Genomic DNA, 72,089 nt, shown 5'->3' on the forward strand with positions numbered 1-72,089 from the left:
AAATACTGAAATATTTGGACATAGTAATGCATGTCCTGATATCCCACTCATATGTATAGAAAGTGTTATTAAGTCAAAATATTTATAATTTACACATTGAATAACTTTACTATGTCCTCCAAGTATTTTGCTTTACCACACAAAAATGCACGTTTAGGGTTAACACTGGATTTGTTCATTCATTCATTCATTCATTCATTCATTCATTCATTCGTTCAGAAAAGTTCTTATACAACACAAAATGCAATATTTGTGCAAAAGACACTTTATTCAGTTCTGGTTTTGCTCACCAAGATAAAATTTAGCTTGTTCATAAACGCTAAGATGGCGCATTTCCTTTATTTTATTTATTCTGAAATATGTATTCTGACAAAATACTTCTCTTGTCACTACTATATAAAGGCGTAGGCTGCTTATAAAAGGATACATTTTAAAGTTTTTTGCCCCTTCATGTGTTTTGTAAATAAAACATACCAGCACCTGCTATATAATGTCTACATGGGGAAATTACTATTACTAACTATTAAAAAAGACTAATATGACATATTACAGAAATATCACACAAGTGTTATTGTTGTTATTGCTTTTAACAGTTCTATATTAGATTAGAACAGCTGTTAAGTGGAGTGATACAGTAAAACGCCCCAGTGCTGTTATACTGTATATCAGCACTCATCAAATTGCTCGACTGGAACTAACTTAAATATACTGTTGTAACAATGCTTCTTGGCAATACATTTTATACCGTTGGAAAGCCTGTTTATTTCCCTTTTAAATGGTGCCCCATTTGTAAGGAACATGCATTTGTGGGATGAGCAGCACAGCTGAGTATGTGGGTTGCGCTCATGAAAAATTTGCCAAATCTTCTCTGCCAATGCCAAACAGCTTATTCTGCTGTTGCTATTGACTCTTGTTTTGAGCTTCCGGTACCCCCAGGTGCTGACAATCAGGTACCTGATTGGCACCTGATTGGCAGCACCTGTGAGCATGGGCCCTGCTACAGTGGTCAATTGGTGTCTGCTCCAAGAATCGGCATGCCACGTTTGTCTGATCTCGATAAGGCCTGTGCGATAGGGCGACTTCAAGCTGGTGTTCCACAAAAGCAAGTTGCGGCATTATTTGGAGTGAGCCATAGTACCATCTCCAAACTGAAGGCCAAGTTCCATGAAACGGGGGATGTCAGAGACAGACCGCGAAGTGGGCGTCCCAAGAAGACGACACCCCAAGAAGACCGGTTCCTCACCCTTTCAGCACTTAGGAACCGTAGGCTGTCTTCTACAGATTTGCAGTCAAGGTTTGCAGGACGATATGGCACACGGCTCTCGGCCCAGACAATCCGGAACAGACCGCACACAGCCAATCTCCGGGCTCATGGGGCTGCCAGGAGGCCTGCCATGACCGCCCTTCACCGTCAGGCCCGTTTGCGCTGGTGTCGGCAACACCTGCACTGGAACCTGAACATGTGGAGGAACGTTATGTTCAGCGATGAGTCCAGATTCTGCGGCATCTCCATCACTGGAAAAACGAGGCTTGTCATCATTGGAGGCGATCTCAATGCAGAGAGATATCGAGATGAGATTCCGCAACCAGTGGCGATCCCATATCTCCACAGTCTGGGACCGAACTCCATCCTCCAAGATGACAAGGCTCGCCCCCACAGAGCGGGGTTTATCAGAGACTACCTCCAGAATTTGGGAGTAGAGAGAATGGAATGGCCTGCCAACAGTCCTGACCTCAACCCAATTGAACACTTATGGGATCAGCTTGGGCGTGCTGTTCGTGCTAGAGTGACCAACACGACCACGTCGGCTGACTTGCGACAAATCCTGGTTGAGGAGTGGAATGCCATCCCACAGCAGTGTGTGACCAGGCTGGTGACCAGCATGAGGAGGAGGTGCCAGGCTGTTGTGGCTGTGTATGGTTCTTCCACACGCTACTGAGGCTCCTGACTGTTTGTTAAATGAATAAATTGTAAAATTGCCAATATGTCTTGTTTCTTCCTTGTTACTGATAGACTTCAATCATCCAATCCACCAAACAACACCAAACAAGAGTCAATAGCAACAGCAGAATAAGCTGTTTGGCATTGGCAGAGAAGATTTGGCAAATTTTACATGAGCGCAACCCACATACTCAGCTGTGCTGCTCATCCCACAAATGCATGTTCCTTACAAATGAGGCACCATTTAAAAGGGTAATAAACAGGCTTTCCAACGGTATAAAATGTATTGCCAAGAAGCATTGTTACAACAGAGAAATAATCTACCAAACACAAATTTCCGAACTTTTTGTTCAATGTTTATATATAATATAGGGCTGGGCGATATGGTTGAAATCAATATCATGATAATCATAAGGATTTTTCTCCATATCAATATATATCACAATATGATTCATGTATGCAAAATCACGTTAAATAATCAAATGAATGTTCATCTCGTTGAACCGAATGGTAATGTTAGGTGTGATGTCAAACAAAACTGAAATTTTCAAATAATATTCCTACCATACCTCATTTTATGAGAGTTTTTAAGTAAATTTTGCTTCATCATCAAAACACAGAAATGTGTGTCACGATATCAAAATATCTTCATATCATCACGATATGATTCCACTGCGATAATATTGAATTATCGCCCAGCCCTAATATAATGTAGATATTACATATATTTACATATATAAATACATATAATTTCCCTTTATTACTGCCATTAGGATGGCTAGTATAACTCCATACAACCCTGCAGATCCCAGAGCAGCTGTGAGGAGTCCAGCCGCCCCCAGCATCATCGCTCCCATCATCACCGCGCCAAGAGCCGCAAACCTCCGCGCCTCTTTGCTTGTAGCCTGTGCAGTGCTCGCCAGCACAGGAGCTAGCGTCAAAGCTATCGACACGACAAAATTCTCGACTGCCGACGAATCTTTGCGAAAGGCCCCAGACTCCGCTCCAAATACCAGCGCTGCATACTGCCAGGGTGAGGTCGGTGGTCCTGCCGACACGGCCGCAGATCCCAGAGAGATCCCAGAAGCCCCGGCGAGGCCCAGCAGAAGCCCGACTTCTCCTCCCGCGCCGAGACACCGCTCGGTCAGACCGTGAAGGCCTGTGTGCGGCACCTCCACATGCAGATTGTACAGGAGCACAGCCGCAGGGACAGATATCCACATAGACAAGCCATCGACCGCGTCATCCTCCATGACACTGACCGATGCCGCCCCTAGACCGGCACCGAGCACTCCTGTTAAAACCTGTACTACATGCATCACAGAACTAATTGTGAAAAACGTTTCATAAAATAGTGGATCGGCTCTAGAGTGATATCCGGTTTCTAGTCCGAGCAGCAGTCCTGTCCCCGCTACCAGCGATCCAAAACTGAGTTCGAGCGCTCCGCTGGGTTTCCCACAGGTAATTTCAGCCAAAGCGCTCAGCGGACATGCTGTTGCGAGCAAAAACAATACAGCACAAAATGAGCTCCCACTTCCGGACCAAAACATTCCCAACCGGACTCCGAGGAACATCGTCATGAACGTCAGGGCGAGAAAGGGGAGCGTCACTGTGGCAGTGGCTGTCACTGCCTCCTGCTGCCTCCTTATGAAGAGCAAGGCCAGGCTGAGGATGAAGCCCATCACCGAGAGGCCTCTGAGTCCCAAAACTATAAGAGTTACTAAGGCGGATCCAAGGAGCGCTCCTCCAATTCCGCATCCCAGTAATATCGCTAGCCCAGTGAAGCCTGTGTGTAGAACAGGTTGAACTTGCCTCTTCGTCATCATCATCGCGCCACCGCGCCCCATCGCGACCCCGCACGCCGTAGACAGGAAGGCCAGGCCGAGCCCGAAACAACCCAAGAGAGACGCCAGTCCACCGAGTCCTGCGACTTTGACGAGGCTGTGAGCCTGGTGAGGATACCAGGTTCTGGCCACAGCCTCCGTTGCTTTTTCTGCTGCCAGGTGCAGGGAAAAACTAGCAACACTCAGTTTCAGTAGCACTCGCAGAGTTGACACTCCCTCTGTGGGAAACAGAAGAAACATGTATCAGTACATCTAATCTTACTAGGTCTAAACCTTTCTGTCTCTCTATCCTCCCCCGACACACCCCACAGTAACTTACCCATTGTTGTGGCTACTTGTTGCTCTTCAGTCTGCCACCGATGAGTTTAATAAGTAAAACAAGAACTGAACTGGTAAGAAGTGCAGCTGGGTGTGGCATGGTGGGAAAGAAAGTGAAAGAAAAGCATTCCTTTTGCTATGCCAGCTATTTTAATAGAGCATAGCGTAAGAGCATATGAAAAGTTTAAGATTTGTGTAATATACAGTATATGTACATTTGTACATGATGTGTATATATATATATATTTCCCACAGTCCATTTCAGCCTGTGGGAAATATATTATATTGGCCATTTCAGCCAACATATATATATATATGTACAGTACATTTACTTACTCTTGGTGTCTTAATCTTATATAACTATAGCTGGATATATTACTATACCTAGGCTTTATGTTGGCTACTAGCATCAAACAATTCTGCATTTTTTAACAATTAAAGACATTTCCGCATTATGAGCATGAGTCTATGTCTGTGCTTATGTCCAAGTCTACAAGACAGCTGGTGCTGGAAATATTTTTAGCTCTTTAGAAACAACATAATTACTCCCAGATATTAAGGATGACAAGCAAACATGCAGCTGCAGCTGTCTATCTGCCTGTCTCTTCTCAAAGAGATGAGAGCAAAAACATTGATTAATTTGATATTAAATAAAACGAATAAGCCTACGTTTTGGAATAATTCCTTGTCTGCGGAAGATGCGGAACCTCCACTGCCTGGTTAGTTGTACTCTACGGAACCATTTCCATGTGACTCCATGATGGCAACTGTGGCGAAGACACATGTGGAGAACTCTGCTGAGTTTTTAGGTAAACTATACACATTTTACGTTGTTGCTTTTGAATATAAAACGATGAAAATGTTTTGTCGTTGGTCTTTACTATCATTGGTATAAATACCTCCTCTCCTCCACATTCAGTGTATGCTGTATAACCTAGCATGCTAGGCTGAACAGTAGTCTAACGTTAGCTTCTGTTTTAGCTGTGTAGCTAGAGTGTTGGCTAATGTCTATTATTGTTGCTAAAATAAATGTGACATTGTTAGGCATGGTACTAGTTAACATAAAAAGGAGAAGGGCAAGTGGTGTAATTTGGCGAAGTTAGTTAGCTGGCTGCAATAGGTTCCACACTCGAGCATGCAGAGAACGTTACGCCAAACTCCGTTCAAAAATCCGTCTGTTTAGGTTATGCTTGCTTATCCGCAGACGTACACACCTCGCAAAACATGACTTTAAAACTTTTCCTAATTATTAGAATCCATTCTTCAATTCGGCATATATGCAATACATCAAGTAGCGCTTACATCGATATAATTTCAACGTTTACAATTGGTTTGCCTGTTATTGCCACAACCCTCTACCATAATAATTACACGTGGAGGGCAGTAGCGAGCAATGTGAACCGGTGCTAAAAGTTGATATTTTTACGTGCTGCTTGGTGTATTGATGTATGCCGAAAGTACCAATTACCCTAATGAAAACTCTTAAGTCAAGTGTTCTAAGCGGTGTGTGAAGTGTTAAATTGCCATATTTCTGAATGGAGTTTGGCGTGCCAGAACTTATCGGGGCTACTAGAGTCAGGCTAATGTGTTATGTATGTAGTTTCTAGTCTAGTCTTGTTTTATTTATATAGCCCTTTATCACAACCATGTCTCAAAGGGTTTTACATAGCATTGTATAAAGTACATGTCATATACATACTACATCATCTATATACTACATATACACATCATATACATCCTATACTATGTCTTGTAGGTTACATACTTCATATACTATGTCATATACATCATTTTACTAGATCAGTGGTTCTCAACATGGGGTCTGGGGACCACCAGGGGTCCTTGAGGAGCTTCCAGGGTGTCCCCAGCAAATTGATGAATTGTTAAACTTCACCATTATATCATTTACAAGAAGTTAACACAGTTACAGAATGTAGAAGAATGGCTGTTTTGATCATAGTTTCACTGTTATCTCTTTGCCTACAATACAGATAGTCATAGAATTCTGGACAAAATCATATCTAACAATAAAAATATTCTCAGATTTGGGTCCGAGAGACAAATGGGGGTCCATGGCCCTGATGTGTACTAACTTTGGGGTCCTTGATATGAAAAAGGTTGAGAATCACTGTACTAGATTGCATACCATACTACACAAACACACTCATGCCTATGGGCAATTTAGACTCTTCAATCCACCTGACCTGCGTGTCTTTGGACTGTGGGAGGAAACCCACAATCACAAACACCGGGAGAACATGCAAACTCCAATTTGTTGGCAAATGCTAACTATTGAGAGGTGAGTGTAGAAAACTAGTGTGGCAGCAGCCTCCTGAATCAATCATTTTCATGTCTGAATCACTCAGGAGACGAGGAAGAGCCTCGGTATGACGACGGCAATGACCCGGGTGATTCTGAAGGAGGGAGCGACGGAGGAGGGTCGGATGAGGAAGGGAGCGACGGAGGAGACGATGACGGAGAGGAGGCGGAGGACGAAGACGGAGGGGAGGAGGAGGAGGAGGAGGACGGAGAGGACGGTAACCCCAACGCCGGGTGGGCGGAGGCCATGGCTAAGATCCTGGGGAAGAAAACCCCGGAGAGTAAGCCCACCATCCTGCTGAAGAACAAAGAGCTGGACAAGATCAAGGAGAAGGAGAAGAAAGAGCAGCTGGAGAGAAAGCAACAGGTAGAGGTTATCCTTTATTATCCTTATCATTATGATCTACCGACCAGCTCCCATTTGAATAAAAAGGTTGTAACCGTTTTGTAAAATATGCTCACTACCGCACTCCTTACATTAAAGCCTTCTAGAAGCTCTGAAGTCTCGGTGATGATTTTTCAGGTGAACTTTTGTCTGTAGTTTTGCCTTTCATACAGGGAATTAGGGCTGGGCGATAATTCAATATTAACGTTTATCGTCTTTCAGTGGAATCATATCGTGATGATATGAAGATATTTTGATATTGTGACACACATTTCTGCTGTCTGAATTGATGATGACAAGCAAATTTGACTTAAAAACTCTCATAAAATGAGGTATGGTAGGAATATTATTCGAATATTTCTGTTTTGTTTGACATCACACCTAACATCACCATTCGGTTCAATGAGATGAACATTCATTTGATTATTTAACGTGATTTTGCAGATATGAACCATTGATATCGAGAAAATTCCTTATGATGATCATGATATTGACTTCAACCATATCGCCCAGCCCTACAGGGAATTTCACCTTATAACCTTGTTGATTTGGCATTGTTATTGCATGAGTTATGCTACTAAAAGTTGGAAAAAAAGAAAGGAATACAAAGCAAAACAGACACAAAAGTTGAGATTTGGTTGAACCGTGATCTGCTTGGTGGATTACTCGTATGCCGAATTTACCGGTGGATGCTGATGATTCAGAAAAGTTTTTGAGGGATGTTGTAAGATTTCTATATTTATATATGTTTCCGCACAACAGACTGACAAGAAGCGAGCGTGGGAGATGATGTGCAGGGACAAACCCGACGTGGTGAAGGACCGCGAAACCGAAAGGAATCTCCAGAGAATTGCCACCAGGTACAGCACACACACACACACACCTGTTTCTGTTATACACTCTGAAGAAACAAGTCCTAATCCCCCCCCGCTCTCCTCAGAGGGGTCGTGCAGCTGTTCAACGCCGTGAGGAAACACCAGAAAGCGGTGAGCGAGAGGGTGAAGGAGGTGGGCGGCTCGGAGAGGAAGAAGGCCAAGATCCTCTCCTCGGTGTCCAAGAGAGACTTCATCGACGTCCTGAGGGGGGCGGAGGGGGGGAGCGGCAAGAGGGAGAAGGAGGCGGTGAGTTCGCATGCCGATGTCATTCGGGATTAAATTAAACTGTGCTCCGTTTAGTCGCACCGGGTTTTTGTAAGTGCAAGATTTTTTTTGTAGTTACGCGTATCCTCAGTGGAAAACAAGATTAAGTGCTGGATTTAACCTAAGAATGAAAAATACTTCAGCAAAATGTCACATACTCAGCTAGAGGCTTTTAAATTAGGAATTCGACTACCTTAAAGGAACAGTTCACCCCAAAATGAAAATTCTGTCATCATCTCCTCACCCTCATGCCAGTTGAAACACAGGTGAAGTTTGTCCATATAACACACAGGGAGGCTGCAGCACAACTCCATAGCAGCCTTCTCCAAAACAACTGAAGTCAGTGGGGACCAGTTCTTCAGAGTTCCAAAAAGACCTACAGTATATTTACACCATCATTTAGTGCAAATCTATAACTACAGCTGATTGATTTGCAACAAATAATGGTGTATAGGTCTTTCTATTCACAGTGTGATTGTTTGGCTGTTTTTGTTTTGGAACTCTAAAGAACAGGTCCCCATTGACTTCAGTTGTTTTGGAGAAGGCTGCTACCAAGTTGTGCTGGCAAACCTCCCTGTGTGTTATATGGACTAACAAATTTCACCTGTGTTTCATTTGGCATGAGGGGGAGTAGATGATGACAGAATTTTCATTTTTGGGTGAACTATTCCTTTAATAGTTGCTCGAGTGTCCGAGGGAAGCCCCAAAATGTGCCTTTCTTTCTCATATGGAGAGAACATGCATCCAATCCATCTCAGACGCTGTTTTAAAAATAATAATGTAATATGGCCTTTTTTTTTATCTATATATGTATATATATACCCCGTAGAACATCACTCAAGAATTGTCTGAGTTGTTTTTTTGTTTTTTTTTAAACTCATGCATACATGTTTGATTACCTTACACACCTTTCTCATGGACTCCCTCTATAAACTGCTACAACCAGGAAGAAAAACCCCTACCAAAATTCACCGGAAAATGTATAAAAATGCCTAAAATCAAACAGGGCAAATACTTTTTCATGGCACTGCATGTGTAAAAGTGTGCATTCATGGTGCGCTCACATGGTGGCACTGTTGCCTTTCTTGTGAAATGTGAACAGGAGCTCGGAGCACTGGCTAAAAAAACTGCCACCAGTCGAACCTAAAGCACACTGAACAATAATGTAAAACCTTTATGAACTGTCAACTTTACAGCTGTTTATGTGAATATGATTTTTCACGTGTTCAGGCGGCCGCCGGAGCAGAGGAGAAGCCCGCCTGGAGCGTCCTAAGAGACGACTACATGATGGGCGCCTCCATGAAAGACTGGGACAAAGAGAGCGACGGGGGGGAGGGGGAGGAGGAGGAGGGCGAGGCGGCGGGGGGCGTGGAGGACAGCGACTCGGACTGATGGAAGCGACCCGTGTGGGTTGTGTGTCCCCCCCACCCCGCCCCGCCCCGCCGCGAGGGGTTGGGGAAGCACCTCGGGGGGAAAACGGAGCTAGGATCCTGAATCGGCGAGACGGGGCGAGAGAGAGAAGACGGACTGGTTTCCTGTCCTCCCCAGGCGTCCCGCACGGGTCTGGAAAGTCTGGAAAACATATACGTTTGGGAATTGCACAAAAAGAAAGTATGGGAAAATATTGTTGTGCTGCCCCCGATACACGTCCGAGTACACGCTTTCGGTCACCCTCATCTCACATATTCTTATATTTGGATATGGCCCAGTTAGTAGGGCTGTAAATCATACTGAACTTCCAAATCCCAAATCAAAAGGACTCCCATATAGAAAAAGCTCTTCCCAGTGTCCGGAGCTCCAGAGGAACCAAAGGTCTGTTTTGACTCCCAGCATGGAGGCATCATACTTTTCTACTCCTTCCATCTTGTTCCAATGTACAAACTCCCTGGCTATTCACTGGCCTGTGCTGAATGTGTGTCCAATTTATCACTGTAAATAGGAATCTTTTGTAACAAAGCTTATCACGTTTGATTAAATAGCCAGTTAAAGTATGTCCCACGTGCTAAGTGGTCATTCTGCAGGCTGTATCCCATGTTATTGTTAATATTTATGCAGTTAGTTGGGTTATTTTGAAGAGCCTGGCCAACAGTCTACAAGCCCTGAATTGATTCATATAAGACATTTTGATCAGATTCCACACAAGTATGCATGAATATGATGGGGTTTTTTTCTGGGTTTTAAAGGAGAGTTTTAGTCTCCCATGATCTAAATGCGGTTTCAGAGGCTTTTCCACCCTGGCAAGAGTAAAATGCTGGGGGGTAAACACTGAATATTTGCATTTTTTTTTTTTTGGCATCAAGATGGTCAAATTTATGGATACTGATTATCAAAAAAAAAAAATCATTCATTTGATTTAAGCTTTTTAATCATATGAAGAGTGCCTTGGATTCGCCTTTTTTTGGACTATTCTTGCTTTCCCCTATTTTTGACCACCTTCTTACCCGTCTTAGAACGCTGTAGCCCTCCTATTAGTATACTGATCATCAGCTGTTGGTAAAATATCAATATCAACCTTTTAAAAACCTGTATCAGTCGAAGCCTAGAATCTACCAATAAACTCCTGATGACCCGAGGGAGGGAAATGTGTGTGTGCTCCAAACAGCAGAAGGCTGGCCTGCTGACAGCGTTGCCCTCTACATCAACCTCCAGTGTGATGACGCCCTCCTGCCCCCCCCCACCCCCCCACCCCCACCACCCCCGGTCTGACAGTGACCCGGCGAGGTGACGTGGCTGTCGACAGGTTTGCGCTGACTCCGTCTTCCCGTGTGTGTGTGTGTGTGTCTGGAAATATTTGCGAAGAGCGTTATCGGCGGGGGCTGGGGGGGGCTGGGGGGCTGGGGTGGGGGGGTCGGGCCTGTCCGCACCGCGCCGGACGCTCGTCTGTCATGGCAACACCGCGGCCTGCCACTGTGGTATGCCCGGCCTTTATCCTGGCCCTGTTGACACACACACACACACACACACAGTCTGGACAGAACGGGCCGCTCTGTCGCCTCATTTACTGCCCCTCTACTCTCTCTCTCTTTTTTTCGGACACTTCTTCGCTCCCTCCTCAGTCTCCTCCCTCTGCAGAAGGCCGATACAGTATATCTACTGTATCGGCATATACAGTTATCTTTAAATTTCACCATTTCCATACTGAACACTTCAAATATTCAGTGTTTCCCCCACAAGAGTGGAAAAGCCTCTGAAACAGCATTTAGACCATCATGGGACACTAAAACCCAGGCTAATAACAAAAATATAACTGATCAAAATTAGAATGAATTCAGGTGAAGGCCTTCCCATAGACCAGTGGTTCTCAACTTGGGGTCCGGGGACCACCTGGGGTCCTTGAGGGGGTTCCAGGGGGTCCCCAGCAAACTGATGAATTGTTCAACTTCAGCATTATTTCATTTACGTGAAGTTAACACAGTTAGAGAATGTAGTTGTTTTCTCTCTACCTACAATACAGATAGTCATGGAATTCTGGCCAAAATCATATCTAACAATAAAAATGTGGCTTTAATGTGGACTAAGTTAAGGGTCCTTGCTATGAAAAAGGTTGAGAATCACTGCCATAGACAACCAGTGTAGTTTATCACATCAGAGATGGACGACACTGACTCAACCAGATCTCATAATTTTTTTTTTTTTTTTTTTTTTCAAGTCAATATCGGCCTCATATATCGGTCAAACCCTATAACGATCTTTATATATGTTCCTCATAATTGTAGCTGTTTCCTTCTGGGGAAAAGTGAATGGGGTTTCAGGTTCACACAGTCACAAAGATACTGTTATAAGCTCAGGACCAGGGATACAGGTGCATAACACAAATATGTTCTACAGATTAGGTTTGCAAAAACATAAAAATCCTGGTGCTGTATGGTATTCCGATATCGCTGCTATTGCGGTTTTCCTGGTCGGGAACAGGTGTTGGAAGGGGGGGGGGGGGACGTGTAGCTCGAGACACACACACACACACACACCTCCTCCGGCCTCACATCTGTCCGCGTGGGTACTGATTTAGTGACAACATCTGGACTCTGAGAGTTTCTGAGAGCCTGTCACCGCTGATGAACGGCCCGGCTCGGGGGGGGGGGGGGTTTGGGTTCGGGATTGGGTAGGGGCACGGAGGGGCAGGAGAAAAGAGGGCCTTGGCAAATAATGGAGGAAAAAAAAAAGGGGGATTTTCTTAAGGGGGGGGCGTAAACGTAAATCAACCTGGCACACACACACACACACAAGGCACCGGGACTGTGGGAGCGGAGGGGGAGGAGGGAGGTGGATATCTGACATGATCCAGTCAGCGACAGACAGGTGGAAGGAGTCAAAATGTCCAAAACCCAGAAGTGGTTCCGACATATTAGGGCTGAACAATTAATCGAAATTTTATCGAAATCGCAATATGGTCTACTGCAATTTTCAAATCAGCAGGAGGCGCAATATTTGTTAAAGGTGAAATGTGTCAAAATAGCATTTTAAAGTAAATATTGTGGTGCTGCAGAGATGTCCTGGCCTACACATCATATTCTACAGACTTAAGAAAACATCTTTGTTTGGTACAGATCCCCCGCGAAAATCACACCGTAATCGTTTTAATACGTTTTTTCAATGAAAATGAAGAATAACGATGTTAAAAATGATCATTCCCTCTAATATCGCAAATCATATCGCAATTGCAATATCAGTCAAAATAATCGCAATGAGATATTTTTTTCAAAATCAGTGAAGCAGTAAATCATGTCAGCTCATATACTCTCAGTTTTCCCGACACAAATCAGATGGGAGTCTGGTCTTGTTGGATTCTGCCTGGTCCAGCAGAGAGAATTGTAGCTTTCCCCCGCTTGCTGCTGTTTGAATGATGAAGCCAGGCCTGGGCGATATGCTTGAAATCAATATCACGATAATCATAAGGATTTTTCTCGATATCAGTATATATCGCGATATGGTTCACGTATGCAAAATCACGTTAAATAATCAAGGTGACAGGTGTGATGTCAAACAAAACTGACATTTTCAAATAATATTCCTACCATACCTCATTTTATGAGAGTTTTTAAGTAAAATTTGCTTCATCATCAGTTGAGACAGCAGAAATGTGTGTCATGATGTTAAAATATCTTCATATCATCAGGATATAATTCCATTGACAGGCAATAAACGATAATATTGAATTATCGCCCAGCCCTAGATGAAGCTTTCTTTTTTTTTTTTTTTTTAAATAACACTCAACATGGGCTCCCTATCTGTCATATGTCACATCATATATCATAACATTGCATTCACGTGTTCTGTTGTATGCTTGTATATGAACCTGGCATTTCAGAGAGAGAGAGTTAAATACATTGTGGGTTTTCTCATTGACTTCCATGCGTTTTCCAAGGCATTGATTCCTATGGAGAAGCTTGCAGTGCTGTGTGTGTGTGTGTGTGTGTGTGTGTGTGTGTGTGTGTATCGCATACATCTGGTCAGAGCCTTCGCAAACCGCTCAGGAAACTGTTCTTATTTACATTCGACTGATTGGACCATGACTTATTTATGAAATCTGCTGAGTCACTAAACTCTGCACCACAAGCAAAACGCGGTGTAATCACACACAGTGCCCCCCCCCCGATTACAACTTTTTTTTTTTTTTTTTATATTCAATTTGTATAGCTGCACCCAGAAATTCCTATCATGAAAAACACATTTCCACATACGGTATATCTACCATATGCTGCACCTTGTGTCTGGAGTGCAGTAACCCTTGTATGTAGCGTCTTATGAGAGAATACTAATTTTAGATTAAATGAAACTTTAATGATTTCTGTGGGTTGCTGCAGCAGCACAGAGGATAGATAGGAATAGAGCAAATGCAGAGTACAAAGGGACAGACCAAGCAAAATCATAGAAACAAATTGTCAAAAAAATTGATAAATGTATTTATTTTATGGACATTTAGACCAAAATAATGTATGTAAACTCTCAAATATGTCTCAGAATATGAAAACTTTGCTGTAAGTGGTAGTCATAAGGTGTTATAAGGCATCATAAGCACATTATGAGTGCGTGATAATTATTATAATCAGAGCGTGCTATAAAAACACTCCAAAAAAAAAAATGAAGGGTCTGAATTATTTAACTTTTTGTGATGTTTTTCTGATGATTACACTATAAGAAAAGTCCATCTCTGCTTCCAATCTGCTGGGAATGAATCACAATGCACTTCAAGGGAAAAGCGTTGGCAAAAACAGAGAGATGCGAGATACCGAGTTTTCCCTGGAAGCTGGATGAAGAAAAAAAAAAAAAAAAAAAAAAAGAAAAACTGTGAAGCCACGGCTCCGGCTGGCTTTAGGACCCTGCTGTTCACGGCGCGCAAAGGGGCCAGCCCGGGCCATTACCCGTTGCAGCGCTGTCCCAATGGGCACACCGGAGCGCTCATATTTACAATAAATCGCCTCGTAACAGCGGAGTCGAAGGGGTCCCCGGGTCTGAGAGCGATGACCACAACCTCGGTCTGAAGAAGCGGCGGAGGGGGAGCACGTGGTAACGTTAGTCCCTTTATAAAAAAAAAAAATCCTCTGCTTACGAGCCCCGGCCGAAGCTGTCCGCGACTTTTGGCACGCGTAAAAGAGACGAGCCGTTCCCCCCCAAAAAACTAGATGGGGTGAGGGAGAGACGCGCACACACACACAAAAAAAAACAAACGCTCCGCAGTCGCAGCAGAAGGGAAAGCTCTGTTTGTGTGTGTGTCTTTTTTTTTTTTTTTTTTTTAACCAGCTGGCCTTTAAGGGAAGACTTTTTCATTGTGTAAAAAAAAAAAAATTTGGATGGATTTTTTCCTCGCCGGAACGCACCGAAGACGCATCAGCCAAGCCTGAAAAAAAAAAAAAAAAATCGCACCTTGCGCCGTTGCGAGCACCAGGATTCGGGCTTCTTCTTATATATATATATTTTTTTTTAAAAACAAGTGATCTGTTGGGGAGGAGGGAGAGAAAAAAAAAGAAAGAAAGCAATGAATCGCTTATCAAGACACTGAAGTTTCCCCCCGGGTAGACCTTTCAGAGCGCAGGCTGGTGTCGGGGTGAAAGTGCGGGGCTGTGAAGTAACCGGGCCACCAGTGTTTTTTTATTGGGGGGAGAGAGAGAGAGAGAGCGAGAGCCGGGAGCGCTCTGATGCGGCGGGAGGTGTGCGCAGTCCCCCAGCAGGCTACACGGCTGCGCGTCCGGCTGGCGATCGCCGCGTAAGATCGGCTTGTGTGAACTTTTTTGCTGTTTGCCTTTTTTTTTTTTTTTTTTTTCTTTTTTTTTTTTAAATGGCCGCGCGTCCAGCGGTTTTGGTGACATTCTCCTGCGCCTTTACGCACTCTCGGTGTGTGTTTACTATCAAGCGGGAGTAGATCGGCGCGGTCCCGTCTCTGACCGAATAACGGATTTTTTTTGTGTGTGTGTGTGTGTGTGTGTGTGTGTGTGTGTTTTTGCATCGAGACAGTTGAATGGATTTTCAGGTACAACTCAGATATACGTTACTGAACCTGGGAACATAAAAACGCAATTTTCAAACTTTTTTTTTTTTTTTTTTTTGGAAAGAGGGGAAACTATCTCACGCGCGTAAATGCTCTCCGCTTTTTCCCCACGAAATGCCCCGTGATATTTAAATACCCCCCCCCCCCGTCGACATTTTCTCAATCTGATTTTTTTTTTTTTTTTTTTATTGTTTACCAAGGCGTCAAAGAAGCTACCGGGGAAGATGAACGTGTACATCCTCAGCCTTCTCCTCACTCTGGATTTAGCCACCGTGGCGCTCGGCTTGTCCACATGCAGCACGCTGGACATGGATCAGTTCATGAAGAAGCGCATCGAGGCCATCCGCGGGCAGATCCTGAGCAAGCTGAAGCTCACCAGCCCGCCGGAGGACTTCCCCGAGCCCGACGAGGTGTCCCGGGACATCATCGCCATCTACAACAGCACGCGCGACCTGCTGCAGGAGAAGGCGAACGAGCGCGCGGCGACGTGCGAGCGGCAGCGCAGCGAGGAGGAGTACTACGCCAAGGAGGTGCACAAGATCGACATGCAGCCGCTGTACCCGTCGGAGAGTAAGTGTGTGTGTGTGTGTGTGAGAGAGAGAGAGAAAGAGAGAGAGAGAGAGAGAGGAGGTATATAAAATCAACATACAGTCCTATTTATTCCTTCTAGAATGTGTGTGTGTGTGTGTGTGTGGAGGTACATAAAATCAACAAACAGTCCTTCAAACAGTCGGAGACTAAGTGTGTGTGTGTGGGAGAGAGAGAGAGAGAGAGAGAGATTGTTCATTTGTGTGTGTGTGTGTGTGTGTGAGAGAGAGAGATTGTTCATTTGTGTGTGTGTGTGTGTGTGTGAGAGAGAGAGATTGTTCATTTGTGTGTGTGTGAGAGAGAGATTGTTCATTTGTGTGTGTGTGTGTGAGAGAGAGAGAGATTGTTAATTTGTGAGTGTGTGTGTGTGTGAGAGAGAGAGAGAGAGATTGTTCATTTGTGTGTGTGTGTGAGAGAGAGAGAGAGAGAGAGAGATTGTTCCTTTGTGTGTGTGTGTGTGCGTGAGGAGGTACATAAAATCAACATACGGCCCTTCTACCCATGGGAGAATAAGTTAGTGTGTGTGTGTGTGTGTAAGGAGGTCAACATACAGCCCTTCTACACTTCAGAGACTAAGTGTGTGTGTGTGTGTGTGTGTGTGTGTGAGAGAGAGAGAGAGAGAGAGAGAGAGAGAGATGGATAAAATCAGCATGCAGTCCTTCCCCTGAAAGTGTGTGTGTTTGTGTGTCTGTGTGTGTGTGTGTGTGCATGCGTGGGCGCAAAGGAGGTGCATAAAATCATCACCCAGCCCTTCAACTCCTCCGAGTGTGTGTGTGTGTGTGTGTTCATGTGTGTGTGTGTGTGTGTGTGCACATGCATAAGCCTCCCATAAGTGGCCCATAAACGTTAACCTGTGTGTAGAAGTGGAGAAGTCGTGCTAACGCGGAGTTCCCGAGCAGCGTTTTTTTTTTTTTGCGTGTGTCACGTGTGTTTTGTGATTGTTTTGGAAAATCCGTCCCATCATGCTCTGCTGGACGAGTGCAGAGGAAAACAGCCATAAAGCAAGAGAGAGAGAGAGAGAGAGAGAGAGAGAGAGAGAGAGAGAGAGAGCTGGAGCCCAAAACACAGCAGCCTGACGTGAACTCTGCTGCTGGAATCATAACCCGACAGTTTTCAGCACAACCTTCCATACTGTTAGGAAACATTACAGTTCATAAACGTTAGATTAGGGCAGGGATTAATCGATTAGTTGTTTGATCTGTAAAATGTCAGAAAATGGTGAAAAATGTCAATCAGTGTTTCCCAAAGCCCAAGATGACGTCCTCAAACGTCTTGTTTTGTCCACAACCCAAAGATATTCAGTTTACTGTCATAGAGGAGGAAAGAAACCAGAAAATATTCACATTTAAGAAGCTGGAATCAGAGAATTTTGACTTATTTTTCTGAAAAAATTACTCAAACCGATGAATCGATTATCAAAATAGTTGGCGATTAATTTAATAGTTGACAACTAATCGATTAATCGATTAATCTCTACGTTAGATACGCTCACCGAACGAGCTCCGCAAGCCGAAATGCCATCTGAACCTCGCCTCTAGAGGGCGCAAACGTGCCGATCGGAGTGGTGATTTTCAACGTTTTTGTCATATATTTTAGAATATAATTTCGCCAAATACCATTTTTATTGATAGATGGAGGGATAGATGCCTCCGCCGTGTTCTCTTCTATCAATAAAAATGCTATTTGGTGAAATTGTGCTCTGAAAAATATGACCAAATGTCAGTTGAAAATCACAGCAGCAGGATCTGTTGTAAGGCTGGGCGATATGGACCAAAAATCATATCTCGATATTTTTAGGCTGAACGGCGATACACGATGTATATCTCGGTATTTTCTACGAAGTGGGCTTAATGTTCAGTTGTAAGTAGGGCTGGGTGATATGGACAAAATCAAATATCACAATATTTTTGACCAAATACCTCAATATCGATATTGCGACAATATTGCAGGGATGACTACTGGTGCTTTCACAAAATATTTACACAATGAGATTTTTGATAAATAATCATCAGTAATGTGGATATAATGACTAAGTGGGTAAAGGCAAATAATAGAACAGCTAGAACAGTCTGGTAAGTTCAGAAAATGACATCACTTTACTGTAATGCAGCCTTTAAAACCAGGAAAAGACACTTATGGCATATCACGATATTACGATATCCAAAATCTAAGACGATATCTAGTCTCATATCACGATATCGATATAATATCAATATATTGCCCAGCTCTAACCTGTTGTTGAATCTGTTCACCGAAGTGTTAAATGTCATTTTTCAGGCAATTTTCGTGGCTTCATTCAAATGAATGGGAAGTAAAAATCCAAAAGCTACAAACTCGTCCAGCTGCATCTGATCTTGGTGATTAATTTATATTCTGGTTTTCATGGCGGTCAAGTGCCAAATAACCCCCATGTTAAAACTAAGTGGAATGTTGCTTTAAAGCTGTAGTAGATAAGAATGGGGTGATGTTTCAAATGGGCCACACCTACAAAGTGTGCTACAAGTGCGAAAGCCTGTTCAATATCCATGAGCAAAACAATAAATCAACATTTTCTATGGTTGCTTTTTTCTGTGTTCTAATACTTGATCTGAAATGTATATGGTGTTATTAATTACCCATAACCTTTTCATGTCTGTCAAACAACTGCACAATCATAATAATTGAATTATCTGGAACGTCACAAAATGCTAACAAGCTAGCAAAGTTCTATACAAGACAGGAGTCATGTTTTTCATCATGCTGTTGTTGGACAACCGTGAAAAGGTCACGACAAATGATTTACACCATACACATTTCACATTGATTATTAGAACACGGAAAAAGCAACCACAGAAAATCTTGTTTTATTGTTTTGCTCATAGAATAGCATAGTGCAGCATCACTAGCTAGCTACATAGAAAAGAAAGAATTGTATCCAATTCCGGCCACTATGTCACTCGTGTAATTTCCGGTGTTTACCAGCATTTTTATACGGAGTTCCCAACCGAAAGCTAAGTGACGTAAATTCATACACATTTCAGAAGCTAGGTATCAAATTTCATAAATATCTATACACATTTAAGCATATAAAACGCTAAGTTACGAACAAGAAGCGGGAAGCCTTAAATCCCACTTTGGGCGACAGTTACTTCATGTAGAGAATCGGTATCGGCTGATAAATGGAAAAATAAGAGTTTTGAGTACATAGCCTGCACTTCTTACAAGTATCTGTAACATTGTGAAGGTACAGGAAGGGTTAATAAAGGGTTAATATCGAGTATATGAATACACCGACACGGACGAAAGTAAGTGTCCGGAATTGGATACGAATTTTGAATCTCAAAAATAGGTGCTCTATCATCCATTTGCAGGGACTGGAAGAATATCAATTACAAGTGAAGGTAAAAGTGATATTAAACTTTAAAAAAAGACAGATGGAGGATTGTTAATTTATGAGAAACTTCAGCGAAAACAGTACAGAATGAAATATATTGGTATATGATTGTGATTTTTTGGTCATATGCTGTCCGGAATTGGATACCCTGATGTTAGCTAACCGTATACAAGCTAGCACTGCGTCACTTCTCAGCCCTTTTGTCTCCGATGAAAACCAATGCCGGTGTTCACCGTGTTTCTGAACGTTTAGCTTTGTTGTTCTTTCTTTTCTCACTTTTCTTTCTTTCTCTCTGTTTGTTGTCGCTGTGGCTTCCCTGCTCTGTGGCTGCTAGCCTCACCTTGATAGCCACAACCAGCTCACCGCTAGCCACGCCCGTACAACACACCCCAAAATGTCTTACCATCGTTGAAAAGCCAATTTCAGGCAAACAGGGGGATTTATGCGTGAACACACAAGCTAGTAATGTAGACTATATCCGATTTATTTACTGGTATTTTGATGTGAAGAAGGATTAGACTAGACAGAGCCTCGGTCTGGCAGTTGGGAGTCCAACAGCTGAACAAATTCAGCAGTCCACCCCGTCTTGAACTGGATCCCAGTTCACCTAAATTGACAAACCGGTGCCAGGAGACAAATACGGAGCTACTTCACTTACAGATCCAACAAAGACCGACACCCCACTTTGTTCAGATAAATCCCAGTGCTTGTTCTGGGATGTTTAGTATTGAATTTTCAGATGTTAGACTCTGTACTGAAGTCAGAATACTGATACCGTGACAACACCGGCCATGACAAGTTGTTATTGTACAGCTATGAGCAATCGGACTCAGACAATGAAACACTGATCCAAGGCTTTTCCCTGAACCCCCTTTAAGAATGGCTGCCTTGTGTGTGTGTGTGTGAGTAGGAAACGGTCATCATTTTGAGTGAATGTTTCTTTTTTTCAGCGAGTATTATACAATCTGCTGTACACACTCACACACACACACTCAGGGACGTAGTGGAGGGTAAACCCACTTAAACTCACTTTACCTAGCTTTTTATTTGCAGGAATAAGGTTTACCCCCTTTTTAGCCTGATATAAATCAATACACATCATGCTCAGCAGTATAAAAGTGGTGTAAATTATGTATATGGAGACCAGAAAAAAGCGGAAATGAATGCTGCTGATTTTTTGTTTATATTGGTGTGGTTTTTTTTTAGTTTTTTTTACCACTCTATCACTGTACATAATATACAATCAGTGATGTAGCGATGAATAAAGTTAGTCAGCGATCGTCATAAGCTAAACAGCCACAATTCTGAAGAAAAATCCATTATGTATTCATAGAACCAGTAATTGATTGCCTTTTTCCTCTAAAAGCCCCCATCTTCATGCAATGTAGATCAGTTTCCTACTACTTACTATGATGTGTACTGTAAATTCACCTCATTAAGATTTAATGCCAGCCATAAAAAGGTGGGCAAATTGGGTTTAGGTGGGTTTACCCTCCACCACATCTTACAGTATACAGTATGCCCAGCCAAGGACCGGGAAAAAATCACATCACAGATCATTTAAGTGTGCAGTAAGTGTGTCACACTGATGAAAAAAACAGCTATTTTCACAACGGTTTTGTGTTCGTCTTTCACCGATTTCAAGCTGTACACAGTGGGGGTGGGAGGATATAAGATTTTATCTTTTATCGCGATAAAAACACTCAAGATAATTTTATCTTGGTGAATTTCCATCATCGGGATAATCGTGAATATCCTCACATGAGCGTGAATATCCTCAAAACAAGTCATTCATTTACTGTGCATTTCCAACACATAACTAATTGAACCATGTGAATGCTTGGATATCAGGTTGATAGGTAGATTCTTTTTATTAATGGATTTTTTTCTCTCATTGTGATTACCTGCTGGGTGTTGGCGAGAGTCTGAATCTGTCCTTGTTTGTTTTTCACTACAAAGGGTGTTCACAAAAAAAAAAGATATGTGTCCTATGATGCAATAAAAATATTTGTTTCTTAACAAAATGTAAGGTAAAGTGATTTCAGTATGTTTCAGTGCCATTTTAAGAGTTTTGAGCATATTTTGACGATTATCGGGATAATATCGTGAATCGCAGTTATTTTGGGGCCGGGATAATCGTGACATGAAATTCTCATATGGTCCCATGCCTAGTGCGCAGTCTTCCTCAACCACAAACTCATTTCCCACTCATTTCGTGGGCTCAGTCTCTTGCTGAAGTGTCTTTGAGCCAGACGCTGAATCCCTAGCGGCTCCATAGCTGCTGTTCTGTAGCTGACCCTGACCTCTGACCCCCCCCCCCCTCACCCCCCTTTGTGGAAATGAGAAATTTCTCCTCCGGGAGATCAAAACGAACACGGCAGAAAAAGGCATGGCTGTATAAACACGATAATAATATTAAATGAAACTACAGAGCCATTAACCCCCCCCCCCCCCGATACGGCCTCCCCCCCCTCCCCTTCGGATCAGAAATGCGAGTACATGGTATGAAGCAAAAATAAATTAGCGAGACATTTTGTATGCCCCGAGGTGTATTTTGCATTAAATGTTATCCTTGGCGCGGCCTGCTGTATAAATACCCTAAATATGAATAGATCTGGCCCGGTGCCAGGCGCAGTCAGGAAAGCATTTACGGGGTATAAATAATACTGAGTCAACATCCAGAGAGAAAAAAAGGCCAGAATTTATTCCTATTCATCTTAACTTCTGACACCGGCCAGTTCCTTAGATGTGGAGACGGATGATGACAGGAGAGAGGGAGAGAGAGAGAGAGAGAGAGAGAGAGATGAACCAGCAGCTAACCCCTTCAGCTGATATGGGCTTATTTATTTATTTGTGTTTTTTTTTCCCTTCTCCTTCACTCGGACTTGTGGAGACTGTGTGTGTGTGTGTGTGTGTGTGTGATTCGGTGTGAAAGTGAATATCTTTCGCCTGCCAGCTCCCGCACACGCACACGCACACACACGCACGCACACACACACACACACACACACACACACACAAGGGTATCGACCTTATTTGGTTGGGCGCCAGGAAGTCCTCGGAGGCAGCAATGTGGGGCACAACGGCACTGGAAGCCGTACAAAAATGTTGGGTGGGGGGGTGGGAGGGAGAGGAGGGGTGTGTGTGTGTGTGTGTGTGTGTTGGGGGGGTGGGCCGGGGGTGGGGGGGGTATTGTGCGTAGCGGCTGCTATATGCCGCCGCCGCCACTGCTACTCTGTTCTGCTCTGCCACTTGCTCCATGGAAAATTCCAGCAGGAGAGCCACTGTTGCTGGGGCTGTGGAAGGGAGAACTCCCCCCCCCCCCCCCCCCCCCCCTCCACCCACACACACACACACACACACACACACACACACACAACCCCAACCCCATCCCTATCCCTCTCTCTCTCTTTCTCGATGCAAATTCAATTCAGTTCCCGTAATTGGCACGGCTGATTACACAGAATATCATAACAGAAAACCACAGTTAGTTGTTATAGTAATTATGCAAATCATTTCAAAAGCAGGTAAGGGCACATCAGACACCGTAGTAACCATTGTGTGTTAATGTGTGTGTGGGAGTGTGTGCATGTGCAGCTATATATGTGTGTGTGTGTTTGTGCGCATGTCTGCTTTTTGTCCTGGGGTTATGTGTAAAAGTGTATTCTTTGTGTGTGTGTGTGTGTGTGTGTTTCGGTCACTCATTGTCCCTCAGGTTGTGGCATTTCTCAGATGGTGTTTCCCTCTAGTAATGTTAGTTTGTTTTAGCTAGTTTCTCCATGCTGAAACTGTGTTGTGATCATCTTTATATGTTCTTTGTATGTACAGTGACTCAGATCCAACAGGCAACTGTCTGGGTGACACCTGCACTCCCAGAAAATCTTGGTAAGATCCTAATCCTTCGGCTGTGATCGCATAGGACGCTTTTCTTAAAGGAATAGTTCACCCAAAAATGAAAATTCTGTCATCATCTACTCCCCCTCATGCCAAATGAAACACAGGTGAAATTTGTTAGTCCATATAACACACAGGGAGGTTTGCCAGCACAACTTGGTAGCAGCCTTCTCCAAAACAACTGAAGTCAATGGGGACCTGTTCTTTAGAGTTCCAAAACAAAAACAGCCAAACAAACACACTGTGAATAGAAAGACCTACACACCAATCAGCTGTAGTTCAGATTTGCACTAAATGATGGTGTAAATATACTGTAGGTCTTTGTGGAACTCTGAAGAACTGGTCCCCACTGACTTCAGTTGTTTTGGAGAAGGCTGCTATGGAGTTGTGCTGCAGCCTCCCTGTGTGTTATATGGACAGACTTCACCTGTGTTTCAACTGGCGTGAGGGTGAGGAGATGATGACAGAATTTTCATTTTTTGGGTGAACTATTCCTTTAATTGGTTTGCTGGTGATAGGCGCGTCTCCTCCTCATTTTGGGTGTTTTGGCATTCTGGGAGCGCTCCTCTCCTAGTTGAAGAAGTCTCAATATTTGCGTCGTGAATCTAAGCAGAGACAAACGGTTGTTGTCAAAGTCGGTGTCGCCTAGCAACCGGAATGATGCATCCGTTGACCTCTCGCCCTCTGTCTTACGAGTGGCGCTCACAGTGGAGCTTTGTGTTTGAGCTTCCACGTGACCGCAGCCTTAGTTAGGTTATGACACTTGTGAGGACTTTCACTTTCTTTTGGAGTGCAGATATCACCCAGTCTATATAATATATCTGCCCTACAAAGGCTAATAGAAGTGTGCTTTGGAGGTCAAAGGTCATGACTAGGATTTAGATTTCATATCAACAAAAGTAATACACCCATAGATGCTATTAAACGATATACCTTCCACTTCTGTTGCAGCCAAGCATTTGTCAGGACATACCTTCCACTTCTGTTGCAGCCATACATTTGTCAGGACAGGAGATGAACTCATTTTTTGGTAGGGTGTACGATATGATATGATATATGTATGATATGTATGATTGCATGGCGTACGTCAGTGGTTCTCAACATGGGGTCCGGGGACCACCAGGGGGTCCTTGAGGGCATTCCAGGGGGTCCCCAGCAAATTGATGAATTGTTAAACTTCATTATTTTGTCATTTTAGGATGACTATTTTAATCATAGTTTCTCTGTTATCTCTCTACCTACAGTACAGATAAGTCATGGAATTCTGGACAAAATCATATCTGACAATAAGAAATATTCTCAGATTTGGGTCCGAGAGACAAAATGTCAATCAAATGGGGGTCTGTGGCACGAATGTGGACTAAATTAGGGGTCCATGATATGAAAAAGGTTGAGAACCACTGCCGTACGTCTCTCTGTCTCAGCTATAAAAGGCTCAGTCTCATGGTCTGGGCTGGCGGACACAATGTTTCCCTGTTTGCATGCCTAGTAGAAGAGCTGAGTGTACATAAATGCCTCTTTGGCGTGGCCTGTCTGCCCCTCCAGGTTATTGTATGTCTCTGGTGTGCTATAGAGTTCCCTGCTCTCTCCCCCCCCGCCCCCCCCGGAGCAGCCTGCGAACACACTGACCCCAGTGTGTGCTGGCTTCTGCTCTCATAGGTCTTCACTTCACTCCCCCCCCCCCCCCCCCCCCAAGCAGTACGTTTAAGCCGTGCGACGCTGGCTTTATATTCATATTTCGATCGCAAAAAAAAAGATGTAATCGTGATCCGGTTAACAGTATATCATGTTAACCTTTATTTGTCCAGGGAAAGTCGACTGAGCTCTGCTTCACATTCACAAAACCACAGTCTTCTACTAGTGGCTACTGAGAAGCTCCACTGGTGCAGTTTGGGGGTTCAGTGCCTGGCTCAAGGGAATCCCAACAGTTGAGGGAAGGCTGATAGATAGATAGATAGATAAATACCTTATTGATCCCGAAGGAAATTCTGGTGTACAGTAGCATCCAATGTGTACATTACGAGAAAGGAAGGTACAAATAAAAAATTCTGATAAGCATGATAAGAGACTAAAGAGAGAGGCTGAATGAGTGTTACTCATGAACTTTCCCCACCCACATTTTTCCCAGCTTTCCCTTCTTTCCCTCCCCCCCCCCCGTCTGGGGATTCACACCGGCAACCTTGCTTTCACAAGCCTGCTTCTCTAACCTCTAGCCCAGTGATTCTCAATCTTTTTTCATATCGAGGACCCCTAATTTAGTCCACATTAGAGCCGCGGACCCCCATTTGATGAGATTTCATCTCTCAGACCCAAATCTGAGAATATTTTTATTGTAAGATATGATTTTGTCCAGAATTCCGTGACTATCTGTATTGTAGGTAGAGAGATAACAGAGAAACTATGATCAAAACAGTCATTCTTCTACATTCTCTAATTGTGTTAACTTCTTGTAAATGAAGTAATGGTGAAGTTTAGCAATTCATCAGTTTGCTGGGGACCGCCTGGAATCCCCTCAAGGACCCCTGGTGGTCCCCGGACCCCATGTTGAGAACCACCGCTCTAGCCTACTACCACTGCATTCACAATTCAATCCTGTGTAACATGTTGAGCTGCATGTTTTCCTCAGAGCATCATTCACACTCACGTTGACTATTATCACACTCTGTGAGATTGAAGCCGCTCATGACCTTTGCGGGAGGGTTGAATCAGACGATGTGACTCAAAGTAGCAAAGAGCTGGTCCCGGTGTGCAGAGATCACCAGTGCAACACTCTGCTCTGAATGTTCTTCATAAAGCCTCACAGCGGATCCGGCCCTCGAAAAACAGACAAGCTTTTTTTCAGCATGGGCCGAGCAGACTCCCAACGGTTTCATTTAGTCACTGATAAAAACTTTGCTACCTTCACAGTGAATGTAAATCTTTGATGATACGCGGCATCTGATGTGTTGCTCGGGTGTTTGGTTTGGAACTGCGCTGGGGAACACACACACACACACACACACGATTTACAGCGCCAATCTACCATCAGTACATCTGACATTGACATGCAGAGCCCACCGCTGTAAATCTCCTGTCAAAACCCTAATAGGAGAATGTTTGGCGAGCATTTCAAACAGCATTAGAAGAGAGGTCATTTGTTATAGGGAGTGAACATGGCGAGCCGAAGATTTACTGCTTATTTACAAAGTAAATGCGGACCACATGTTGCATTCTGCTTTTATTTAGTGATCCAAATTCAAAGGCACTAATTAGCTCGCCATCAGGTAACAATTCTCTACGTTACACTTTGAACTTTTTTATTTATTTATTTATTTTTTTTGAAACATCAAGCATTTGTGTTGGCAAAATCCCATTTACAAACATTGTGTGAGTGGTTTCTAACAAATTCGGAGTGTTTTCAGCGCAATCGGCTAAAAAAAACTAAAAAAACGAAAGAAAACGCTGGATCCGTTTTGCACGGACGGGTTCACGAGTAGGATGGCCGGTGGATCTCGTAAGCCGCGGCAGCCTTTAAAAGTTGTTGTCCGTTCAGGCGTCTATCTGCTTTTTTCCCCCCCCCGAAGGTGAGCTATGGCGCTACGGAGAGACATTCCTGCGGCGAGTAAATGCCGAGGAGGGAGTAATAAGAAAGAAGCTCTTGTTTTGGCACGAGTTCCAGAGGGAAAGAACGGCCTCTAATCAGGCCTTTAAAAGTGTCTGCAGGAAGGATGTGTCACTTTTTTTTTTTTAATAGGAAGCAGAAAGCGTCAGGCTGCGAGGAGTAGCTCGCTTTATATGGAAATTTAATGGCGTGTGTCTGCGAGTGTGTGTGTGTGTGTGTGTGTATTGGTGTAAAACCGTTTCGGAATGGCGTGGGATTCATGTTTTTCAGTGAGCGCGTGCGTACGGGCACTTTTTGTGTCGTGAGCGCTTGCGTTTGCGTGTTCTGATGCGGGCGGCTCGTTGAAAAAGGCCCCCCCGATGTGTGTGTGTGTGTCGCTCAGCCCCCCCCCCCCCGTGTGATGGATAGTGTTTAGTTTTAGTCTTAGTGAAACCTCTGGCCTATCTCCCCTGCACTTCTGTAAATAAACCGGGTCGTGTGGCGGCGGTTGGTTTGCGAAGGGAGGCTTGTAAAAACAGCCAAACAACATGAACACACACACACACACACACACACACACGGCTCCGGAGCTCGGTCCAAATCATAAGATGCGGGAAAACTTTCTTTAAGCTGGTCGCAATACGTTAACAAGCTGCATGCCAGCCTGCTGCCACTGGCAGAGGACAGTTTTCATTCTTGAACTTTAATTTGTCTCCAAAACTGTCATCACATGTTATATTACCACTGTCCACATTTAGTGGACACTTTAATGCAAAGCACCTATGAATGATTTTTTTAACATCGGTGGTCCCAGTGGGAATGGAACCCCGAACCCTGCCAGTGTTAGTGCCTTGCTCTACTCACTGAGCTGCAACTAAAGGAATTGAACCCCTAACTCTGGCAGTGTTAGTGCCTTGCTCTAGGGAATGGAACCCCTAACCCTGGCAGTGTTAGTGCCTTGCTCTAGGGAATGGAACCCCTAACACTGGCAGTATTAGTTCCTTGCTCTACTCACTGAGCTGCAACTAAAGGAATTGAACCCCTAACCCTGGCAGTGTTAGTGCCTTGCTCTAGGGAAAGGAACCCCTAACCCTGCCGATGTTAGTGCCTTGCTCTAGGGAATAGAACCCCTAACCCTGGCAGTATTAGTGCCTTGCTCTAGGGAATAGAACCCCTAACCCTGCCGGTGTTAGTGCCTTGCTCTAGGGAAAGGAACCCCTAACCCTGCCAGTGTTAGTGCCTTGCTCTAGGGAATGGAACCCCTAACCCTGGCAGTATTAGTGCCTTGCTCTAGGGAATAGAACCCCTAACTCTAGCCTTGCTGCCTCACTTTCTCTAGGGAATGGAACTCCTAACCCTGGCAGTGTTAGCACCTCCCTCTAGCCTTTGAGCAACATGGAGAATTGAACCCCTATCCCTAGCAGAGTTAATGCCTCTCTCTAGTGAATAGAACCCCTAACCCTGTCAGTGTTAGTGCGTTCCTCTGGCCTTTTAGCAACATGGGGAATTGAAGCCCTAACCCCAGCAGTGTTAGTGCCTCTCTCTAGTGAATAGAACCCCTAACCCCGGCAGTGTTAGTGCCTCTCTCTAGTGAATAGAACCCCTAACCCCGGCAGTGTTAGTGCCTCTCTCTAGTGAATAGAACCCCTAACCCCGGCAGTGTTAGTGTCTCTCTCTAGTGAATAGAACCCCTAACCCCGGCAGTGTTAGTGCCTTGTTCTACCCAATGAGCTACACAGGACCACATAAATACTCGCACAAACAGACCCCCATTTGTGTATTGCATATATTTATACTCATCTACCCATACAAATACTCACCCACACACACCTACAGTATGCACATCTATACATAGGAGAAGAAAAAGTACCACAATATCCTACTAAGGCATAAGTGCTGTTACTTTGCTGAAAATTGACTTAAGTAGAGGTAAAAGTACTAGTGTAAAAATCTACTTAAGTAAAAGTGAAAAGTAGCTCTTTTAAAATGTACTCAGAATTCCCATGCAGTTCTAAAAGGCAGAGAGGACAGAGTTCAAACAAAAAAAAAAGAAAAAAAACTTGTAAAATTACACAATAAAGCAAAGCCAGATTACTCCTCTCTCCTCAGCTGACTAACCGTTGACTGTGAACGGCTCCACAGTTGGCCACTTTACAGCTGGCCAGTTTCTGATGCAATGCTTATGGAGAACCCACAAAACACTTCAGTCAAAACATACTTAAGTAAAAGTGAAATGACTGACTTGAACAAAAAAGTATAATTACGCGAAAGGCTTCTCAAGCACAGTGAGGAGAGTAATTGTGATTAGTTACTTCGACCCTCGTCTATACAGTAACTTCTATTATGGCCAAGAACCTTGTGCTCCCCCATTCTTACCCTTGTGTTTTGATTCAGCTTATGCCGTTGTCACCCTGATCAATGTTGCATTTCTCAGCGTAGTCATGCGGGTGTTACAGTCACCAGTGTTGTTACTGCGTTGCTGTAAACAGACTGGATGGCAACTGACCATTAGTTCTTTATTTCTCTGAAGTGCTGCGAAGGTAGCTAGCCCCGGGAACTGTTGTTGTTTTTCGCTGCAGATCCTTAACCAGGATCTTCCAGCTTCCCCTTCCTCCTGTGATGGAGTGATCAGAGAAGAGAGAGAAGAGCAGCTGGAGGGGAGAGCCGCTCGGTGCTGGAAAACGTCAAGACCTTCGGGGGGAAATTTTTTTGGCCTTGAGTGACGGACCTCAACCGCAGGGTTGTTGTTGAGAGCCCCGGGGTTTTTTTTCTGTGCACTTACGCAAGACCTGGACGCCGCTGCCATTCGAACTGCGCAGCCACCGCGGGGGCCAAGCGGCCATTGCGTAACAGAGGGGGAGAGAGAGAGAGAGAGAGAGAGAGAGAGAGAGAGAGTGAAAAAGAATAACAACTTCTCCTCCTCCTCCAGCACTTTCTGTATTGTTTACAGCGACGGCACAAGTCCTGTGTAAGATGATAGTCTTAACAGGAGTGTAAAAAAAAAAAAACGGGAGGGGAGCGAGATGTTCGGTCGAGGTGAGCGGCGGGTGGGGGGGGGGCAGGGGGGGCAGGTTGGTCGGTTGGTTCGAGCCCCGGTGTTACGCAACAGCATGGTCAAGTAGAGCCTGGGTGTAATTGTGGTCACGACGGTGTGTGTCACTCAGCGAGTAATGAGGCAAGGTTTGTCTGCCACTCTGCTTGTGCACACACCGTGCACGTGGTTGAGTCACTGTGTGTGTGTGTGTGTGTGTCTCTCTCTCTCTCTCTCTCTCTCTCTCTCTCTCTCTCTCTCTCTCCCTCTCTCTCTCGCGCTGTCTAATTGCCTTGTTGCCATACAGCAACAGTGGAAATGAGCCATCCCAAGCAAGCGTTTGACAGGCTTCAGTGTGCAGGAAGGGTGGCCAAGTTCAACGTCAACCCCAAACGAGCAACACAATTTTCACAGTATGCCACTATGGCACAGTGCGAATTCCTATTAAAACAGCTTCGGAAACTATTTTCAGCTGATACCCGAGAGATATTTAGCTCCTGATTGGACAAAACGAAGGCAGGCAGGCAGCTACGGGCCTCATCTCAGCTTTCATTCCGGTGCTATATTTACATGGGACTTTTAACATCGGTGCAGGCTATTCAATGTCAAAATGTTTTCTTTTCCGGGGCTACTATTGTTCAGCCAAAAGAGGAACGGGGGAATGTTCTGTTAGCCGGTCCATTCATGACAATAAGGAGACTCGGTCGCAGGGCAGCAAAGGTTCATGGAAGCAGCTTGACCCGAATGAGAACTTCACCAGAGTTTGGACAATCAGTCAGTCGGCCACGCTGCCAACTCTCTTCCAAGGAAATTATCTACTGGCTGCTCCAGAACTCCCTAGAAATCATATTCAGACAGCTTTGGAAACTGGTTTTGAACTGATGCCATGAAGATATTTAGGTCCCGATTTTACTGATGATGATGTCGGGAGAAGCTATGGACGACTATGGAAGTCTCAACTTTAATGTCAATTTCAACACTGGTGCAGGCCATTGTATCAACATCTATTCCAGGGATTCTCAACCTTTTTCATATCAAGGACCCCTAATTTAGTCCACATTAGATCCATGGACCCCCATTTGATTAGATTTTGTCTCTAAGGACCCAAATTGTTCGATATGATTTTGTCCAGAATTCCATCACTATCTGTATTGTAGGTAGAGAGATAACAGAAACTATGATCAAAACAGTCATCTTCTACATTCTCTAACTGTGTTAACTTCTTGTAAACCAAATAATACTGAAGTTTTAACTCTTCATCAATTGGCTGGGGACCCCCCCTGGAACCCCCTCAAGGACCCCCTGGTGGTCCCCGGACCCCACGTCGAGAACCACCGATCTATTCAACGTCAAATTTCTTCCCGCCTCCCATCCCCGGAGCGTGCACGTGTGTCCGCGGCCGTTTGCGTATCGTATTTTTTTTGCTTATTTATGTGCTAGGAAACACGTGCTCTGTGTGTATACGTGTGTTTATCTGTTGCTGGGAATAGGGGGGGGGGGGGGGGGGGGCCTTCGGAGACTGACACGGGGCCCGCGGTGGACCGGGGGGGGGGGGGGGGGGCTTCAAAAGCGCCCGGGTATTTTTAGTTCCCAGGGATTATGTGCGGAGTGGTTTTCAATTTGCTATTGGCAGGTGAGCGGCTGGGCGGAGGACGTCTGCAGGGAACCAGACAGGCGGGGAGCTCTCTTCCGTCTCACATCCCCCCCCCCCCCCCCTCCCTTGCTCTGGATCCTTTCTCTTTTCTCTCTCTCTCTCGTCTTATTCTCTGAACTTTTTCCCTTTATTCTCTCGCTCCCCTCCCTCCCCTACCCCCGTCTCTCTCTCTCTCTCTCTCTCTCTCGCCCGTTTCCTCATTTCCTCCCCGTCTGCCGCCGCCGTCTGCTCCTATCTTTTTTTTTTTTTTTCTCGCTCTCTATCGTTCTCTCGTTCCTCTGCTTTTCGCTTGTCCCCCCCCCCCCCACCCCCACCCCGCCCTCTCTCCATAAATCACCTCGATTGTTTTGTGATCTGATTTTGTCTTTTTTTTTTTTTTTTTTCCCGGCTTATGCCACTTTTTTTTCCCCCTTCTCATCTTCTCCCCCGACGCCTCCCCCCCGCTTTCTTCACCTCCGCAGCTCCTCACCTCTTTTCCCGGTCCTTCTCCTCTCCCCCCCCCCCCGCCCCATGACAGAGAACAGACCGTCCCTCCGCGGACAAAGCTCCGGGAGAATCCCAGAGCATGTCTTACAGAAGTGAGAAAATACTCAAAAGTAGGTCAAATAGTTTTCCCTCAAGTCAGTCCCAAGCGTTTCAGCCCTGCAGACCAATATTTGGATCCCCGCTTCCATCCTCGAAAAATGGCAAATGTGATTCCGAGGTAGTAAACAGTTGCATCCGGTAAATTTTTTTTGCGAAGTAATAAATCGGACTTTTGGGGAATTTTTGCGCAAACCAGAATAGCCACTGCGCCGTTCCCGCACTGAGAAAAAAGAGAATATCTCCTCGTAAAACATATACCGCTTAACGTTATGTGTTATTGAAGCCACATGTTATGCCATAAAGGTCTCCACGGTAACTGAAATGTTTTAATATTACACAAAACACCTAATGATATCACCTTGTGTGTGTGTGAGAGAGAGAGAGAGAGAGAGATGATTATGATGATGATGATGATGATGATGGTGGTGCCAGGGCCACTACCACTTCTAAGAGACACGTGTGTACATGTGGATTGGCTCATGCCAGGACATCTGCAAAAACAGTCACAGCTGAATTCATAACAGCTTGGGATCACGGCGTAATTAGTTCGCAGCGAATGTTTTTCATTTTAACGGAGCGTATTCCCGTCTATAAGCGTCCGACTCACGGTTAGAGCCGAATAATAATAATATGGCCGTCACCTGTTCGGGGCCTTTGGAAAATAAAACTGGAAATGGCTTTCATCTCCTACAATTAGCGAAGAAAAAAAAAAAAAAGGAGCTGAAGTCAAGTGTTGCTGCCTAAATCCGCACAAACCTCCTCCAAACGAAACAGTTTTAGCTGAAATTGTTTCTTCCTGTCTCGGGGGTCAGATGTTTGCCCTCCGCCCGCAGGTGTCTCGCTCGGCCTCGGCCCAAGACCGGAACGACCCGCTTTCATGTTTTTCGCGGCCTTCGGACTCCCCGGCGGTGTGTGAAGTAGCCCCCCCTTCCGTGAAGCAGCTGAATCATTACAGCTTTTTCCTCAGAAAGTCCGGCTACGCTGCCGCTCAGGAGAGGACAGGCCAGGGGCCGAGGAGTTTGGTCAGCTGCAACCTGCAGTTTAAAGGGATAGTTCACGCCAAAAATGAAAATGCTGTCATCATCTACTCCCCCTCATGCCAAATGAAACACAGGTGAAATTTGTTAGTCCATATAACACACAGGGAGGCTGCCAGCACAACTTGGTAGCAGCCTTCTCCAAAACAACTGAAGTCAATGGGGACCTGTTCTTTAGAGCTCCAAAACAAAAACAGCCAAACAATCACACTGTGAATAGAAAGACCTATACACCATTATTTGTTGCGAATCAATCAGCTGTAGTTATGATTTGCACTAAATGATGGTGTAAATATACTGTAGGTCTTTTTGGAACTCTGAAGAACTGGTCCCCACTGACTTCAGTTGTTTTGGAGAAGGCTGCTATGGAGTTGTGCTGGCAACCTCCCTGTGTGTTATATGGACAAACTTCACCTGTGTTTCAACTGGCATGAGGGTGAGTAGATGATGACAGAATTTTCCTTTTTGGGTGAACTATTCCTTTAAGGCCTCCTGGACTCAGGAGGTGTATTTGTGGTCGGCAGAGGTCACATGGCTGCTGGGAGGGGTTGTGTCGGCACATGTCCTCTGTTCCACTGTTTAGATAGTAGCAGCTATCATGAGGTCGTGACCCCGGCTCCTCAAACCTGTTGGATTAGACGATTAGTTAGTTACACCCTCAAGATGTAAAGAACATGTCCAGAACCAGAGGTGGAAAGTAACTAAGTATATTTACTCATGTACAATTTTGAGATACTGACACTTGAGTGTTTCCATCCTGTGAGACTTTCTACTTTTCTTCCACTACATTTCAGAGGGAAATCTTGCAGTTTTTCCTAGTTACTTTGCAGAATAAGGTTTTACACGTAAAACATACGATAAGCTCATAAAATATGTTGCATTGTTAGAGTTTAAACTCCCTAAGAATATATGGAGCAGTTAGACCTACAACACTAAAATACTTCTTACAAGTTCATGCATCAATGATTTAACACTCTGAAAGCGACCGTTCTTTGAAATGACTACTACTACTTTTGATACTTAAGTACTTAAATACTAATATACTTTTACTTGAGTAAACTTTTGAATGCAGGACTTTTAGTTTTAATGGAGTATTTTTCCATTATGGTATTGCTGCTTTTACTTAAGCAAAGGGTTTGAGAACTTTTTTTTAGGATATGTTAAAGAAAGGGACTCGGCCATTTCGAACCAAGGGTGTTGTATTTACATGGCAGAGCCCCACTCTGTGAAGAACATGCTGCAGGCACTGCAATACATCTGTTCTTGCAACATGCCACAATCAAAAATCCATGTTCCTTCATTGCTGAAACTGTTTGGAGTTTCAGTTCAGCCTGATCCCTGTCTTTGCCTGTTAAATGACTCATCACTGTCACACTGAAGCAACCAAGTTCGCTCTTCGCCGGATTCACAGCAGTTAAGAAAACCGTTCTTGAGCTTCAGTTTAATCTTCCTTTATATCAATACTGTAAGAGTATGATCCCAATTAGAGAATATATGATAACTCTTACAAAAAAGTCACATGTGAAAACCCACATGTGAATTCAAAGCACATGTGGTTTCTGGACACATTCTCACGTTGTATTCTGATGTCACATAACAGTTTTTACTTAAGATGTAAAAGAAAAAAAATCAATTTCTAGATGAAGACTATTTTTCCACACATGGACTTTTTTTTTCACATTTTCACCTCATGTGAAAACTTCATTTCACATGCAAAGAGACAATTCACAGGTGAAAATGTCAAGGGGAAATTTAACATACATGAAAACCAACATGTGTCCAAAATGTGGGTGACTTTTTGGCAAGGGAATGACTATTCCAATCCTGGGGTTCACTCTCCCCACTGTTATCTTCCCATGTACAGTGTAGGTAGTTCTCCGATTCAATACTAAATCAACATCAAAAATCTTCCCATATGGGTCCCTGGGACTAAATCTGATCAAATTTGGCTCTGTGGCCTAATGTGTATCTTTCTGGAGGTCTTTAACATTAAAAATGTTGGCGAACCCCTGCTACAAGGGACCATCCTCTTGTTGGAGTATATCACAATCTGTCCAAATATGCTTTATGTTCATCGGCAGGTTAATGCATTGTAAATACGGGCGAGTTTCTTTGTTCGTCGCTATGTTTTCGAATGGAAATGTTAATCCGAGAGAAGAGTAATGACAGTTTAGCCAGAGGTCCAGGCACTCGAAGCGGTACTAACTCTGTCATTGGAGAGCGGAAGAGGTTCATGGAGCCAACAGTTTCTGCTGACAAAGCCACTACTCATAGGCTCTGCAGGCCAGGGAGGAGAGAGCAGCCAAGCCCAGCACTCTCAGCCCTCTCCCCTCAGGAAGGAAGCCTGCGTTTGATGGATCCTGAGACAGGTTTCCTCCTCCGCCTGTGAACTTTCGAGGTCCTCCAGTCAGGAAGACGTTCTGGGTTTTTATTATTTGAAATGGAGTTGGCCACTGACAGATGTGCCCCGCTTCGCTCCCGGCTCGCTTATTTAAACTGTACTTGGGTTTTTGCAAACATCCTCCTGTGTCAAGGGAAAAGTCAAGGACCCCCCCCCCCCCAATTACGTGGAGCACATCAGACCTTGAAAGATTTTGTCCCAAGGAATCCCATCTGAGAAAATTGTTGTATAGATAACTGTCTATATTGTAGGTAGGGAGGTAACAGTAGAAAAGGTGAAACCGATAATCAAAACAGTCTTCCTTCCATTCGCTCTCTTTGTGTAGTCTTCTAGGAAGGGAAATAATAGTGAAATTAAACCATTCCTCATTTTGCTGGTGGCCCCCGCCTGGCCCCCTTGACCCTTCCTGGGAACTACTATCTGAGATTGTCACACTTTGCCTGCAGGTAAAGGAATACACCAAACTTTTGGTAGATTGTCCCTTTGGGCAACTTAGCTGTTAAGTGATGAGAACATAGACACCAAAGTCATCCATACTGTATGCCTCTGGTAGATCGTGCTCCAACACTTTGTTTTATACTATGTTGAGTGATAGTAGACTCCATGCTAACACTTTGTTGTGCACTATGTTGAGTGATAGTAGACTCCATGCTAACACTTTAGCATACACTATGTTAAGTGATAGTAGACGCCATGCTAACTTTTTAGCATACACTATGTTAAGTGATAGTAGACTCCATGCTAACACTTTGTTGTACACTATGTTGAGTGATAGTAGACTCCATGCTAACACTTTAGCATACACTATGTTGAGTGATAGTTAACTGTGCTAACACACTCTTATGGAAACAGTGAAAGTGGTCCCTGCTAATTCAAAACAGTTTTTTATTTACAGTTATTTTTGTATCATATTCTGTGTACATTTTACCAATCTACAAAAAACTGCCAGATTTAGATGCATTTAACATTGCTTACTATTTAGCTTTAGAGCTCATTTTCTTACTTTTGAGATAATGCTAGTGGCCTATCACTCAACATAGTGTACGCTAAAGTGTTAGCATGAAGCCTACTATCGCTCAACATAGTGTGTGCTAAAGTGTTAGCATGAAGCCTACTATCGCTCAACATAGTGTATGCTAAAGTGTTAACATGGAGCCTACTATCGCTCAACATAGTGTATGCTAAAGTGTTAGCATGAAGTCTACTATCGCTCAACATAGTGTATGCTAAAGTGTTAACATGGAGCCTACTATCGCTCAACATAGTGTATGCTAAAGTGTTAGCATGAAGCCTACTATCGCTCAACATAGTGTATGCTAAAGTGTTAACATGGAGGTCTGGAGCCAACGATCTTCCGGGGACACATGGATGATTTTGGTGTCTGTGTTCTCATCACTTAACGGCTAAGTTGACCAACGGGACAATCTCCCCGAAACTCACCGTTTTGTCCACATAGCACACGCTTCAGTGTTTTGCCATTGCCGTGATGTAATGGGAGTGATGAGTAATGAAGTGACTGATTAGAGGGATCAGGGACTGTGTGTCCGCTGTGTGTGACAGGTCTCATGTGACATCAGCTTTCCTCCGGGAAAGAGAAAAGAGGTCTTAGTCTGCTTTATGAAAGTGCAGCACCCACGACTGTGTGTGTGTGTATATGTGTGTGTGTGTGTGTGTGTGTGTGACATCACTCGCCTCACTCATGTCCTAGTTCCTTGAATGCGACGGGGCGATGCGCGCACACACACACACACACACACACAAACACACACACACACACAGACCACAGCGGCGCCAGTTGTGGTGGATCATTTTCATGTCAAGTTCGTATAAATCAGCGGTAATGTGGTCTGACTCTGCTTTATGCCGCCGAAGCTTCAGGCAGTCGAGCAGTGGTTTTCTTACCCCCCCCCCACCACCACCACCACCCTCCCAGAATTCCCCAGTAGATCTTACATTACTAGAATTCCCAAATGTATTTCGATGACAGACGATCTGCGTCTGTGAGCATATGCGTGTGTAATCTGTGCTGAGTGTAATTTGTGAATGTATATCAAGTAGTTGTGTGCATGCTTCCATGTGCATGTGTGTCCATTAGGGTTAGACCGACATATTGGCCCAGTATTTGGTCTTTTATAAAAAATTGAATATCGGCCAGTCAGTGATATGATGGAGGTTCCTCCCTGACCACAGCTACTCAATATGTTGTATTATTATTGTTATTATATCAGATGTCTGACCAGACAAATCATTCCAGTGTGGTGTGGGAGGATTTTTACTCAACAGTAATGGAGAGTTTTAGTGCCCCATGATGGTCTCAATGCTGTTTCAGAGGCTTTTCCACCCCGACGAGAATAATATTCAGAATCCTCAGAAGTTTTTCAGAATATGGAACCCGGCGTTACAGCACATCAAGGACCAATAGAACTCTCCCCTCTTTGTATAACGCGCCCTTGTACCCTTTTGTAGATGAGCAGTGAAAACGGTAAAATATGATTGAGAATGTTGCCCTAATGTTTTTCCTTTTTGTCTTATTGTTAGTATTATTCATTTATATATTCATTTATTTTAGGTATTGTACCAGTCCAACTGGTTTCAGTATGTCTTGTATGTCTGATCTTATTATGTATGCAAAGCCACTATAAAGAAAATGTGCACAAAATATCAGATATCACAATATCAGTATCGGCCTTCAGGAAATGAATATCAGTCGAACCCAAGTACTGAGCTGTATTTGTGAATGTCCGTCAGTTACAGTAGTTGTGTGTGTGTGTGTGTGTGCGCTTGTATGTGCATGTCCATCGGCCCAGCTGTGGCCCGCCCCTGAACCTCTGGTCAATGCGGCCAGTGTTGTGTTAAAGCACAGCGGACTCATTCATGAGGCTCGGCAGCAGTTTGTGTAAACACTCCGCCTTAAGCTGGCCCGCCGGGAGCTGGAAGTGTGACTTTCTCTGTTGACGGATGGGAAGGAAACGAGCAAGAGCATCGTTAGTCTTGGCTCATCCGCCCTCTTTCCTGGTCGCTGGGTAGTGTCAGTCGACTGGTCGCCCCGGCAGCAAAAACGAGCAGAAGGATACTAATAAAACATGCTTTCGAATTAAGAATCCATTCAGTTTAAGAGCTTACAATAGAGAATCGGTGTAGTGTTGATCAGTTTTTATGCTTGCCAGAAGGTCCGGCATATCGGTGCCGGTGTGTCTAAGAGCCTGTAGGATTTTCATTAGGTCCTTGTCTGAAATGCCGGTGTAGTAACCCTTATGGTCCAGCAGAAGTTACTGCTCCAGCTGACCCAACAAGAGTGAGGAGCTTGTGGCATGGTTTGCAGGTTATTTGATTTATTAAAGTTTATTATGTGAAGTGTTTATGTAAGTGTTGAAAGGTCTGGAATCTGTAAAGTAGTTCTGATAGCCATCTAGTTGGTGTTTTCCACGTGAGTTCAGACTTTTCGGACACCTTGTATTAAAGGTCCCATATCGTGGAAAGCGGGATTTCCCTTGCCTCTGTGATGATAAAGGAGTTGGATGGTCTATCTAAACATGGTGAAAGTATCAAAACGCAACTAAATCCACACAATCCATATTAGAAAAGCGAGCCTCTAAACGAGTGTAGGATTTTCATTAGGTCCTTGTCTGAAATGCCTGTGTAGTATCCCTTATAGTCCAGCAGAAGTTACCGCTCCAGCTGATGCTAGTTTTCACTGCAGTTGCATTGGAAGATTTTTTTCCATTTAACATTTCTCTACAATCACCTGTGGAATGGCAAGTTCTGTCATCATCAGCCATCTCTGGATTTGACAAATCGGTATCAGCCGTACCGATTTGGAAGTCAACACGTTAACATTGTTCCCCATGGTTGGGAAAAAATTGCTAGATTTGTGGTTAGGCGCTTTTGACAAATTTGCTAAATGTAGTGGCGAAGTCGCCAAGTTGGCAACAGTGTTGCTGTCTGTTAGCAGTAACATCGATTTAACTGCGACCAAATGTAGACCTCCATGGCCAAATATGGACACACACTCTTTAATATGAAATTTCATTTTTAGCTTCTCAAATATGAATGATTTCACTGGACTTTTTGTCTGAAAAATTCATGCTAAAAGACTGTAAACCACATCAAAGTGTGTGTGTCTGGTTAAGTTGTAGTTATTATTGGGTGATTTTATTTTATTTTTCATTCTTATATTTTCAATTCCCGAGACACACAGCTGGCAAGCATGTAAGTACCGCTAAGCTAGGTTACACTTGTACAATAAAGAAATAATCAAACTGCATCGTATCCATCATATCAGAGGTGGACGACGCTGACTGTCCGATATCTGGTTTTTAATAAAAGCCCAATATCGGCCCCATATATCGGTCTAACCCCAGTGTGTATGTGTGAGTGCAGTCTGTAAAAAAAACATAAGAAGAGAGGAGGGAGAGACATACGCAGAGATAGACCGTGTTGAAACAGAACACCAGCAGAGGTATTTCATAGGTGGATGTGAGAGTCCCGAGTATTGGCTGGACAAACAGGGTCAGAGGTTGAATTAGACACAGTAAACCCGTCCACTGGATTCTTCTGGGCTGCGGTGGATTTCCGCTGTCTACTCACTCACATGCACGCTCAAAATCCACTCACTTTTTTTTTTTTTTTTTTTACTTCCATTTGCTTTTCGGTCGAACCGAGGCGAAAACACTGTCTTCTTGATAATAATACGAATAAAAACGGCTCTCATCTGCTCTTTCGAAACTCTCCAAACTACTGAATGACGTACGCTCTCTCTCTCTCCCTCCCTCTCCCTCCCTCTCTCTCTCTCTTTCTCTCTCTGTTAATCAGAAACAGCATTACCGACGCAGTACACAAAATGTACATTCTCAAAAACACAACAAACACCAGCTTTTACATTCAAACCATATTGAGATCATAAATTATTTGGTTTGAAAACACGCTCTTTGCCATAAATCTGTCTCTGTCTCTCTCTTTCTCTCTGTCCCTCCCTCTCTCTCTCTCTCTCAGCTGGTCCCAGTCCATCTGTCTTGATGGTTGCTGTGGTTGTATACTCTCTCTAAACAAACCACGGTGTCTTACTAATCCCGGGCTTCTGCCTTACGTTACAGCCATCAATTTAAGACCTCCGGGCCTCCTAATGCACCGTGGTGTGGGACGCTGTCAAACACTCCTCCACCGCACACATGGTTTCCAGTATTACGTTGTGTGTGTGTGTGTGTGTGTGTGTGTTCTCCGCGGCGTCTGTCAGACATGGCAACGCACATGGCTGTCAGTGCTGAGTGTGTGTCGCACCCGGTCCTACTGTGTAAGCTTCTGTCAAACACTTTCACACACATGGTTCTTAGTAGTGTGTGAGGGCGATTGTGCCGCAGCTACTGTGCACTGAGCACTCTGCGGGAGTGTGTGTTGATTTGTCTGTGGGTGTTTAGGGTTTCGACTGATATGGCTTTTTTTCGAAGGCTGATGTCAATAGGGGTACTTTGGGTCGACGCCGCCCAATGGTGATATTTTGTGATATTCAAAACCTTAAAACTTTGATGATTTTTATGCCAAAAAAACTACAAGTAGTCAGTGTTTACTGCAGAATTCTATTCTTTTCAGGCTGGAAAAACCCTCTGAAACAGCATTTAGACCATCATGGGACACTAAAACGCTTCACTGACTTAAGCCTATTTGCCACGATCTGCACTATACTGTACTGCTTTAATGGGGTGTGACCAATGTGGGGTTTTGAAGGCTGATACCGATATTTTTGGATTAAAGCTGCCAGTAGCTGATTTTGTGCCGATATTCAATATCTTTAAATTTGCAAAAATTACAAGTATTCAGTGTTTTCCTCTAGGAATTTTATCCTTGTCAGGGTAGAAGATCCTCTGAAACAGCATTTAGACCATCATGGGACACCAAAACTCTCCACTGAAACCACAGAGACCAGCCACTGCCTGGCTGATATCTGATATTAAATGAAAGATATATCGGTCTGACCCTAATGCGTATGTGACTATACAGTTTACAAAACATTTCACATGAGGTAATTATTACCACGGCTTTGCTGGCAAACAGAGTGAAGTCAGCATCTTTGTGTATCTCTGAAATTACTGTTTTCGCTTCTTGTGGACAATTACAAAGAATCCCTTCTCTCTCTCTCTCTCCTCAGCTCTTATTCTATTACCTTTCCTAGCATTTCCTCCCTCACATGATCTGTGGTCACAAGAGTATTGTCAGGACAATAACAGCCAGACCTTTGCACTCATTTTTGGTTGTAATGAATTGAAGCTTAAGAGTGTCAGTGTAAGCGATAAATTAAGAATCTCTCACCACTGTCAATTCTCTCTCTCTCTCTTTCTCTCTCTCTCTCTCTCTCTCTCTCTCTCTCTCTCTCTCCCATACACACATACATACCCAGAGATCAACCAGTCTCCCTCCTTCCTTTCAGATGTCATCCCTCCCACCCACTACAACCCGTACTTCAGGCGGCTGACGTTCGACGTGTCCTCCATGGAGAAGAACGCCTCCAACCTGGTGAAGGCTGAGCTCAGGATCTTCCGCCTCCAAAACGCCAGGGCCCAAGTGTCTGAGCAGCGCATCGAGCTCTACCAGGTAGATCCCTCCCTTCCCTTCCCTATGGACGTTGATCACAGACCAGGTTTCCCAAAAAAACATTTAAGAGATGGGATTCATTCATGCTAGGAAGGACTATGGCTTTCCTTTGAGGTTCCTAGTCTTGAACGGGAACTGCCCATTGTTCCGACGGCCCATTATTCCGAAACCCCAATAGTCCCGAAAAATGTCCACCCATTGGACCGAAAGCCCATTTGTCCGACAGCCCGTTATCCCAGAGGTGGTTGGGTTGAGGCATGGGCTCACTGAGGTTAGGGTTAGAGCAAGCTTATGGTCAAGGCTGTCAGAAGCCGCGGTTGTGGATGGAGCCAGGCATGGAGTTTTCGGACTATTGGGGTTTCGGAATAATGGGCCGTTGGAACAATGGCATGGCACCCAATGGGCTGCCGTCTCTGCTTCAAGCTGGCCTGAAAAAGGCCGTAGAGCCATTTTTGAGATCGGTTCTGAGTGTGAAAATCCATTTGGGCCAGACTGAATCCTATACTGGGGGACACTACGTGAGGTGGTCAATATGTGTGAACATTGATATGGGTGGCCCAAAGTGAATAAGGGCTCTAAATCATGCTGTGAACTTGCTAATTGAGACCCGAGTCTCAGCCGTCATTTTTGTTTAAGTGTTTAAATGCGAATAAGGAGCTGGCTTTTCAGCTGTCCATTAGACCATGAAAACGCCTTTGGGCCAGACTCTAAACAGCATAATCAGATAGTCTATGTCCTGTTTAGTATATAACGTGCGTGTTTTGGGTGGCCCATGGTGATTTAACCCGTGAAAAGCTGGCCTGAAAAAGGCTGTAGAGCCATTTTTGAGATCGGTTTTGAGTGTGAAAATCCATTCGGGCCAGACTGAATCCTATACTGGGGGATATTTCTTGATACAGTCTACATGGTGCCATGCCATTGTTATGCCCGTTATCCCGGAGGTGGTTGGGTTGAGGCATGGGTTCACTGAGGTTAGGGTTAGAGCAAGCTTACGGTCAAGGCTGTCAGAAGCCACGGTTGTGGATGGAGCCAGGCATGGAGTTTTCGGACTATTGGGGTTTCGGAATAATGGGCCGTCGGAACAGTGGCATGGCACCGTCTTGAACGCATGAAGGTTTTGAGGACTACCACTTAAGTACACGCTCAAACACAGCCATTTCTCAAAGTTTCTAAAATTAAGTGCATTTGCTCTTCATATGAACAGTAAAGGTGGGCGCAATGGATCAAATCGGTGCTATTTGTGAATGTAAAACACGGCGAAGAATTCAGACTCGCGATTTAGCCCTACAGTCATCATCCGTCGGCCTGTCTGCACCAGCCAGTTCCCATGCTGTGTTTACATCCAGACCGGGGGGGGATGACAGCTGGGCTAAACACAGCTCCAAACAGGGGGATTTTCTCACGCAAACACAGCGGCTATAAATGTGTGAGGGAGGATGGACGGGGCCGGGTACAAAGAGGAGGGAGTTCGCGCCGGGGAGGTGAAGACCCCGATAACGTCCGCCTCGCATCCATCGGTCACACTCACTCATTCGCGCGTATACACAGTGAGAATTCACACCTCATCGAAAAATGTCCAAATATTTCCGCTGCTACGGTGGATTGTGTTCTTTGCCGTGATGAATGATCCCCCGTGATTTACCTATGGATTTAACACTGAAACGACTCCTTTAAGGGGTAATTTATGACTTATATCACCATATGTTCATGACCAAAGCACTGCCATGACGTCCTCAGGTTTCTGACACAGATTCGCCCCATTTGCCCAGATTAAATTCCGGTGTCAGTATGGTCACTAGTGGGAAATCTTCTCCACACAGGAAAAGACGAATCCAAAGAGTGAAATCCGAACTGTCCCCTAAACAGCAGCAGCGGAGCGCTCCGTCCAGAGAAAGACTCACCAACGTTTGATCGTTTGCCTCTCTCGTTCCGTCGAGATCCTTTGGTATAAAGCGTCACAAATCTAGCCGCAGGTTTTCCTCAACCCATCGCCACCATCTTGTAACACTTTTGATCATCTCCAACGACATCTACCTCCATTCCGATCCCTCTTTCTTCCACATTCTGCCTTTTGTTGGATTTCCCACACCAAAGCCGAGCAGCGGATCTCGGTAAACGCAGCAGGAGCAGTGTTTTACACATTAGGCAGGGGACGAGCCAACATAAACACATGGTTATGAAGGACAGCAGAATAACAGCGATCTGTCCGGCATCTGTTTCCGTTCCCTCTGCTCCTCCCAGACCTGGTCAATCGATCAGGGAGATGAGAGTAGTCTGCTAGACCTGAACGGTTCAACCAGGAGAGTCTCTCCAGGTTGCCATTATTGTGTTACTTTATATATATGTTATTTATATTGCGTTTTTATGTTGACGTATCAGGGATATTATGACTAATGCGCATACTTTTGCCAATGTACAGCATGTGATGTCGAAATCCCTTATGCTGTAAGCCCAATGTTAAACTCTAAAAAAAACAGTGGATTTTGGGGGTCTAACAGAAGGCCAACAAGCTGGTAAAATAATAATCTGCCACATTTTCATGAATATAAATTTGATTTTTGCTCCTCTCTTTTATATTTGCTGTTCTAAACACCCGGTGTCTGGTAGGTCTTTCCTGGGAAAAATCCTGTGGCGCATAGGAAGTGATGCGCTTTATGTTTCCAGTTCATTTGGAATAAACGGAAGACGAACTGGGGAGTTAGCATGAGTTCACACCAAGCATGTCTGGAGCGGTTTATTTGACCTCTGGAGCATTTCCTCCTTTAGTTCGATTTGCTTGTCCAGGTGAGAACAATGCCGCTCAAACTCGGATGGCACCAAATTAGGCCACCGAGACGCCTAAAAACGCGAGTCCCCACCCAAGAGACATGTGGCGTGGTTCATCAGTAGTGAGAAGGTAATCAATTTCATGTCATCCTCTCTTCTGCGTCCACAGATTTTGGGACACAAAGACCTGACGTCCCCAACACAACGCTACATTGACAGCAAGGTGGTGCGAACGCAAACGGAGGGGGAGTGGCTGTCTTTCGATGTGACGGAGGCGGTCAGCGAATGGCTGAACCACAGAGGTAAGAGCCTGTCGCATCCATAATATACTGCAGCACATTCCTGATAACTTATCAAATGAAAAAACGTGATTTCCCATCACGTTGTGACACTAATCTTGTCATCCCACAGACAGAAATAGTGGATTCAAGATCAGCTTGCACTGTCCGTGCTGCACGTTCGTACCATCAAACAACTACATTATCCCCAACAAGAGTGAGGAGCTGGAGGCACGGTTTGCAGGTTATTTGATTTATTAAAGTTTATATGTAAAGTGTTTATGTAAGTGTTGAAAGGTCTGGAATCTGTAAGGTAGTTCTGATACCCATTTAGTTGGTGTTTTCCATGTGATTTCTGACTTTTAAAGGTCCCATATCGTGTAAAACAGGATTTCCCTTGCCTCTGTGATTATAAATGAGTTGGATGGTCTATCTAAACATGGTGAAAGTATCAAAACGCACGGTCACCAACTAAATCCACACAATCCATATTAGTGCAGCGAGCCTCTAAACGAGCCGTTTGGACTTCCGTAACTTTGTGGCGTCACAAAGGTTCGCTCATTATCATTTTTGTAAGAAATAATAGACTAACAAAGTGTTTTTTTCAAAGCGGTTGAGCGGTTGTCATTGTTTATTACCGGAGAGTTTTCCCTACCTGTAGCCGCCGGGCCGCGGCGTCTCACGTTTCACTCTTGAAACAGTTAGCCAATCGGAACAGAGGGTCGTTAACATTAATGAGCCTTAAAGACACAGCGACAGAAACAGCCTGTTCTTGGTAAGGCTCAGAGAGATGCTGGAAAATGAACGTGTAAAAATGGATTGAGAGTCTTTTTGGTACATGACACCACACACACAGCTTTGAATGGATCTCAAGACGGCCTAGAATTTGGGACCTATAAGTCATTTGTCATCTTTTTGTCGTTTCTCCAGGTATTGATGACAGCTTCCACGGCGGGGACCTGAAGGTGTTCAAGAAGCGGCGGCACAGCGCTCAGGCTCCACACCTGCTCCTCATGCTGCTGCCGTCATACCGGCTGGAGTCCCAGTCGCAGTCCCCGCACAAGAGCCACCGATCCAAGAGGGCTTTGGACGCTGCCTACTGCTCCAGGTAATTGGATCAGACTCACAGCAGCTGGTCCTGGGGTAGTTCTTTGATGAAGGCCATGACATGAAGAGTATGGTGATAGATATGGGTTTTTGAAGGCCGATACGGATACTTTTGGATTGAAGCTGCCAACTTGTCAGAATTGTCCAGAATTCTTGTCTGGGTGGAAAAGCATTTAGACCATCATGAGACAATAAAACTCCATTGGAAGCCACACTAATGAAATTCTTTTAGGGTTAGCAACTTCTTCAGGCAGGGTGAGGCAGGTTTAATTACAGGTTTTGAGTGAAATCCTAATCCCAACCCAACCCAAAAAACAAGAAGCAAGTCCAGCCATCACTTCAGATCTTGTCTTCTGCAAACTCACTTCTCTTCTTCACCCCCCCACCCCCCACCCCGCAGAAACGTCCAGGACAACTGCTGCTTACGGTCGCTGTACATCGATTTCAAGAAGGACCTGGGCTGGCGGTGGATCCACGAACCCAAGGGCTACAACGCCAACTTCTGCGCCGGGGCTTGCCCATATCTGTGGAGCGCCGACACCCAGCATTCCAAGGTACCAGGGAAGGGGGGCTAAGGGTTAAACAGATCAGCCGGGTCAGAGTAGAGGAAGGTCAGAGCAGCAGTGTAAAGCAGATGTAAAAGTAGCTGTGTCTTCTTCGTCTTTAGGTAATAGCAGGACGTTTATCTCATCTTGACACATTTCTGCTTCATAATCCCCAATGCCTGTGTCACTTATGGAAGACTCATGGAAGAAATGCTGGCTCTTGATCTGACGCTCGTGTTTCCTGTCCTGCCAGGTCTTAGGCCTGTACAACACCATCAATCCGGAAGCATCGGCGTCGCCTTGCTGCGTCTCCCAGGACCTGGAGCCCCTCACCATCCTCTACTACATCGGCAAGACCCCCAAAATAGAGCAGCTCTCCAATATGATCGTCAAGTCCTGCAAGTGCAGCTAGGAATCGTTACAAGCCAGCACAAGCACTCTCTTTCCTTCACACGAACACACACACACACACGTACATACATACAGTCAAACTGCAACCATACTATCTCTTTACATGCACTATTATACAAGCATATTCAATCTTTCCACACAGGCACAGACGTCAGGTGCGGTGTGTTGGAGAATATAGGTACAGAACAAGAGTGTGCTCATGCAACCCACGCAGCAACGCACGTACAATAAGACACATACACACTACAGGACTAGTGTTGTCACGATACCAGGATTTTGACTTCAATACCAATACTAAGGGCGCAATCACACCTACAGCTGGTTTGCGGAAAAGTTTACTTTGCAGCAGTTTTGTATTTGGTTCGTTTTGGTTCACACTGCCCAGTTCCTAACGAACCAGGGCTTGTAAATAAAAGTCACATGGACTCACAAGCAGCTTGTCATCCCACCAAGTCCCACGAAATCTGATTCCAGTCTCTGTAACTTCAGCTAAGCATGATGGACTTGTCTGTGCTCTTTGCTGTAATTGACCTTCTCTGGTGTTCATACCAGTTAAGAACACATGAAGAAATAGCTGAGAATGAGCATCAGTCCAGACTGCGTTTTTGCCCTGCCCTCGTTTTGTTCCGCTAGGCTTTTCAAGCATGAGGAGCTGCTGGCTATCAGATGTCAACATCTATCTCCTTATACCCACAAACCCTTGCGTTTTGGGGTCGTTACCTGTAGTCTCACTCCTAACGAACCGCACAGCAGTTCTCTTGGAAGAGGATAGACATCCGCATTGTCCACCAGTTTGTCAGTTTAGGTGAACTGGGATCCAGTTCAAGACGTGGTGGACTGTTGATTTTTTTCAGCTGTTTGACTCCGACTGCTGCAGTCTGCTGTCAAGATCCAGACCAGACTGAGGCTGTTTATCTCAATCCTCCTTCTTTCTTTTAACTATTCCAATCCGCATGTTGACGCCCTCTAGAGGCAACGTTGGGAATTTGGGAATTTCAGTTTGCAGAACGCATTTGGCGAAAGTATGTCTCGCAACGGTATCGAAGTAGAATCGGAATTTTGATTATCGTGAGAACACTACACAGGATACGCATATATGCAACACATCACACACACACACACACACAAACATATATACACATACAACACCAACACATACACACTTTAAGTGACGCAGATATGGCTTTTGTACAGGCATGTCTGTTTTTTTTTTGTTTTTTTTTTGCGTTTTGAAGGCCCTGTCAACATGCATCACCTCACACACTTGTCACACAAAGACGCGAGAGTACGGCAAACACTGGAAGTATAAGTGATAAGTGTCTATATGTGAAATAAGTCCTGAAAGTAAGATAGCCCTCCCCTCCATGACAACCCCCCCAACCCCCCCACCCCCACTGCACCCCCCCCCCTCCCCGGTTTCAACATTTCAGATCGCGCCACGTCCTCGTTTCCATGTTCGTCTTTCGTTTTGTATCCTTTGTAATTTTCTATTTCTAATAATTGTATTGCTATTTAAGGTGTTTTTTTTTTGTTTTTTTTTTCGTGGTTACGGTTCGGCAACAAAGCAAATTTTTAAACCCCGCTAGAGAAGTGGATAGGGTCAGCCTCCCACCGGTGATGTAATGATCATGTCCAATCCCATCTGCAGTTTACAGGTGTTAGAAAAGTTGTGTACATTTTTAGAAATGCTTGGGAAAAAAAAAAAAAGCAAAAAGACACCAGACGAGACAAAATGACAATGTCAGGTAGAAGCTCCTTAACGTCATCAGTAGATTCATGCTGACATATTTAGAAACGCCCCATACGGTCATATTTTAGCAGGCAATTTTGTTTCGCATTTGGCTCTGCTTCGCTTGTGCACTGACTCTCAAACCCCAGCAGTGATTAATGGTGAACAATTAGACGCTTTCCACACCTACCCAAAAGTCAAATAGGTGATGAAGGTAAAGAGAAGTGACGAAACGCTACGAACTTGACACTTACAGTAATGTCATCTCATGTACTCATCACATGCCGAGATTTAGTCCATACCAACCATACGAAAGGTCTGGGTTCAGCGAGAGGAGATGTTGTCTTTTGTTAAGTGATGATACGGCCATGTTTGGGTAGATACTGTTGGCGATTTAGTGCGATGACGGATTTCGAACAAGGTGTGAATGAAGAGTAGATATGACCTTATTAAAAAAAGAAAAGCTCTTAGAGCCGAGAATATTACCTTACTTATCTAACGAAGCTGGTCGAGTCTGTCCACTCTGTCTCTATTGGCGTTGCTGTCGTAGTTTACTGACATCAGTGTGTCGTTTCACCCACAAAAGTGTAAAAGCTGTCTGTCGGTCATTATCTATTTGGTAACACTTTACAACAAGGGTCACTAAGTTAAGGGTTAGTTAATGCTTAATAAGAATTAACTAACCCTTAATTAACAGTTAACTAATGTGTCTGGTAATCATTTTCTAATGGTGTTCATGTTAACTAAGGTATTAATTTATACATTATTTAATAGTCATCTTTATAAACTATTAAATAATGTATAAATTAATACCTTAGTTAACATGAACACCAGGGTTAAGGGTTAGTTAATCCTTATTAAGCATTATCTAACCCTTAACTTAGTGACCCTTATTGTAAAGTGTTACCATCGATTTTTTTTGTTTCCTTAATAAAAACAAATTGCACTGATGCTATTTTAATTTTCCTTTTTTTTTTGAATACTTTTTTTTTTTTTTTTTTTAGTTAGTCATACCCCCCCTCTCCCCCTTTCCCTCCACCCCCCCTTATCAAATGAGGAGTGTCGATGTAGATGAACCCCCCCGACCCCCCGACCCCCCCCTTTTGCGGCCTTCCCGAATAGCGGGAAGGAGAGCGACGGCACCACCTTCTGTCACGATAGAGCTGTTATTTTTGATGTTCATTTGTTGTTGTTTATGATGATGATGATGATGATGATGATGATGATGATGATGATGTTGTTGTTGTTGACCCACTATGATGTATCGTAACACAGTATTGTTGTGGTGCTCTAGTGGTAAATAAATTATTTAAGTTACAAGGGAGCTGCGGTGTGTCGCGGTGTCTTGTTTCTTTCTGATGCTGACTCGTGTTTTGCCTGCAGTGACACCTGATCCGCGTGGCACTGTAACACATTCCTCCCGTCCTCTCTCTGGGAAAAGAAGCCATGTTGCCCTGTCACTTTGATCTCCCTCTTAATTTCCCCTACACTTGTTGTTTCCGCGCTGTGGCGAGCCGCGCGGACAAATAAGAGGCTCGGGTTTCCATTCATTTCATGTGTTATAACATGATATTCGATCAAAGGGGCGACGGGGGGGGGGGGGGGGGGGGGAGATGCTCTTGTGAGAGAGTAAGGCAAAAAAACAACAACGGGGGAGTCTGCGGCACACGAGACAATAGGAGGGGGGGGGGGGGGGGGGGCTGTAGATGCCGATGCGGGGGTATACCAAATTGTTATGTGGTGGTACATCATAATGTGGGTAAAATATGGCCTCCGGGGGGGGGGGGGGGTAATTAGATTGTTGCAGTGGCAAAAGTAACATGATTCAGCAGGGAGAATGAAATAGAATATAAGCACACACAGAATGTAAAAATACACAATAAAAAATAGTAGAAAAAGTAAAATAAGCAATAAACTAGACCAGTGATTCTCAACGTTTTTCATATCAAGGACCCCTAATTTAGTCCACATTAGAGCCACGGACCCCCATTTGATGAGATTTTGTGTCTCGGACCCAAATCTGACGATATCTTTTATTGCTAGATATGATTTTGTCCAGAATTCCATGACTGTCTGTATTGTAGGTAGAGAGATAACAGAGAAACTATGATCAAAACAGTCATTCTTCTACATTCTCTAATTGTGTTAACTTCTTGTAAATGAAATAATGGTGAAGTTTAACAATTCATCAATTTGCTGGAGACCCCCTGGAACCCCCTCAAAGACCCCTGGTGGTCCCCGGACCCCTCGTTGAGAACCACTGAACTAGACTATGAACAATTGTGGGGTTATGTAGCATATGCTGTCCACAATTTCATATAGACTAGAAGTGGGAAGTATGGAGAAAAATGGTTACTCTCAAGAACAAACTATTATGATGAATAGGCCTAAATATAACTAATACAAAAATATGTAACAGCGAAAAGTAACAGTGTTGCTGCTGCCAAGGCCAGACGGGATTGGTGGAGGAAAATTACAGATAGTGGGAGTAAACAGGCTTATCACCGCCCTGTCATTAAGGCACAGTGGGCATAATTTTCATTGATGCAATATTGTGTCATCATGTTGAGTCTGTGAGATAAAAGTCTAGAAGATTTCCTCTTCACAGAGTCAGCCTTGTGTTCCCCATGCTGATGGGAATATGAATGCATTCATCAGTCTCTGATATAATAAATTATCAGGGAAAGGAAAAAGGTTCCTGCGTACTTACTATCCGTGCACCCAGGTCCACCGGATCTTCTAGGAATATTCTAGGACATTTTTCTATTTTTCCACACCTGACTTGCTCCAGAGCAGGTTAGGTGTGGAGCCTAGAGCAGTTATTCTCAACCTTTTTCATATCAAGGACCCTAATAGGGCCACGGACCCCCATTTGATGAGATTTTGTCTCTCAGACCCAAATCTGAGAATATTTTTATTGTTAGATATGATTTTGTCCCGAATCCCATGACTATCTGTATTGTAGGTAGAGAGATAACAGTGCAACTATGACCAAAATAGTCATTCTTCTACATTCTCTAACTGTGTTAACTTCTTGTGCTGAAGTTTAACAATAAATCAGTTTGCTGGGGACCCCCTGGAACCACCTCAAGGACCCCTGGTGGTCCCCGGACCCCACGTTGAGAACCACTGGCCTAGAGTACCATGGTGATGTACCCTGCTGAAAAGTGAGCCAGGGTTAAGCTCAAAGTTAGCTTGTTAACCCACTAAGCTCTCTTCATGAGACAGGCCCCAGTTGGTGATCATCGTAATGCAAACAGTAACCAATATAAACAAAAACAAATATTTTCAAAAGCATTAATTTATGCCTTTTCGCTGTAGGCAGAAATAATCTCATTGGTTGAGTTAAAGCGTGAGCAAAAGCGTGAGCGGAGCAAAAAAAACTAACAGTTTTTCTGTTTTAAGTAACATTAAGTAACGTCTAAGTAACGTTAGACTGAAGTTATGGCTGGGCGATAATTCAATATTATCGTTTATCGTCTTTCAGTGGAATCATATCGTAATGATATGAAGATATTTTGATATCGTGAAACACATTTCTGCTGTCTAAATTGATGATGACAAGCAAATTTTACTTAAAAACTGATAAAATGAGGTATGGTAGGAATATTATTTGAAAATTTCTGTTTTGTTTGACATCACACCTAACATTACCATTCGGTTCAATGAGATGAACATTCATTTGATTATTTAACGTGATTTTGCATACATGAACCATATTGTGATATATATTCATATCGAGAAAAATCCTTATGATTATCATGATATTGATTTCAACCATATCGCCCAGCCCTAACTGAAGCCCAGAGAAAAAGGCAAGAGGTAAGAGAGGAGGAAGTTAATATTAGGAAGCCTAGCACTCTTGATACTAGCTTAAAAATGTTATCTGAGTTAGTTAGCTAGTTAGCTTAGCTAAGTTCCAAGTTCAAACTAGCCATACTAGCCTATAGGTAAGCTAGTTAGCTAGTGTACTGACCTTCCAAGATCTAGAATGCCATGGTCATTAAAGAATAATAGAGGTTGTTGCCATTTATAGCTTATTTTGTCCACAGTTCAAAAAGAAGGAACTCGGTCGGTTTGGTAGTTAGCTAACTTGTCCTCCGAAACATTGTGGTCCTTTGGCTCCACCCACTGAGGTCTAACTCAACCAATGAGATTGTTTCTGCCTCCAGAGCAGCTCTGCCTCTGAGAAACGTTTGAAGAACTAAAACTCATGTCTACCTTAAATAACCGACCCTTGTATAACCTGCTTCAGTTTGATACTACTTACTATGATATATACTATGAACGTACGTTATAAAGACTGATGTCCGCCTAAAAAGGTGGTTGAGGTGGGTTTACCCTCCACACCAACCCCGACGCCGACAGTATGAAAGAGACGGGCCGGGCGGAGGGAAGAGAGAGGGGAGTGAACGCGGCATTAAATAGAGTGTGGGAGGTTTTTTGTCAGCTGTGGAATGAGGCTTTCCACCGGGCTCTGTATGAGGGATTAGGCCTACGTGGTGGACCGGTGATAAATAAAGGCCGTGTGGTCCCGGCTCTGTGTGGTTCCTATCCAGGGGAGAAGAGACCAGTGGAGCGCCTGGCACTGGCTTCCAGTCATAATCTGGACCTCCACGAAATATAACTCAGCATCTCAGCTGGAAACAATTGAAGTGTGTCATCATCTGGGTCACTTGTGATCATGCAGAGCAGGGCTGCACAATCAAAGTCAGAACCTGTGATTTGGGTTAGACCGATATATCAGTTTGGGCCGATATTGGCCTTTAATTAAAAAAGGTATATTGGCCAATCAGTTGCATCCACCTCTGATATGATTGATATGATCCAGTTTGATTGATTACATATTTATTGTAGAATTGATCAATACTACACTGGTTGTCTATGGCAGTGGTTCTCAACGTGGGGTCCGGGGACCACCAGAGGTCCTTGAGGGGGTTCCAGGGGGTCCCCAGCAAATTGATGAATTGTTAAACTTCAGCATCATTTCATTTACAAGTAGTTAACACAGTTAGAGAATGTAGAAGAATGACTGTTTTGATCATAGTTTCTCTGTTATCTCTATACCTACAATACAGATAGTGATAGAATTCTGGACAAAATCATATCTAACAATAAAAATATTCTCAGATTTGGGTCCGAGAGACAAAATCTCATCAAATGGGGGTCCGTGGCTCTAACGTGGACTACTTTTGCGGTCCTTGATATGAAAAAGGTTGAGAATCACTGGTCTATGGGAAGCCCTTAGTAAGACATTTTGAATATGAATGAATATGTTTACTATGATGATTATAATGCTGGGTTTCAGTGGAGAGTTTTAGTGTCCTTTGGTCTAAATGCTGTTTCAGAGGCGTTTCCACCCTGACAAGAATACACTTCTGGAGGAAATACTGAATACTTGTAATTTTTTTTGGCATGAAAATGGTCAAATTTAAAAGTTATTGCATATCGGCACAGAATATCAGCTAGCTCCACAGGCCTTCAAAAACTCCTATCGGCCTTATGTGAGCCTGTGTAGACATAATACGTTTTTGAACAGAAAATACACAGCATCTACTTGGTTTAAGCAACCTGATTAAGACACAGTTAAGAGGAAATGAGAGAAATGAGTCATTCCGTTAACAGTTGTAATGGTATCACTGGTCACCACAGTATGAGAGTCAATGGACTGTAGCAGCAGTTCCTCTCCTCTGGGTCCCTGCTCCAATTATCATCAGGAACCAAGATGGCATCTTAATTGCTTCAAGGAAGTCTTTTCAGTCTGAAGACAACAGAGGCACTCATAACTTAAGTACACCAGAGAGTAAGACATCATTCTATTCAATTATGCTCATTGAGTAATCATGGAGATTCTATTTGACATGTTCCGATAGCATTATTTGTTATATTAATAATAGTATAACTCATTTGTGGTTATTACTAATTGTGTATTTAGTTGTATATTCAGGGATGTAGTGGAGAGTAGAACTTGCTAAACTCAATTTACCCTCCTTTTTATTTGCAGGAATACAGCTTGCCACCTTTTTAGACTGACGTAAGTCTTTATAATGTGAATTCATTGTATACATCATAGTCGTGTCAAATTGATGTTAGTTAAATGAGGATAGGGTCTTTTTTAGGGCAGTGGTTCTCAACGTGGGGTCCGGGGACCACCAGGGGTCCTTGAGGGGGTTCCAAGGGGTCCCCAGCAAATTGATGCATTTTTAAACTTAAACATTATGTCATTTACAAGACGTTAACACAATTAGAGAATGTAGAAGAATGACTATTTTGATCATAGTTTCTCTGTTATCTCTCTACCTACAATACAGATAGTCCTGGAATTCTGGACAAAATCATATCTAACAATAAAAATATTGTCAGATATGAGTCCGAGAGACAAAATATCATCAAATGGGGGTCCGTTGGCCCTAATGTGGACTAAATTAGGGGTCCTTGATATGAAAAAGGTTGAGAATCACTGCTTTAGGGGAATAAAAACATGAATTTTTGCTTCTCTGAAAAGATCTTTCTGCTTGTATCGGCGGTTATTTGCCTTGATTACGCTGAGGTCATAGCTTACCCACCTCTTTAGCCGCCCACTTAGTATACTGTAGTATATTTTGCGATATCTGTTAAAGGCATGAAACCCCACTCTGACTCAGACGCAGGCGAGCTGCCACAGGAGGAGTGGAACAGACCGGCGGCGTCCAACTGGGTCGTTGCCTCATCTTCGGTTTGAATCTTCACGTGTCTCCTTCCATTCAGATCCCTGAGGTCGGTGGAAAACTTGAAAACATGTTGAACGTCTCGCACACATTAACCGCCGCGAGTGTCAGCCGGGTATGGCGCAACGTGCCGTAACGTATAAGCTGAAGTCCAAATTTGTACGTTTATCTTGTACGTTTTGGCGTTAGAATGGAAGAAAAAAGGAGGAAAAAGCCAATCCAGGAATCTGCTTTGGAAGCCATAGCTGGAAAACATATCGCATTCAGTGATTCCTCTAAGCTGGTAGTTTGGGGACCTGCGTCTAGTCATTTATCACATTGAGCAAATAATCATAAATTTAGTGGACATGAACAGTTTTGGAGGTTGTGGTGGAGCAGATTCGATGCAGGCACTTTGCCATACCTCACAGTTTAGTGAATTGATGCCTGATTCTCTCTCTTACACACACACACACACACACACACACACACACACACACACACACACCCTGTTGCATTTGCACAATGCCTCAGAAGGGCCCCTGTCTCCTCAGACGTTCAGGCACACAAGCCGCGGCTCCAAAAGCCTGGGAGTCTGCAGCAGATGAGCGCGAGGGTTTTCTGGGGGTGAAAGGGCTCGCCGTCTCCGGGGAGAAAAGCGATTTGGGAGATTTCGGTGATTCAGCTGCAGCTGGCGGCGCACAATAATACAAAATCAGAGAGAGAGAGAGAGAGAGAAAGAGAGAGAGAGAGGCACTCGAACTGTGACATCAGCACCGAGCAATGCGCTTGGCTCCCGTCGGCGAGGAGAAAAAAAATCTCAGAGGCTGCTTTGACAGAAAAGAAATGTCTGAACCGCGTTGTGTGTGTGTGTGTGTGTGTGTGTGTGTGTGTGTGTGTGTGTGTGTGTGCGCCTGTGCGAGTGTGTTTGTGTGTTTTGGATGCGCGCGGCCAAGGCATTCCTTTGATAGCAATTTGACCGAACTCAATACCATTTCGGTTTCATTCACTCCCAACCCGCCCGCCCCCCCGCCCGCCCCGCCCCACCTCCGACTCCCCTCGGCCCGCGTCTCGTGTGGCGGGGCCGGTAATAGCCCAAGAAGACAAGAGTGTTGTATTGCGTCTGTAATTACACAGGAAGGCCAGGCTTCTCTTTGAGCTCCGGATTAGCGACTCTCTTTGTGTTTCACTCAGAAAAAAAAAAAAAGGGGTGGGGGGGTGGGGGGGGGGGGGCACAAAGGCAGCCAGATTGAAGTATCGCACACAATCCCGGTACAAAGTGGGTTTTTTTTTCTTCTTCTTCTTTCTTTCCTTCCCTCTGCTGCGTTCCTCTTAAGTTTGACAGGCAGTCTTGGAGATATCACGATAGAGAGAGAGAGGCAGGAAGGCAGGAAGGCAGGAGCCTGGAGCCCCGGACATTCAATCCCTCCAGCGCCAGTCTGCCTGTCTGCCCGCCTGCCTTACTGCCTGTCTGTCTGACTGTCAAGTCAAGCTGACTTTATTCATATAGCGCCTTAAACACAAAACACTTCTGCTAAATCTTAGCACAATAGAGCAGTGATTCTCAACCTTTTTCATATCAAGGACCCCTAATTTAGTCCACATTAGGGCCACAGACCCCCATTTGATGAGATTTTGTCTCTCGGACCCAAATCAGAGATTATTTTTTATTGTTAGATATGATTTTGTCCAGAATTCCATGACTATCTGTATTATAAGTAGAGAGATAACAGTGAAACTATGATCAAAGCAGTCATTCTTCTACATTCTCTAATGGTGTTAACGTCTTGTAAATGAAATAATGGTGAAGTTTAACAATTCATCAATTTGCTGGGGACCCCCTGGAACCCCCTCGAGGACCCCTGGTGGTCCTCGGGCCCCACGTTGAGAACCACTGCAATAGAGCAATGTGCAGTAAATACACAAGCGCTTTAGCACTTAGCACTTTTGCGCTTCAATTCCGACAGTTTCTTTTTAAGCCGTCGCGTTGTCAACGTCAAATGTCTTTTTTATGTCTTTAAGATGTTTTTATGTGAAGCCACTGTCTAGCATCGCGTCAAACGCTTCTCATGTTTGGTGATGTTTTTGTGAAGTTTTTTATGTGAAGCGACGGATCGCTTACCTTGCGAGGCAGCTGGATTCGGGAGATCACGATCACACGAGAATCCATCTTGCCAGGCTTCAAGTTCTGCGTTTGTGGCCGAACCACAGCGGATCGGACCAATCAGCATCCTGTGAGGGCAGCTGGGGGCGGGGCTTAGGTGTGACGACAGCGAGAAGCGACTGTTCGTTCACAACAATGGCGGCTCCTAAAGAGGCTAGCATAGATGCTGCTATAACATCAGTTACTTCTGAACTGGAGAGTCAGAGTGCCCTTTATGCGCAAATTTTCCTTACAAAGACGGCAAGAATCGTCTACCGACATGCTAACTACAGAGTTTGTTGTTGTCTTTCCTCTTCGGCGCTGTCCTACTACGTCATATGGTTCGTTGATCTGATTGGTTGAAGGTAGCCCGCGATAGACGGTGATAGACAGATGGTTCATCGAATCACCTTTTTTGAAAGTGCCTGCCCTTTTCCAAACAGTTTCCAAGGACGACTTCCCAGATGGTTCTGTGTAACAAACCATCTGGCGCTTCAGGTTAACGGATCTTAGCACTGTGCCCAAATGACAAATTTCCCCTCGGGGACAATAAGGTTTACTCTACTACACTTTCTTATAAAGCACCTCGGCAGGTTTAAAGAAAAAGATAGAACGAGAAAAAAGCTAAACAGCCCCAAAAACAAGTGCAGGCTAGCTTAGCGCTACATGCTTGCCACCTGTGAGCATCTTGGCAAATGAACATAATGATACATTGAGACTTACTTTGGTAACCAGGTAACTTGAAATGAATCTTCTACTAGCTAGACAACACTTCCATAAGCAGTTTGGACTATAGAGAAATAGGAAAATCAATCTTCCAATGCAACTGTAGTGAAAACTAGCGGCAGCAAGAGCATCAGCTCACCTATAAAGGTTACTACCACAGACATTTCAGACATGGCAGTTCAACAAGGACCTAATGAAAATCCTACAGCCTGCGCCTGGAGATGCTAGCTCTTCTGACAAGCATGAAGACCAAACACATCACAGAAAAGCAGGTGAAACACATACTGAAAGGCCATAAAAGTGTAAAAGTGAGTAAAAGTAAAAGTAAAAGTGGCTGTTTTTAAAAATGTTAATGGATTCTGCTAACCAATGTTGTTCTATAGTCTACAGGCCAAAACAGCAAACGTGACATTCATGCTACGTTCCATTTACCTCGGAAGTCGGAAGTCGGAGGTGGGAATGACGTCACACCCGAGTTGACCCGTTTCAGTACAACAAGCCGGAAAACCAATTAGTTTTTTTTATTTCACGGGGTGAGGGAAGTGGGGTTTGCTCTAGCCAGGTTAGCCATTGTTAGCAATACCAGTTAATAACAACGCATTACGCGGTATTTTGCGCATACAAACACCGTAGCAACATGTCCACAGATAGAAGTTGGACAGTACTGTGTGTACGACTGATTTAATGAGACACAAATAAGACAGAAGTGCTAATAAACAGTATATTACTACAGCTTGAGGCGCGGAGCCTTTCAGAGGTTCTTCCGAGTTCTTCCGAAGTCGGAAATCCGACTTCAGGGGGCGTTCCAGTTGAAATTTCCGAATGGGAACTCGGAAATTCTGACTTCCCAGTTCAAATGGAACGCACCATCAGTTTGAACCCTGATCAGAAGATCAAAGGGGGGGCGCCCTGGTGGCTCACCGAGTAGGGCGCGTACCATTTGGCTCAGGCCTTCCCGCAGCGACCCGGGTTTGAATCCAACCCATGGTCCTTTGCTGCATGTCCTCCCCTCGCTCTCTCTCCCATACCTTCCTGTCTCTCTCTCACTATATCTCTCAAATAAAGCATAAAATGCCAAAAATAAATCTTTAAAAAAAAAGAAGATCAAAGGGATGGTGTGAGGATGCAAACGTTCAAATCTGCCTGCTTGCAGTCAATTAAAAAGGCTGTCATTTTCAACACACTTGCGTCTAGTTTGGATCGACACACATTTGTGCTACTTTTTAAAGGTTCTGCATGTACCACTTTAACATCAATTAACCATTACCACATGAGACATTAGTATAAATACAGTAAACAAACGAGAGCATCGCCAAGAAGATTGGCAGCCTCTAATGGCCTCTACACTGCATTTGACATTGTTTTCTCAAGTGTGACATCATTTTTAGGCCCAAATAAGGGATTCTGGATCCCGCCCCCTTTCAGTCTAATGTGATAATGAATAGGGGTGGGAAATGATTGTCTTTAACTACCTCCAATTCTAATATTGACTATTTTTGCTTTGGAGGGTTCCTTTATTATGGGAAAGAAAGTTTATCCTCTTCTGTAAAGACAAATATGCCAGGGATGGGGAGGGAGGACAGCAACAGGGTTTATGGGAAATGTGGTCTTCATTTTGACAAACACAAGCACTAACAAACCCACTGGTGTGATAGAGGCTACCAGTGGTCTCATGCTCTCATTTGTTCATGGTAATTATACCAAGGTGTCACAATTCATTTGACAATTATTTGCTGATGCTACACATAGCACCTTTAACATATGTTGTCATGTTATGTTGTGTTGAAAATGACACAACCATTGGTAACACTTTACAATAAGGGTACATTAATTAATTTAATAGTCATCTTTATAAACTATTAAATAATGTATAAATTAATACCTTAGTTAACATGAACACCATTAGTAAATTACACATTAGTTAACTGTTAATTAAGGGTTAGTTAATGCTTATTAAGCATTAACTAACCCTTATTAAGCATTAACTAACCCTTAACTTAGTGACCCTTATTGTAAAGTGTTACCCAACCATTTTAAGGTTATTCCCTGTCTGTCTGCCTTGCTGCCTATGTGTCTGCCTACCTGTTTGTCTATCTGTCTGTCTGCCTGTCTCTACGTCAAAAACATCTAACAAGGCCAGATCCAGCCACCCCCCCCCCCCACCCCCACCCCCCCCACTGAGCTACTGCACCCTCCCCTTCCTCCCCCCTTCACCCCTTTTCACCCACGTATGTATTACCTCACCCGCTCATATGCAACCCATTCTCACGCTGCTCACACACACACACTCGTGCCTAATTCCCCCCCAACACCCCCCAAACACACACACTTTTCTTTTACCCTTTCAAGATTCGCGGTCATCCTCGTTGTCGCGGTCCAGATCCCCCCCCCCACCACCACCACCACCACCTTGACGCACAGGTCCACCGAAGCGCTTGACGAGGCCCGATGGCCAGCCGCTCATTGTCGAAGTGAGTTACGGCTGTGAGAAATTGAAGTATGGCTGTCGAGAGCACAATGGGGGCCTGCTATAGAGTTTAGCTTTCCCTTCTCCCATAGTGAGCGAGTGTGTAACGGGGAGACCCATGTGGATGTGGCGTGGGTGGGCCACGGGAGAGAAGCTTAGCCCGAGGCTGACTGTATATGTGTGTGTGTGTATGTGTGTGTGTGTGTGTGTGTGTGAGGTCAGGGATGAGAACATGCAGATTGAGTAACCGCTATTCCATGTCGGTTCAGTGACCCCCCCGTGCAACATTAGAGCTGTGCGTGTAAAATCCCACTTACGATAATAACCAATAATAATTAAAAGGAAATCTCGGGCTGAAACGGAGCTGGATTCCCCCGTTGGCGAGGGTGCGGGGGAAAGAGGTGTATGGGGGGAAAGAGAAGTGTGTGTGTGTGTGCGTGTGTTGGGGGGGGAAGGGGGGGGGGTCTACTCTGCATTGGGCACTCATACTATTACCTCTGATAATAGCGATCTGGTATTGTCATTATGGGGAGCCGGGCCAAGACATCCACAGCAAAACCACTGTATGGTTTTAACTCTTAGTTTGCACCTAAGGCTGCGCTTTACTACACCAAAGAACACACTCGCTATTCTGCTCCAAATGAGGAACACATTTCCATTCTTTTGTCAAACCACATCAGTGTGCAGGTTCAGTCGAGCCGTCTAGGTGTCTGCATGTGTAATGCGCGCACACACACACACACACACACAGACACACACATAGAAACACACCACAATACCACTTGGTTCCACACCAAGCAGTTCAGCACTGTGGCAGAAGAAAGACAATAAGGTGCATTTGATCAGTGGTGGAATGTAACTAAGTGCATTTACTCAAGTACTGTACTTAAGTACAATTTAGAGGTACTTTCCATTTCATGCTACTTTACATTCTACTCCACTACATTTCAGAGGGAAATATTGTACTTTTTACTCCACTACCTTTATTTGACAGCTTTAGTTACTAGTTACTTTGCAGATTTAGATTGTTAATACAAATTATAAATCAACTAATAAATTATGATATATTTTATAGGTTAAGCTACCCAGCAGTATATAAAGTAATTCAAATTAGCTCCACCTTTACCGGCTGCAACATTAAAGTGATAAACACATTAATGCATCAATAATTATAGTCCAATAACATGATATATATGATTCTGAAATGGGCCATTCTGCATAATGACTACTTTTACTTTTGCTACTTTAAGTATATTTTGATGCTAATACTTTTGTACTTTGACTTCAGTAACATTTTGAATGCAGGACTTTTACCTGTAACAAAGTATTTTTACACTGTGGTATTGCTACTTTTACTTAAGTCAAAGATCTGAATACTTCTTCCACCACTGCATTTGATGGATGGCAAAGTCCAACGTCAAGCCAAACAAGCACTCAATTTTGACAATGATATTATGGCAGGGTAAAAATTCACATTGAAACAGTTTTGGACATAAAGATATTTAGGTCCTGATTTCACAAAACGATGCAGCTATGAACGACTGCAGGGGTGCGGGCCGCTGTATCAACATCTAGGCCAGTGGTTCTCAACTTGAGGTCCGAGGACCACAAGGGGTCCGTGAGGGCATTCCAGGGGGTCCCCAGCAAATTGATGAATTGTTAAACTTCATTATTGTGTCATTTTAGAATGACTATTTTGATCATAGTTTCACTGATATCTCTCTACCTACAGTACAGATAAGTCATGGAATTCTATACAAAATCATATCTGACAATAAAAAACATTCTCAGATTTGGGTCCGAGAGACAAAATCTCATCAAATGGGGGTCCGTGGCCCTGATGTGCACTAAAGTAGGGGTCACTGATATGAAAAAGGCTGAGAACCACTGATCTAGGCAACGTCAAAATGTCCGCTGGGACGGACTGACGGAGAGATGAAGGGAAAAGGTAGGAAAGTCTCCCCCGGCAGAGGAGAGTGACGGCCAGCCTGAGCGAGCAGCAGTGTGAGAAAAGAGAGAGGACCTTTGGAAAGAGTGTGCTGGGGAATATGACATGGCTGAATGGAAACTCCGCAAGGCTGGCGTCTCCCTCTGTTGCTCTGTCCCTCTCTCTCTCTCTCTCTCTCTCTCTCTCTCTCTCTCACGTGCGTTCGCTTCACCGACACACACTGCAACTGCGACTGCACCGCTACATTCTGCTCTGCCCCTGGTCTCGGGGTTTAGACCGATACGGCGGTTTAGGAATATCTCCGGCCCGATCCCACCGTGACGAAAGCGAGAATTCTGGGAGAAACGCGGAATATTTGGGAATGTTTTGGAACGACGGTGATCAAATTGAAAGATATGGAGTGGCGGCGCAAAACGTCAGCTATCGGCGGCTTGAATCCAAAAGTATCGGCCTTCAAAAACCCATATTGGTCAAACCATAACACCCCACCCCCCCCCACCCCTCTCTCTCGTTTTTTTCCAAGTAAATGACTTTGCCAGTGTTTCTGGATCCTTGGTAAAACATCTGGGGCTGTAGTGGCGCAGGACTCAGGACGCAGTCAAAGTCCTGCAGATAGTATTATGTTTTACACAGTCACATTACAGTGCTGGGAATTTCCCATAGTTTTATGGATTTTTTTTTTTTTGTGGCGGGGATGGGGGGTGGGGGGGTCTATGAGACGAAAGGCAGGGGGTGGAGTGGAGAGAGGCGGCGCTCTGCCTTTTTTTCAGCAGCAGCAGAAGACTCTCACACGGTCCAGGCCTTGCCCAGGTGTGGGGCCGTGACCCCATCCAGTCCCCCCACCACCCCCCCTCCATTAATCCTACGCATAATGCATGGTGCTCCTATTGCACATTTTGCGGTGAGGTCGTTTACTCCACCCTGGCATACAATTAGCCTGCGGTGCATGCAAGGTCGCCTCTGAAACTCACTCTGTGCATACATGAAAGAGAATGGCATATTAAGGAAGGAGAAAGAGAGAACGTACACGCAGGGGCGTCCCGGTGGCTCAGCGGTGGAAGGCGCGTCCCACATAAAAACACAACGTCCTGGGTTGGAATCCGGCCCAGGACCTCTGTCGCACGTCATCCCCTTCTCTCTCCCAGTCTTTCCTGTCTATGTCTACTGCAAAAACTATCACAATAAAGGCAAAAAGGCCCAAAAAATAATAAAAAACAAGAAATTTGCATCCTCAAAATAATCTGTTTATTCACCTCAGGGAAATTTCACGTGATTACAAAGTAGGGCTGAACGATTTTGAAAAAATATCTAATTGCGATTACTTTGACTGATAGTGCAATTGCGATATGATTTGTGATATTAGAGGGAATGATAATTTTTACATCATTATTCTCATTTTCACTGAAAAACGTATTAAAATGATTATGGTGTGATTTTTGCGGGGATCTGTACCAAACAAAGATGTTTTCTTAAGTCTGTAGAATATGATGTGTAGGCCAGGACATCTCTGCAGCACCACAATATTTCATTTAAAAAGGTATTTTGACACACATTTCGCCTTTAACAAATATTGCGCCTCCTGCGATTTGAAAATTGCAGTAGGCCATATTACGATTTCGATAACATTTCGATTAATTGTTCAGCCCTATTACAAAGAATGACAGCAGCCAACCGAAAGTAACCTAACCTGTTGCTTGGTAAAGAACGGAGATCTTGCTTGTTTGAGACCTTATTATCTCCAACCGCACGCGTCCATCGATTCCACAAGGAAGCTGACAGGCGAAACGTCAGTCTACTTATTTACGAAGCGCATTTTACTCACGATAAATGTCACTGTGCGATAACACACACCGGGGACAAAACGAGGACGTAGGGGGATACAAATTTAGGCACAACACCAGTTGGAACGTAAAAAAGGGGGGATGCCAAGGTTGTCCAATGAGCCCCCTTGACATCTTGACTGTGTAAGGAAACAATTACCCACCAGTTTCAGACGTCTGACCTGCAGACCACAGCTCTGCGAGGGGTCCGCGGGAGGAGCGACGCACCCTCCCCCCCCCTCCCGTGCCCCCTCCCATGCCCCCTCCCATGCCCCCTTTAGCCCCCTTTGCCCCACGCCCAGCGGGGCAGAGATTAATGGCACATAATGACTCACACCCCGCTCATGCGAGATGAATGGCCCGCAGTGACTCGCGCCAGCCTCCAAGATTAATAGCGCTTAATGGTTTGTAATGTTGCCCGTAATCGAGCTGTCACTGGCCCCGCTTGAGGAATAGCAGCGCCTTGCATCGTTCCTCATGTGTCGGTCGTTCCTTCGTCTGCCCCCCCCCCCCCCCAACTCCTCCAAGCTCTCAGTCCCAAGGGACAATTCTCCTTAGGTCCTGGTCTGGTCAAAAGCCTGATCATTATCCTTATCCATGGGTTTCAATTGAGAGTTTTGGTGTCCCATGGTCTAAATGCTGTTTCAGAGGCTTTTCCACGCTGATTTCTTAAAAGTCTGGGGGAATATTTGCAATTTCTTGGCATGAAAATGGTGAAATTTAAAGATAGTTAATATCGGCACCAACATATCGGTTCCTATCAGTTTCAATCCAAAACCATTAGTATCGGCCTTCAAACACCCATATCGGTCGAACCCTAATCTGGTCGGCCTTTCGTTGGCTGCAGGGTTAAATGCTGACGAGGATTTTTCAGTTCTCTAGGATTCTGCAGATTCCCCTCTGGGATCAATAAAATACCATCCTATAATGTGAATTTAACAATCTTAGACCCTGATCTGCTCGGGCTGATTTTGGCCTTTTACTAAAAAGTCAGTCAATGTCATCCACCCTTAAAGTAATAGTTCACCCAAAAATGAAGATTCTGTCATCATCTACTCACCCTCAAATGAAACACAGGTGAAATTTGTTAGTCCATATAACACACAGGGAGGTTGCCAGCACAACTTGGTAGCAGCCTTCTCCAAAACAACTGAAGTCAATGGGGACCAGTTCTTTAGAGTTCCAAAACAAAAACAGCCAAACAATCACACTGTGAATAGAAATGAATCAGCTGTAGTTAAGATTTGCACTAAATGATGGTGTAAATATACTGTAGGTCTTTTTGGAACTCTGAAGAACTGGTCCCCACTGACTTCAGCTGTTTTGGAGAAGGCTGCTATGGAGTTGTGCTGGCAACCTCCCTGTGTGTTATATGGACAAACTTCACCTGTGTTTCAACTGGCATGAGGGTGAGTAGATGATGACAGAATTTTCAATTTTGGGTGAACTATTCCTTTAACCTGAATTGTAACATTTGGATTGAATTCCACACAAGTAAGCATGAATTTGTTTTTATCATTCCATTTGTATGGGTTCCAGTGGAGAGTTTTAGTGTCCCATAAGGGCTAGATGCTGTTTCAGAGGCTTTTCCACCCTGACAGGAATAGAATTCTGGGGGAAACACTGGATACTTGAAGTTTTTTGGCATGGAAACGGTCAAATTTAAAGATAATCAACATCTTGGCACAGCGTATTGGCACAACAGATCGGCTACTGGCCAGTTCTCTAGGGGTCAGCAGCAACTGTATACCCGTCGAAGTGAACATCACTGCTATTATGTGAATTTTAACTTGACATCTGAGCGAAGTTTCAATGAGTCACTGAATATTATACAAAAAAACACCATGCTGTTGTTGGCCTTGTCTTGATTATTGCACAGGTCTGGCACTGATAAATCAACAGTAATGCAGAAAATATTTCTGCGTGAAATTTCCCTCAAATGAGATGATTGCATCATTATGCAGATAAATAGCTGCTGCCAAAGCGGATGGAGGATTTCTGGAGCGGAGGGAATGTGTGTCTTCCTCAGTGAACCCCGTCCCAGAGCTGTAGCTGCTGTTTATTGTTTTAGGATCCTGATACTCATCTAAATGAGATAGATGAAAACTCAGATCATGGTCACATATGATATCTTTGTAGCTCGGCCAATTTCTATTTTACTTGATCTTGATCTGTGTGTAATGTGCGTGCATCAGTGTTGCTTTATGCCTTTGTATGAAAGTGTATATGACCCCCCCCCCCCCACACACACACACACACACACACACACCCCTGTCTCTGTCTATATGTGTGTGTTGTTTGGGCAGGGCCATGTGAGAGAGACAGCAGTGTATTGAATAACTCCCAGCTCTCCCCTGTGGAATGGACCCCCTTATTGAATGGAGCGTTGTCTCCCAGGCCGAGCGCCGGCCTTGATTTGGAGCCAGGAAACCCAACTGTCCCTGTCCATCAGTATGACGGGCCCAGCCGGGGATAAACCCAACGACCTGGCAGAGGGGGGGGGTACAGGGGTACGGGGGCAGAGGGTAGCGGGGTAGGGTGAGGTAAAAGAGGAAGATAAAGATGAAACGTTCTTGATCCATGTGGTAAAATTGGGTCATCGCAGCAACAAATGATAAGATACAGCAAGGAGAAGAATATGAATAAGAACATGACAAATGTGGAGTATAACATGAAACATAATGAAACTGATAATTTTCCGGAAAATATTATGCGGAAATGAATTAAAAGTATGAAAAAATGGGGAAAAAAACAGCATGAAAAATATTACATATTACTGTATTATGAGGGTGTGAAAAGTAACTGAGACAAAGAAAACATGAAAATGTATATGTGAAAATATACCAAAAATGAAATAAATGGAGTATGATATAAGAAATTATTTTTAAAAATCAACATATATGGAATAGACAAATGAGAGAATATGGGAATATGAACTACCTTATATTGTAATACAAGTTTTAGTATTTACCATACACTATGTTGAGTGATAGTATGCTAACGCTTTAGCATACACTATGTTGAGTGATAGAAGCCTCTATGCTAACGCTTTAGCATACACTACATTGAGTGATAGTATGCTAACGCTTTAGCATACACTATGTTGAGTGATAGCCGGCTCTGTGCTAATGCTTTAGCATACACTATGTTGAGTGATAGTAGGCTCTATGCTAACGCTTTAGCATACACTATGTTGAGTGATAGTAGGCTCTGTGCTTTAGCATACACTATGTTGGGTGATAGTATGCTAACGCTTTAGCATACACTATGTTGAGTGATAGTAGGCTCTATGCTTTAGCTATGTTAACTCTATGCTAACGCTTTAGCATACACTATGCTGAGTGATAGTAGGCTCCATGCTAACGCTTTAGCATACACTGTGTTGAGTATACTGCTACTTAATGTGTCAATTAGCAATTAGCTGTTCAAGAAGTACATTGCTAGATGGTAAAGTAACATTTAATAGTAATCAATAGAGGAATAAATGATTTCTTGAACATTTGTGTTCGTTTTTTATGACAATGGTGTGTTACCGCTGTTTTCTAAAAGCAATAAGTCACTTCAGGTCGCATAACAACCTCTTAGCGGTTGTAAAATCACTGCAAATCACAGCCTGGAGTGGCTCTTTGTTTAAACATAATGAACTATGACAGAGACTAGGACAGTTTACTGAAAGTGGAGCCGGGAAGGTTTCGCTATGCAGCTTCAACTTGGGTGGGGAGGCGGCATTTAGCTGGAAAAGACTGATTTACTCCCAGATCACTGTTTTATCTCAAAAAAGGGACCCCTTGTATGAAAAAATAAACAAACCCTAAAGCCATTGCAAGTTATTAGGCATTTTGTATGTGTGTGTGTGTGTGTGTGTGTGTGTGTGTGTGTGGGAGAGTATGGGATAGTGCGTGATAGACACCATGTGTGGGTGTGTGTTTGTGCAGAGCTGCTGGTGTATGTCTGCTTCACTGTCAGCAGGCAGGGATACACTCTGTGTGAAGGCTGAGCAGAGCAGCATCATGGGAACCAGCAGTCCTCCTCTCACACACACACACACACACACACACACACACACACACACAGCCACCTTCTTGTCCCTCTGGGTGTGTGAAACGTCTGGCTTCACAGGCTGTCACAGCTTGTCGGCTGAGAAAACTTTGCTGAAGTTTGGTAACTCATCCAAACGATATGAGAGGAAATACCAAAGCGGAGAAAAATACCTGATTTGCCTTTTTAAAACGTTGCAGCTGCAGACAATATGAGCTTCTGCCCACAATCAGTCAGAATAGTGAAGCATCAACCAAGTTAACATTCATTAAAAGTTTTCTGGTCTTTGAATGGAGGTGTGGGTCCAAATCCCAACTTGTATGTCTCCCACACACACCCTACCCCGACCCCAAACCCCACCCCACTGTCCCGACCAGACCAGACCAGACCAGACCAGACCCAGCAGTTGTCAGGATCAACGGCGTCTCTGTGACTCGGCCTTTACCAGGAAGCGAGGGGTCAAAGGTTATCCGTCTGTGCCGCGGGAGACGATGCACAGACCCCCCCCCGAAACACAGACTGAGGCCGAGGGCTGCCGCTTATCACGGCAGCCACGCTAATAGGACTCCAGCACACACACACACACACACACACACACACACACTCAGAAACACACACACACATACAGTATGTACATACAAACACTGAATGCTCTTGGAAACAGATACACACACATACTAGGCTTGACTGATGTGGGTTTTTAAAGGCCGATATAGATATTTTTGGATTGAAACTGCCAACAGATGATATTTTGCTTTGAATTTGATCTCTTTTTATATGATTATATTGAATGTATTTTTCACATACAATATACCTATAGTGCGCATATACTGTATGTATGCAAACCTACTACATGAGACCACACCAACTCTCTCACGCCTGTGCACGATGACACACACACACACCTGAATTGTAACATTTGGATTGAATTCCACACAAGTAAGCATGAATTTTGTCTTATCATTCCATTTGTATGGGTTCCAGTGGAGAGTTGGAGCACACACAGCAATGGTACGACCACAATGGACCACAGCTTTAAAGCCTCATGGAGTAAATAGCAATATAAATTTGATGATTTTCATGCCAAAAGCAACAAGTTACTGTATACTATTAAATAGAAATATATCCAAGTTTTCATTTGTTACACAAGCCATTACATTTTTAAACAGGTAATGCACCAGCACCTTGTCCCCCATGCACTTTGGCCACTCCTTCCTGGTCACAAAAGATGTCCAGCTGGTCTGGCCTGTCCCCTTCCTACTGGTATGTGTATGGGTATATGTACGAGTATGTCTATTATGTCTATGAGTATGTCTATTGATGACTTTGTATGTCTATTGGTGACTATTATGATATGTTCAAGTATGTCTACTGGTGACTTTGTGATGTTGTGATGAAATGCCCTGTGATTTTGCTGCAGACCAATTTCCCCACGGGGACAAATAAAATTATCTATCTATCTATTACTGTGTGATTTCATACATGTGTTGAGTAAATAAACGTGTTTCATGTGTGCGATTACATAAATCGTATAATCAATCTCTCTCTCTCCTGTTTCTCTCTCCTCTCTGCCTATTCTATATCGCACATATTTAGGATACGCACGTGCAGGGAGGAAAAAGAGAAGGGGAAAGGAATTGAGAGAGAGAGAGAGAGAGAGAGAGAGAGAGAAATTCCCATATCCAGCGGCCGGTTCCCAGCAGCAGCCCACCATATTCCAGCCGTCGCTTCCAGGCTCCTTTTTCCGGAGCCTTATGAAAACAAGGGAGGGGGGGGAGGGGGGGGGGGTAGAATGTGAAAAATCTGCGGCGTTCATACCGAAGACAATAATCTAGCAGGTATGAGGAAGGTGGGAGACAGGAGGGGGGGGGGGGGAGGAATCCGCAGTATGCGCGCTCTTTAAAGTGGGTGCTGGGTGCCATAACTTCTCCGGCACATTGTCTCCTTGTCTGAGAACGGGAGGGGGAGGTGGGGGTTGGGGTTGGTGCGTGGGAGGAAATAGGTGGCGGGCTGGCGGGCGGGGTGGGGTGGGGTGGGGTGGGGGGGGGGTATGGGGTGCTTGCGGTGGTAAAGTGTCCCTTTCTTTCATGGGGAGCCAAAAAAAAAAAAAGCCCAGCGCAGACGAAGAACAACAAGGAAGTGTGGGAGTCACGGCGCAGACATTCAGTCCCTCTGGATTGACCGGTGTTGTGACTGCACTTGCACTGCGCACACACACACACACACACACCACACACACACACACACACACTTTTCTAATCGCTCGCTTTCTTTCTCCTCCACCTCTCGCTTCACTCTTTCTCTCTCTCTCTCGCCAATGCGGAGAGACAGAAAGGCTCATTAGCTGCGTTTCCGGCCAACTGTCAAGCCAATTTCAAGTGACTTTTTGAAATGTTGCACAACATAAAATGCAAATTAGGTGCGTTTCCATGGGCTGGGTTGAAGCAATAAATAGGCTTCCAGAATGTAGAGCAACCAGCAGCAAATAGTGCTCTTTTAGTGCTACCTATTGACCATATTTCATGTTGTCTGACCACGAAAACAAAGAAATGGACTTGGTAATACTCTAATACACCAACTATTGGTCATGTAATGAGACTATTTCTCACTGAATTTCTTTATTGACACAAAACCTTTCTGCCTCAAGTAAGAGTAAAAACGTGAACATTTTATTCGCATTCTGCCATTTCTATTTAGCTTTTTTAAATTGCCACATCATAATTATCATAGAAAAATGTCTGGATGGAAACCCAGTTGGTGACACCGCGCAAAAATAGAAAACTCCTGTCTGACGCTCAGTAGCCCACAGAGACAGATTCCCTGAAGACTGGAAGTGTTTTCTATGGTAAAGGCAAACTTATGGACGGCTGAACCTTCTTTGACATGTGCCATTTGGTAGATGCTTTTATCCATGGGTCCATTCGTATGGGCAGTGGTGGAAAAAGTACTCTGATCCTTTACTTAAGTAAAAGTACCAATACAGCAATGTAAATATACTCCATTACAAGTAAAATTCCTGCATGAAAAATCCTACTTAAGTAAAAGTACATAAGTATTAGCAGCAAAATGTAGTTAAAGTATTAAAGTAAAAGTAGTGGTTTGGTCCCTCTGACTGATATTTTATTATATATGACTCATATCATTAGATTATTAATACTGAAGCATCAGTGTGTAAGCAGCATGTTACTGTTGTAGCTGCTGGAGGTGGAGCTAGTTTGAACTACTTTATATACAGTTAGCTAGTTTAGTCCAGTGGTTCCCAAC

General features: G+C 44.2%; 2 protein-coding genes across 2 annotated transcripts; both read left to right on the top strand.

Moving 5' to 3' along the window:
• The first annotated feature begins 4,851 nt into the window (after positions 1 to 4,851).
• On the top strand, positions 4,852 to 10,535 carry rrp15 (ribosomal RNA processing 15 homolog). Its single transcript, XM_071545636.1, has 5 exons — positions 4,852 to 4,913; positions 6,471 to 6,790; positions 7,571 to 7,668; positions 7,749 to 7,929; positions 9,178 to 10,535. The coding sequence occupies exons 1-5, from the start codon at positions 4,862 to 4,864 to the stop codon at positions 9,337 to 9,339; spliced, it is 813 nt and encodes a 270-aa protein (XP_071401737.1). The 5' UTR covers positions 4,852 to 4,861; the 3' UTR covers positions 9,340 to 10,535.
• A 3,838-nt stretch (positions 10,536 to 14,373) lies between these two features.
• Positions 14,374 to 47,269, top strand: tgfb2 (transforming growth factor, beta 2). The gene is made up of 8 exons (XM_071545635.1): positions 14,374 to 14,454; positions 15,634 to 16,003; positions 41,998 to 42,161; positions 45,097 to 45,229; positions 45,339 to 45,449; positions 46,136 to 46,313; positions 46,713 to 46,866; positions 47,111 to 47,269. The coding sequence occupies exons 2-8, from the start codon at positions 15,658 to 15,660 to the stop codon at positions 47,267 to 47,269; spliced, it is 1,245 nt and encodes a 414-aa protein (XP_071401736.1). The 5' UTR covers positions 14,374 to 14,454; positions 15,634 to 15,657.
• Positions 47,270 to 72,089: the final 24,820 nt, after the last annotated feature.

The sequence above is a fragment of the Centroberyx affinis genome, unplaced genomic scaffold (assembly GCF_046629955.1).
Source record: "Centroberyx affinis isolate AG114_WGS23_722 - 3 ecotype Tasmania unplaced genomic scaffold, CSIRO-AGI_Caff_v1 ptg005006l_1, whole genome shotgun sequence".
NCBI classification, from domain to species: Eukaryota; Metazoa; Chordata; class Actinopteri; order Beryciformes; family Berycidae; genus Centroberyx; species Centroberyx affinis.

Coding starts and splice junctions, on each gene's coding strand:
- rrp15 (XM_071545636.1), top strand. CDS start 4,862: ATGATGGCAACTGTGGCGAAGACACATGTGGAGAACTCTGCTGAGTTT. Junction 6,791..7,570: donor AGCTGGAGAGAAAGCAACAG/GTAGAGGTTATC, acceptor TCCGCACAACAG/ACTGACAAGAAGCGAGCGTG. Junction 7,669..7,748: donor CTCCAGAGAATTGCCACCAG/GTACAGCACACA, acceptor CGCTCTCCTCAG/AGGGGTCGTGCAGCTGTTCA.
- tgfb2 (XM_071545635.1), top strand. CDS start 15,658: ATGAACGTGTACATCCTCAGCCTTCTCCTCACTCTGGATTTAGCCACC. Junction 45,450..46,135: donor GCTGGAGGCACGGTTTGCAG/GTTATTTGATTT, acceptor TCGTTTCTCCAG/GTATTGATGACAGCTTCCAC. Junction 46,314..46,712: donor GACGCTGCCTACTGCTCCAG/GTAATTGGATCA, acceptor CCCACCCCGCAG/AAACGTCCAGGACAACTGCT.